At 48.6% G+C, this 70746-nt stretch overlaps 1 protein-coding gene and 1 pseudogene across 3 annotated transcripts; both read right to left on the bottom strand.

The window, feature by feature from the left end:
• Window positions 1-31006: 31006 nt before the first annotated feature.
• ENO1 (enolase 1) lies at window positions 31007-44170 on the bottom strand. 2 transcript variants are annotated; one of them, XM_084784658.1, is made up of 12 exons: window positions 44018-44170; window positions 40972-41065; window positions 38829-38924; window positions 37686-37744; window positions 35421-35490; window positions 35180-35313; window positions 34497-34719; window positions 33432-33629; window positions 32233-32434; window positions 31853-31961; window positions 31674-31732; window positions 31007-31347 (listed from the first exon to the last, which is right to left on the bottom strand). In XM_084784658.1, the coding sequence occupies exons 2-12, from the start codon at window positions 41054-41056 to the stop codon at window positions 31278-31280; spliced, it is 1305 nt and encodes a 434-aa protein (XP_084640784.1). In that variant the 5' UTR covers window positions 41057-41065; window positions 44018-44170; the 3' UTR covers window positions 31007-31277. The 2 variants fall into 2 exon arrangements, with proteins under 2 accessions (XP_084640784.1, XP_084640785.1); XM_084784659.1 differs by lacking the exon at window positions 44018-44170 and adding an exon at window positions 43567-43720.
• A 20244-nt stretch (window positions 44171-64414) lies between these two features.
• On the bottom strand, window positions 64415-65074 carry LOC311599484 (small ribosomal subunit protein eS8-like; annotated as a pseudogene). The gene has a single exon. The product of its transcript is annotated as a small ribosomal subunit protein eS8-like (transcript).
• Window positions 65075-70746: the final 5672 nt, after the last annotated feature.

Genomic DNA, 70746 nt, shown 5'->3' with positions numbered 1-70746 from the left:
AGAACAAGTTTGGAGTCCATCCATAGGAAGGACAGAAGTACAGCTCCCTCTCAGCTGCAAAATGGCTCAGTGTGAAGGTGCCTGCTGCCCGATCTTACAACCAGAGCCCACACAGTGGATGGAAAACCTGAAGTTGTCTGTCCTCTGACCTGCACATGTTCACTGTCTGCTACACACGTGCTACCCAGGTAAAATAAATATAAAAGGACAAGTTTGTCTACGCATTGAAATGAGCTTACAGAGTGTTCCCTAGGAGCCCGCTGCGCGTGGAATGAAGGCATGGTGAGCTCAGAACCAACCGCGACTGACTCTGTTCTGTTCATTTTTTTTTCTTTCTTTTCATCTCAAGCATGGATAATTTTTATAATTAAAAAAGAAAGAAAGAATGCAAGTTCTTTGAACATATGGCTGGTAACTAGCCTTCGTAATCTTCCAGAAGTACTCAAGCTTTGGAACATGTAAATTATTTTCCTCTAAAATGCCTTAAGCAAAACTAGAGTGCTTCGGCAAGCCTTGTAACAGACTGGAGCTTGTTTCCAGGCATTTCCTGTGGAATTAGCTTCCAAGTTTATGTAGTGAAAATCCAAGCCAATAATGTGCTTTCTTTACCTCCAGTTGCACTTTTCCAGGTTGAAACAAGAGCAAGTGCTGCCCAAGTGCCTTGCGTTCGTGTAAGTACAGTGAAATGTCTCCTTGTTTGCCATACGTCAGATTTTCTTCTTCTCTCCTCCCTCTGACCCACAGGCTGGGCAAGTCACCCCTCTGATCCTCTCTGCCCTGCACTGCAAGGGAGAAAGGAGCGCTCCTTGTACTTGCTGCAGTAAAGGTAAGATTCCTTTTCTAATCAAAGATGTGGGCTAGTGAGATGGCTCAGTACATAAAGGCACCTGCTACCACACCTAAGAGGCAGCATTCAACACCATCACCCACCCCTGGGCCCAGATGCTGAAGAGAGAGAACCTATTTCCACAGGGTTTCTTGAACATCCATACATGTGTCATGGCATCATGGCATCATGGCCTGCGGACAAAATGTGCGTATATGTACACATACACACACATACACAGAGTAAATAGGTAAAACAGAAACATAAACTGGGCATGGTGGCACATGCTGTGATTCCAGCACTTGGAAATTAGAGAATTAATTCCAGCCACCATGGTGAGTGGAAGGGTAGCATGGGATTACACGGGAACCTACCTTATTTTGGTTTGGTTTGGGTTTTTTGTTTTGTTTTTTTGAGACAGGGTTTCTCTGTGTAGCCTTGGTTGTCCTGGACTCACTCTATAGAACAGGCTGGCCTCAATCTGCCTGCCTCTGCCTCCAGAGCGCTGGGATTAAAGGCGTGCGCTACTACACCCAGCTGGGAATTTATCTTTAAAAACTAAAAATAGAGGCCAGGTATGGTGGCGCACGCCTTTAATCCCAGCACTCAGGGGGCAGAGGCAGGCGGAGCACCGTGAGTTCGAGGCCAGCCTGGTCGACAAATCGAGTCCAGGACAGCTAAGGCTACACAGAGAAATCCTGTCTCAAAAAAAAAAACTAAAAATAGGGACTAGAGAGAAGGTTCAGAGGTTAAGAGCACTGTCTGTTCTTCCAAACGTCCTAAATTCAATTCCCAGCAACCACATGGTGGCTCACAACCATCTATAATGAGATCTGGTGTCCTCTTCTGGCCTGCAAGTGTACATGCAGGCAGAGCCATGTATACATAATAAATAAATAAAGCTTTAAACAAACTAAAGTGGTTTTTCGAATAGGCATCAGAAACCGCTTTCCTTTGTTTGTATGTGAGTGATTGTGGAGGGCAGCTTGGGGCTCCCAGTTCAACCACAGACTCTGCTGAATTTTATTTTCCAGTCCGCTTTCCAGCAAGCTCAGCTGGGGTGGCCTGATGTGCGCCTCCTGAGTCACACTGAGCCACAGGGATACCATCTAGAGGAGATCCAAGGCCACCTGACCACCTGTGGTTAGGAAGAGTCTCCTAGGACTCCTGGAAGAACTGAGGGCACAGACAAGGGGCTTGCGTTGTCTTGGCCCCAATCCAGGTTGGCTAATTAGGAACCCTCTCCCTCTGTCTTCCTGCCATTTCAGGGAGCCATGCAATTCCACGCTTCCTGTTAGGAACAGCTGTCCAAGAGCCGAGGAGCAGGAGAATTCCACCCTCAGGGAAGCTGCATTTAAAGATAAATATTTCCCTCTAGCTGGTAGATTGCTTATGGTGAGGTGTTATTTTCTAGGGATAATGAGGCCATAATAACTAGTGCTCAAAACTGCACAAACCTTACTTTCTCTAAAAGCCAAACAGACAAGACAAAGGGGCCTTTAGAAGGAGTCTTACTCTTAAAGAAAGAAATCTTAGTTTCTAAAATCACGTGTAAGGAACCCAGAATTTAATGGAATAACTGAGATGGCAGAACAACTCTGATGCAGGAAAAACAGCGAAACTCAGCTGTAAAATCCAGGCTGGACATGTCTAGGGCATTCTCCTTCATTCCTTTCTATCTGAAGTATAATTCCACTACATTAGTGTGTGTGTGTGTCTGTGTCTGTGTGTGTGTGTTTGTCTATGTGTGTGTGTGTCTATGTGTATGTGTGTCTGTGTGTGTGTGTGTCTGTGTCTGTATGTGCGTGCGTGTGTCTGTGTGTATGCGTGTGTGTACGCATGCATGTGTGTGTCTCTGTGTGTGTGCATGTGTCTGTGTCTGTGTGTGTGTGTGTCTGTGTCTGTATGTGCGTGCGTGTGTGCATGTGTCTGTGTGTATGCGTGTGTGTACGCATGCATGTATGTGTATGTGTGTGTGTGTGTATTGTAGAATGAACTCAGAGACCCATATATGCTAGGCAGATGCTTCAACACTGAGCCCTTAGCCAAACATTCACTTTCTCGCTTTCGAAAGGCTGCATTCGCCGGGCGTGGTGGCGCACGCCTTTAATCCCAGCACTTGGGAGGCAGAGGCAGGTGGATTGCTGTGAGTTCGAGGCCAGCCTGGTCTACAAAGTGAGTCCAGGACAGCCAAGGCTACACAGAGAGCCTCTGTCTCGAAAAACCAAAAAAAAAAAAAAAAAAAAAAAAAAGGCTGCATTCACGTCTGTGGATGACGCTCTCCAAATGATGGTTAATGTTTCCTTTTGCCTCATGTTGAACCAATAAAGTCTGATCCTAAAAAAAAAACAAAAATAAAAAATTGTTTTTCCCATAGTTTTTATTTCATAGAAAAGAAAAGAAGATAAAACTTTTCCTTAGAAAGCCAGGCATGCAAATGGTGCACAGATATACATGCAGGCAAAACATCAAGACACATGGAATAATTTTTAATTAAACAAAATAATAAATAAGGCAGACATGTGTCATTATACATTTGCCAAAGCCCATAGGATATCAGCCTGGAGACAGCTCAGGATGTAGACTGCTTACCTAACATGCACATAGCTCTGGCCTCAGTCTCCAGAACCCTGGACCTGGCATGGTGGCACACACCGTGGGAGTGGAGACAAGAGGACCTGCTGTTTATGGTCATCCTCAAAGAATCTCTGGACGGCATGAGCTCCATAAACCCTAACTCAAAATAAATACAGGCCAGGCAGTGGTGGCGTATGCCTTTAATCCCTGCACTCAGGAGAGACAGGTGGATCTCTGTGAGTTCGAGGCCAGCCTGGTCTACAAAATTAGTCCAAGACAACTGTGGATACACAGAAAAATCCTGTCTCAAAAGAAAACCAAGCCGGACGTGGTGGCGCCCGCCTTTAATCCCAACACTCGGGAGGCAGAGGCAGGCGGGTCGCTGTGAGTTCGAGGCCAGCCTGGTCTACAAAGTGAGATCAGGATGGTCAAGGCTACACAGAGAAACCCTGTCTCGAAAAACCAAAAATAAAAAATTTAATAAATAAATTAAAAAATACTGCCAGCAGGATGCCTCACAGGTGGTTAAAGGTGCTTGCTGGATAAGCCTGGCAGCTTGACTTCAACCCACAGAACCTACTTTAAGTGGAAGAAGAGAACAGAATCATCCTCAATCTCCACACACTCACTCCGTGGATCACATGCTGCCCCGCCCTCGCCATCACTAATAATAATTCTTTTTAAGATTTATTTTTGACTGGGAATGGGGCCTGTGCTTTTAATCCCAGTGTGTGGGAGGTGGAGGTAGGTAGATCTCTGTGGGTTCAAAGCCAGCCTGGTCTACAATAAGGTCCTGTCTTAAAGGGAAGAAGGAAATGCCTAGACAGCTCAAGCAAGTAAAAGATGCTTGTCAGGGCCTGGCGGTGGTGGCGCATGCCTTTAATCCCAGCACTCGGGAGGCAGAGGCAGGTGGATTGCTGTGAGTTCGAGGCCAGCCTGGTCTACAAAGTGAGTCCAGGACAGCCAAGGCTACACAGAGAAACCCTGTCTCAAAAAAACAAACAAACGAACAAACAAAACAAAAAGATGCTTGTCAGCAAGCTTGACACCCTGAATTGGACCCCCTGAGTTCACAAGGTGAAGGCAAGAACTGCCTGCTGCAAGCTGTCCTCAACTGTCCCCACCAATAAATAAAAAAAGTAATAACAAATGTATTTATTTTTGGAGATGGGGTTTCTCTGTGTAGCCCTAGCTACCCTAGAACCCACTCTGTAGACCGGCCTGGCCTCAAAGCCAGAGATCACTTGCCTCTGTTACCTGAGTGCTGCAATTAAAGTTGTGCACCATACCTGGCTCTTTAATAATCCTTTTTTTGGGGCGGGGAGTGGGGTTGTTGTTGTTTCTTTGTTTTTTGTTGTTGTTGCTTGTTTTTTTGGTTTTTCGAGGCAGAGTTTCTCTGTGTAGGCTTGGCTGCCCTGGACTCACTTTGTAGACCAGGCTGACCTCGAGCTCACAGCGATCCACCTGCCTCTGCCTCCCGAGTGCTGGGATTAAAGGCGTGTGCCATCACCACCCGGCTTAACAATACATTTTTAATCCTTTTAATTTTAAGTATTAATGTGCATCTATATCGGCATGTGAATATGTATATGTGAGTGCAGGTTTCCTTGGAGAACACAGGAGGCCTGAGAGGCCCCTGGACCTGCAAGAACAGATAGTCTCAACCACTGAGCCATTCCTCCAGGCCCTGTAAGAGCCTCTGTGAGTTCTAGGCCAGCCTGGTCTACAAAGCGAGGCTAAGACAACCAGGGCTGCCACACAGAGAAACCCTGTGTCAAAGAAGAAGAAAGAAAAGAAAAAGGAAAAAAGGTGAAAGAATAAGTAAGATAAAGGATTGCTTTTTCAAGGGAAAAGAGGACTGGTGAGATGGCGTGTGGGTAAAAGTGCTTCCTGTCAAGTTAAGTAACCTGAGTTCCATCCCGGGACCCATACGGTAGAGGAGAGAGCACGTTAGCCTGGGACGCCGCTCACGTGCCCTGGCACAGAGGCACCCTCCCGGAAACAAACTATGCTCAGAAGGAACTCTATATCTCAGGTAACAGATTTAGAATGCAAGTCTTCCCTTGTGGAGCCCAAGGAAGCTGCGCCCTGACCTCAGGAAGTGAAGAAGAGCGGAAGAGCCCAGAGAAGCTGGGGCCAGGAAGGGCAGGAGCACAGCCCACTCCCAGCCAGCTCACGTGCGCCCTGCCCCCACCCACCCCAGCCCCTTCCCGAGGCTGCTCCCCTACCCTCCACAGAGCCTGCTTTCTCATGGCTTCAACTTCCTCAGAACTCTGCCTTTCATGTGGCCTTTCTTGGCTTCTCTGGTTTTCCTGTAGCTTGTGGCTTCTTGGCTTAGCGGCTTCTGCCAAATGCCTCATTACTTGAGCATTTCCTAGTTAAAATTCCGGAGAGAGAGAAACCAAATCAGGCCAGCCCTGTCCTGGTCACTAAAGGCTGTCATATATGCAAGGCCAAACTGTCTCAGGGCGACTGGTCTACAGACAGTGGCAAGGCAGCTTCCTGTGGAGGCCAAGGTAGGGGAGGAGTGAGTCCTTATCCCATTGGGGTGTGAATATTTGAAATAGGGCCATTTATTAGGCATAGAGGTTTGGGCTGGGCCTGGTGGCACACACCTTTGATCCCAGTACTCAGGAGGCAGAGGCAGGCAGATCAATGTGTGTTCTAGGCCAGCCTGGGCTACAAAGTGAGTCCAGGACAACTTGGGCTAAACAGAGAAACCCTGTATCAAAAACAAACAAAACAAAAGAAAATGAAAAGAATAGAGTTTTGGCTCCCAGTAATCTAGGAGGGTGACACCAGCTAAGACTCCTAGAAATGGGGGCCATAGAACCTGAAACCACCATCTTCTGTATCCAGGAAAGACTTCCGATGGCGGCATTGGAACCCAGCCACAAAACCTTGAAGAAATGGCCAATCGATGACTGGCCCAGCTTGAGAGCCCACCCTTGACACTATTAATAATATTCTGTTATACTTGTAGACAGGATCCTAGCATAACTTTTTCTGAGAGGCTTCACCCAGAAACTGAGGGAAACCAATGCTGAGACCTACGGTCAAACATTAGGCAGACGTTGGGGAGTCCTGGGGGAAAGGAGGATTGAAGGAGCCAGAGAGGCCAAGGAACCCTACAGAATCAACTAACCTGGGCTCATGGGGCCCCACAGAGACTGAACTGCCAACCAGGGAGCATGCATGGGACTGACCTAGGCCCTCTGCGCATAGGAACAGTTATACAGCTCGGTCTTCCTGTGAGACTCGTAACAGCAGGAGCACGGGCTGCCTCTGAGTCTGTCGCCTGCCTTTGGATCCCTTTCCCGTGACTGGGCTGCCTTGTCTAGCCACGATAGGAGAAGATGGGCCTAGTCCTACTTGATATGCCATGCTGGTTGGTATCCATGGGGGGCCTCCCCTTCTCTAGGAAGGAAGGGGGTTGGGGAGGTGAGATGGAGAGACTGGGAGGAGAGGAGGGAGGGGAAGCTGTGATCAAGATGTAAAGTAAAGAGGGGGTGGGGTGGGGTGGGGCCCACGCCTTTAATCCCAGCACGTGGGAGGCAGAGGCAGGCAGATCGCTGTGAGTTCGAGGCCAGCTAGTTTACAAAGCGAGTCTAGGACAGTCAGAGAAATCATGTCTCGAAAAACCAAAAAATTTTAAAAAAGTAATTTTTTTAAATGTCAAGTAAATAATAATACTTTTTGAAAAAGAATACAAGTTTGGAGAGATGGCTCAGCAGGTAAGAGTGTGCACTGCTTTTCTGAAGGTCCTAAATTCAACGGCCAGCAGCTACATGGCAACTCACAACTGTCTGATGCTGTCTCTGGTGTGCAGACCAACTGTAGACAAGTACCCATATACATGAAATGCATAACACCTAAATAAAAGAATAGAGGTTTGAGTCCGGCAGTGGTGGCACACGTCTTTAATCCCAGCACTCACTTGGGAGGCAGAGGCAGGGGTATCTCTGTGAGTTCGGGGTCAGCCTGGTCTGCAAAGTGAGTTCAGGACAGCCAGGGCTACACAGAGAAACCCTGTCTAGAAAAAGCAAAACGTGGGGCTCAGAAATTAAGAGCACTGGCAGTTCTTCCAAAGGTCCTGAGTTCTATTCGCAGCAACCGCATGGTGGCTCACAACCGCCTATAATGAGATCTGGTGCCCTCTTCTGGCCTGCAGAAGCTCTGGGCCAGCTAGTCCAGCTTATGGGGTGTTGATGAGAACCCTTGTGGAGGTGGATGGAAGCTGAGGACCATCAATTGCCTCCGGGGCTTGACCTTTGACTTCTACCCACAGCTGCTCCAGCACAAGCACACCCACACTCTCACACACAGAGATTAGAAAAGTATGTTAATAGAGATAGGCTAATAGAGATATGCTCTGGCTTGCCTCCCACTAGCGCGCACAGAGCTGTGGTTTGATCTGCAACTCCAGGAAAGAGACGAGAGAAGGGGAGGGAAATTGAAAGAGGACAAGGAGGAAAGGCAAGCAGGCTGGGTTTTTTTGTTTGTTTGTTTGTATTTTCCTTTTGGGTTTTTCAAGACAGAGTTCTCTGTGTAGCCTTGGCTGTCCTGGACTCACTTTGTAGACCAGGCAGTACTCAAACTCACAGGGATACCCCTGCCTCTGCCTCCCAAGTGCTGGGATTAAAGGTGTGCACCACCATGCCTGATCCTTGATGGCTTAATTACCCCCTAACAATCCCACCTCCCTCCAGTGGGGGGTGGGGTAGGGGGAGAGGGGGATGGTGGTAGGGGGTGTGGCGCACGCCTTTAATCCCAGCACTCAGGAGGCAGAGGCAGGCGGATCGCTGTGAGTTCGAGGCCAGCCTGGTCTACAGAGTGAGTCCAGGACAGCCAGGATACACAGAGAAACCCTGTCTCGAAAAAACAAAACAAACAAACCAACAAAAAACCAGCCCCACCTCCCAACAAGCATGATCAAATCTCCACATGAGTTTCAAAGGGGAAACCATATTCAAACCGTATACCTGTGTAACATGAGAGACTGCAGTGTGCTTGGGAAGAGCAGCAGCAGCTAGTTTACTGCAACAAAATAATAAAAATAACAGTTATTATGATGATGATGATGATGATGAGCACACTGGCTGCCATTGTAGACAACTTGGGTTCTCACAACGTCTAGAACTCCAGTTCGGGGGAGTCTCAATGCCCTCTTTAACCGCTAGGAGCACCAGGCATGCACACAGTGCACATGTGTACATGCAGAAAAACAGCCTTCCTTGCCAGCATTAAAGGCGTGCACCACATACGCAGACTCACCCAGCTTTTTATCCTGTTTCAACTCAGGTTACCAGGTTTGTGTGGCAGGCACTTTTAGTCACCGAGCCATTTCCCTGGCTTCTTTTTTTTTTTTTAATTAATTTCTTTTTTTTTAAGTATCTTTGGCCGTAGAGGAATCTGGCTGGAATACAGACACACCTTTAGTACACACCTGTAGTCCCAAATAATGAAAGTAAAGTTAGTTTGTAGAAGAAAGCATGGAGGTGGAGGTTAGAGTTCCCTTCATGAGTTCAGTGCAGGTCAGCAGAGGCAGCTGGAGCCACAGAATGGGAAGGAGGCAGAAGATTAGAACAGACTGCTGGAGTTAGTTTGAGGTCAAGCAGAGCAATTCAGTCAAAGCTGAGAGTTTGAGTCAGCTTGGAGAGGAGTTTGAGCCAGAACAGCTGAGTTGAACCAGCCAGCCAGAGCTCAGAAAGAGCTAGAAAGGGTGAGCTCATTAAGCAGTAAGTCTCAGAGACTGAAAGCATTCTAGGCCTAGAATAGATCGTACAGAGGCTAGAAGCTTCCAGGACTAGGCCTAGGTTAGCAGACAGAAGCAGTAAGCTTCCAAGAAGACAGCTGCATCAGGTGAATAAATGATAACGTTGCAAGCTGGGCATGGTGGCACACGCCTGTAATCCCAGCTCTCAGGAGGCAGAGGCAGGCGGATCGCTGTAAATTTCAGGCCAGCCTGGTCTATAAAGCAAGTCTAGGACAGGCAAGACTAAACAGAGAAGCCCTGTCCCGGAAAAAACAAAAACAAAAAAAGAAAAACTATTTTAAAAAATGAATAAAAAAAGGCCAGGCATGGTGGCGTACACCTTTAATCCCAGCACTCAGGAGGCAGAGGCAGTGGATCACTGTGAGTTCGAGACCAGCCTGTTCTACAAAGCAAGTCCAGGACGGCCAAGGCTACACAAAGAAACCTTGTATCGAAAAACCAAAACCAAACAAACAAACAAAACAAAAAACTAGGGCTGGAGAGATGGCTCAGCTTAAACACTGAGAACACTGGTTGTTTTTCCAGAGAACCTGAATTCAATTCCCAGTGCCCACACGGCAGCTCACAACTGTCTCCAGCTCCATCGATTCAATCTCTCACAAATGCAGGCAAAATATCGATGTACATTAAATTTTAAAAAATATGCCAGGCGAGCTGGGCGTGGTGGCGCACGTCTTTAATCCCAGCACTCGGGAGGCAGAGGCAGGTGGATCGCTGTGAGTTCGAGGCCAGCCTGGACTACAAAGTGAGTCCAGGACAATCAAGGCTACACAGAGAAACCCTATCTCAAAAAACAAAACAAAACAAAACAAAAAAAAGAGTTGGAGGGCTGGAGAGATAGCTCAGAGGTTAAGAGCACTGGCTGCTCTTCCAAAGGTCCTGAGTTCAATTCCCACCAACCATATGGTAGCTCACAACCACCTATAATGAGATCTGGTGCCCTCTTCTGTTGTACAAGCATATATGCAGGCAGAGCACTGGGTACATAATAAATAAATAATCTTTTAAAAAAAGGGGGGGGGGGAAGACGTGCTGGAGAGATGAGATGGCTCAGAAGTTAAGAGCACTGGCTGCTCTGTTCTTCCAGAGGTCCTGAGTTCAATTCCCAGCAATCACATGGTGATCTGGTGCCTCTACTGGCATGTAGCTGTACATGCAGACATAACATTGTATACATAATAAATAAATAAATCTTTAAAAAAGATAATTTTACAGGCTGGACATGGTGACACTTGGGAGGCACAGGCAGGTGGATCACTGTGAGTTCGAGGCCAGCCTGGTCCACAAAGTGAGTTTAGGACAGCCAAGACTACACAGGGAAACCCTGTCTCAAAAAAGATAATTTTACATTTGACATTTATTTAGTGTGTGTGTGTGTGTGTGTGTGAGAGAGAGAGAGAGAGAGAGAGAGAGAGAGAGAGAGAGAGAGAGAGAGAGAGAGAGACGTGCTTGCGTATTGTGAGCCTGCAGACCACGGCACACAAGAGGGGATCTGAGGAGAGCTTGTGGGAGTCCGTTGTTCTTTCCTTCCACCATGTTGACTCCAGAGATCAAGCTTGGGACAAAGGCCTTTAGCCACTGAGCAGTCGCCCTGTCCTTCTCTTCTTTTAAAACATGGCCTCATGCACACCAGCCTGGCCTTGAATCTGCTGTGCTGCAGGCAGGCATGCTGCACACCTGCCTTGGGATCCCACCCACCCCACCCCCCAGAGGTGGATTCTCACCCTTTGAAAGCAAACCGAAACAGTGGTACCCTCACGGCACTGTAATGGCTGTCCTGTCTCCCACAGCCCTGTTCACATCCTGTGGTCGGGCCCCAGGGCTCTGTCTCTCTCGCCCATGCCCTTAGCAGTGTCCTCCTTCTGACACTCCCTGTGCAAAAGGACAGCCTTGATGATGATTCCAATTGTTACCCAGAAGGCGCCTGCACCTGTCACCCAAGTGGGGCTGGCCATTTTCACTCTCAGATGCATGACCACAAGCCTCAAGTGGGCTCACAATGCCCCCTGGCAATCACACAACACTTATCCCGGCTAATTTCTTTCCTAATTTTCCAGCCAGTTATTTCACAACCTCTGGCTTTCCGCTCAGCCCTCCCAACACTTGCTCCCCCGTTCACGCTCACTCTCAGTTGATGGATTTCTTTCCAAGTTCATTGTGAATATTGACGCAATCAGCAGAGAAATTGCACAGACTCCTCCAGCCCCCACCCATCCATCCTCCTCTAAATCCACACTCTGGCTTCCTGCCTGCAATTAGGGATGAATCATCCGTGCTCCATCAGAAGCCAGCCCTCCGCTTGTTCATTTGATCCCATCCCCTCTCATTACTCAAGGACATGGCTCAGAAGCCCTCCCTCTCCAGGCTCCAGCAGGTTTTAGGGTTTTTTGTCTTTTTTTTTTTTTCCTTTTTCTTTCTCTGATGGATCATTCCTATTAGAATACAAATAAGATGGTTCTTGTTTTTCCTTATTATTACTGTGGTGTGCATACCCGTGCGCACACCACAGATCCTGTACGGGGTTCAGAGGACAGTCTTGCGGAGTCAGTTCTCTGTGAGCTTGCTATGGCATGTCTTTCGTGCTGAGAGGTGTGCCATCCGAGCCACCTCACGGTCCAGTCCTTAAACCTTCTCTTGCTTATGCTGCACATTTTAAGGAAAATAACTTTATTTAATTTTTTTTTCTTGGTATTTCTTTTTTTGTTGTTTTGTTTTGTTTTGTTTTTTTGAGACAGGGTCTCTCTGTGTAGGCTTGGCTGCCCTGGACTCGCTTTGTAGACCAGGCTGGCCTCGAACTCACAGTGATCTACCTGCCTCTGCCTCCCAAGTGTTCGGATGAAAGGTGTGCACCACCACACCCTGCATGGAGGCTATTCTTATTCAAACCACACAGTGTGTAGTCTGCCTACTACATGTGTGCAGTGCCTGCAGAGGCCAGAAGAGGATACCAGATCCTGAAACCGGAGTTACAGATGGTTATGAACCACCATGTGGGTGCTGGAAATCGAGCCTGGATCCTGTGTAAGAGCAGCAAGTGCTCTAAACAGCTGAGGCATCTCGCTGGCCCTGGAAAAACAACTTTTTTTTTTTTTTTTTTTTTTTTTTTAGGTTTTCGAGACAGGGTCTCTCTGGGTAGCCTTGGCTGTCCTGGACTTACTTTGTAGACCAGGCTGGCCTCAAACTCACAGTGATCCGCCTGCCTCTGCCTCCTGAGTGCTGGGATTAAAGGCGTGGGCCACCACGCCCGGCTTGGAAAAACAACTTTAAGAGAATAGTAAACCGGGTAGTGGTGGTGCATGCCTTTAATCCCAGCACTTGGGAGGCAGAGGCAGGTGGATCTTTGTGAGTTCAAGGCCAACCTGGTCTACAAAGGGAGTCCAGGACAGTCAATGCTACACAGAGAAACCCTGTCTAGAACAAAACAAAACAAAAAATAGTATAACTTGGGACTGGTTTGTGGTGCAGGCTTGTAAACTCAGGGAGTGTATGGCAAGAGCATCACACATTCAAGGCCAGCCAGTCTTGATGACCCCGCTGTCTGAAAAGTAAAAGTTCAAAACAGCCCTGAGGGGTAGCTAAAGACGTCTCAGTGGAGAGATGCCTCACCAGGCACAGCAAACACATGGCAGACATCCGGTGTTTGGAAGGCATCTTCTTCAATACATAATGAGCTGGAAACTATCATGTGTTTACGCGTGTTAGACAGGTGCTCCACTGCTGTGTTGCATCCTCTGCTGTCTTTGTGGGATTTCTACTGCTGTGATAAAACACCACAGCCAAAAGCAGCTTGGGGAAGAAAGAGTTAATTTGGCTTACAGTCTATCCTATGGGGAAGTCAGCACTGGAGGTAAGAACTGAAGAACCCTGCTTACTGGCTTGCTCCCCATGCTTGCTCAGTTTGCTTCCTTATATAACCCAGGACCACCTGTCCAAGAGTGGCTCCACCCACAGTGGGCTGGGATGGATGCTCTCCAAGGAAACACCCCACAGACTTGCTTAAAGACAATCTGATGGAGCCATTTTCTCAGTGCGTGCTCCTCTTTTTAGATAACTAGATGTTGCGCCGAGCTGACAAAACAAAGCAACGGTAACAGCAACCAACACGGTCAGTGGATTAATAACTGTAAGACACAAGGAAATGCCACCTAGAAGGCCAAATGAGTGGAGTTTAATTTCCACATATCCACTTCCTGTTTTTGTTGTGGCATGCAAGGAGTTGAAAAATAACTCCCCCAACCAGGAAAACAAATTCAAATTTAACAACTTGGGTCTTGGGTCCACTAGAGAAGGCGATTTCAGGCCAACTGCTCACCCAAGATTGGGAACGCTGACACAGAGGCTCTCAGCCCACCTGCACAGAAACACTACATGACTCCGCCCAGCGTAGGAAAAATAAACCTATGATGAATGGGGGGTGGGGGGGTGGGGGGTGAAGGGATGGGGGGGCAGGAGGCTCAGTGACCACAGGCTTTTGTTTTCAGGTCTAGGATCTGAGGAATGCTGGCTGCTTGGCCATTACTGAGCTATAGCCTCAGCCCTTGGAGGCCAGAAGTGGGTGTCACTTCTCTGGAGCTGCAGTTACAGATGGTTATGAACTGCCACACAAGTGATGGGTCTTAAGGCCAGGTCCTCTGCAAGAGCTAAGCCATCATCTCTCCAGTCCCGAAAAAGAAAGTTGTTGCTATTTTTCATAATTTGTTTAAATTTGTTATTTTGTGTGTACTGTATGTCTGTGGGAGTCAGATTTTGGAGTTGCAGACAGTTTGTGAGCTGCCATATGGGTGCTGGGAATTGAATCCGGTTCCTCCGGAAGACCAGTCAGTGCTCCCAACCACTGAGCCATCTCTCCAGCCCAAAGTTGTTGCTGGTTTTTTGGTTTTGTTTTGTTTTTATTTTTGTTTTTTTGAGACAGGGTTTCTCTGTGTAGCCTTGGTTGTCCTAGACTCACTTTGTAGACCAGGCTGGCCTCCAACTCACAGGGTTTCGCCTGCCTCTGCCTCACAAGTGCTGGGATTAAAAGCATGCGCCAACACCGCCCCGCTCAAAGTTGTTGTTTTTAAAGGAATTATTTTACTGTCCTAAAGAAAGTTCTAAGAGGCATGGGGGCTCACACCTTTAATCCCAGCACTGGGGAGGCAGAAGCAAGTGAATCTCTGTGATTTTTGAGGCCAGCCTGGTCTACAAAGTGAGTCCAGGACAGTCAAGGCTACATAGAGAAACCCTGTATTTTTGTTTGTTTGTTTGTTTTTTATTTTCCAAGACAGGGTCATTCTGTGCTAGCCTTGCCTGTCCTGGAGTTGCTTTGTAGACTCGCTTTGTACCCTGGCCTCAAACTCACAGTGATCTGCCTGCCTCTGCCTCCAAGTGCTGGGATTAAAGGCGTGGGCCACCATGCCCGACAAAACCCTGTCTTGAAAGGAATGTCTGAATGTGACTTTGACATGTGTTTTGAACTTCTGGCCCTCCCACAAAAAAGTGTCGCCGGGAGAACTGACTATGGTACTAAATTCGGCCGCACAGTGGGAAGTGGCCCTCTTCAGTGTAACCTAGCCCAACCCTGACTTCCTGAGTGGTTTTTGTGGTCAGGCTTCCTAGAATCACAGAGCCACAGACAGAATGAATTGGGGGGCAGGGCAGGGACGACCAGGGGCGGGGGGCCAGGGGGTAGGACATAAGAACCCAACTGAGGCCCCAGACAAGCTCACACGTCGTCACACACAGGTCCACAAGTGAGGAGGAGATCATGGCTTCTGTCTGCTGTGGGCAAAAGTGTAAAAGTGTTTGCTGCCCAGACAGGGTTTCTCTGTGTAGCCCGTTGTCATCACGGTGGGAAGCACGGCAGTGCGCAGGCTGACATGGTGCTGGAGACAGAGCCGAGAGCTCTACATCTGGATCCACAGGCAGCAGGAAGAGAGAGTGAGACACCAGGCCTTCTAAACTCTCAAAGGCCACCCCCTAGGACACGCCTCCTCCAACAAGGCCACGCCTCTAATCAAGCCACTCCCAGAGTCCATGAATCTATGAGAGCTGTTTGCTCTTTCTTTTGGTTTTTCCAGTCAGGGTTTCTCTGAGTAACCTTGGCTGTCCTGACCTCTCTTTGTAGACCAGACTACCCAAACTCACAGAGATCTGCCCGCCTCTGCCTCCGGAGTGCTGGGATTAAAGGCGTGCGCCGCCAACGCCCAGCTTGGGGACCATTTTCAATATCTCGACAGTGTGGTTGTGCATTTGATGCCCTGGACTAATACGGGAGAAAGCAGATCTTTACTAGCACGGTTCTGAGATGGCAGACATACGTCACCATGTTCCAAAACCTAAAGTTTGGTCCCTTCTCCCAGCTGTCTTTTTTAACGACGTGACAGCCGAGCGTCCCGTGTATCTGCCTCTCTCTCTGAGTTTGTTCTCATCAGTCAGTCATACTTCCCAAAGCTTCATTGCGTTCTGAGTAATGAAAATTAATAGATTGATTCCTCATCTAAGTGCTAAAAATATACAGCATAAAGAACAATTAAAAAACAACTCCAACTGAACAACTGTTGGCTCATCACTTATTTTGGTATATGCCACAGTCCAACAACAACAAAAAGAATGTTTCAGCCATTTCTGGAGAAGGAAGTGCGCCTTCCAAGGCCTCATGCCTTTTTTCACCTTCTGCCTCATGCATACTGAAGCTGCTAATGACCTCCGAAGGTCTCCACCCCTCCCCACAGTGGGACTCGATTGCCTGTCTCCGCCCAGACCCCTACTTCTGTATTCTATTTATACCCTGCAGCAATAAGGCATGCCTCACTCTTGGTATTTATCTCGTAAAATATCACAGTTTAATTAAATTATTTTGGTCCGGGTCCAAAGCAGTCTCTTCTGAGTGTCACAGAAGTTATGTTTTCTGATGCATGCCAAGACTATTAAGTCTGTACCCCGTGAACATTATGTACCCATGCATAACGTTCATCTATATTTTACAGTTCATTATTTAACAGTGCTTATCGAAAAGGTTAACGTCTTTACGGGATCATTTGGCTGATTCTTAACTAGGCTAATTTACAATTAATTGTATAGCTGGGCGTGGTGGTGCACGCCTTTGATCCCAGCATGTGGGAAACAGGCAGGCAGATAGCTGTGAGTTTGAGGCCAGCCTCGTCTACAAAGCAAGTCTAGGACAGTCAAGGCTACAAAGAGAAACCCTGTTTCGGGGGGGGGGGGGGGGGGGGGAACCGCACTCGGGAGGCAGAAGCAGAGGTAGAGGCAGGTGGATTGCTGTGAGTTTGAGGCCAGCCTGGTCTACAAAGCAGGTCCAGGATAGTCAAGGCTACCCAGAGAAAGCCTGATTTGAAAAAACAAAACAAAACATTTAATCCCAGCACTTGGGAGGCAGAGGCAGGCGGATTGCTGTGAGTTCGAGGCCAGCCTGGTCTACAAAGTGAGTCTAGGACAGCCAAAGCTACACAGAGAGACCCTGTCTCAAAAAAAAAACAAAAACAAAAACAAAAAAAAAAAGCAACAATTTTTTTGTACAATTTTTGATAGAATCTCATGTAGCCCAGGCTTGCCTATGTAGCTGAGGATAACCTTGAACTTCTTCTGGTCTTCCTGACTCTACATCCTGATAGCTGAGTTTACAGGAACATATCCCTACACTCAGTCTAACTCTGAGTTAGAGATTTAATTCAAGATCTCAGGCATGCTAGGCAAGCAATCTTTAAGAAAAAAAAATATGTATATGAATAATCTGTCTTCACACACACCCAGAAGAGGGCACCAGATCCCATTTCAGATGGTTAGGAGGCACCATGTGGTTTCTGGGAATTGAACTCAGGACCTCCGAAAGAGCAGCCAGTGCTCTTAACCTCTGAGCCATCTCTCTAGCCCTAGGCAAGACAACTAAACCCCCAACTAAAGCAAGCTAGGCAGTGATGGTGCACGCCTTTCATCCACACTCTTGGGAGTCAGAGGCAGGTGGATCGCTGTGAGTTCTGGGCCAGCCTGGTCTACAAAGTGAGTCCAGGACAGCCAAGGCTACACAGAGAAACCCTGTCTCGGAAAAACAAAAGAAAGGAGGAGGAGGAGGAGGAGGAGAAGGAGGAGGAACCGAAAAAGAAAGAAATAGAAAAAAAGCCAGGCGTGGTGGCACACGCCTTTAATCCCAGCACTCGGGAGGCAGAGGTGGGCGGATCACTGTGTGTTTGAGGCCAGCCTGGTCTACAAAGTGAGTCCAGGATGGCCAAGGCTACACAGAGAGACCCTGTCTTGAAAAACAAAAACAAAAAAACAAAAAACAAAAAAAAAAAAAACAAAAAAAAAAGAAATAGAAAAAAAATTTTTTTAAATTTTATTTCATGTGAGGGTGTCAGATCCCTTGGAACTGGAGTTACAAACAGCTGTGAGCTGGCAGCTGTGGTTTCTGGGACTTGAATCCAGGTCCTTTGGAAGAGCAGATAGTGTTTTTAACCACTGAAACATCTCTCCAGCCCTGCTGAAATAAATCTTAAATAATACCTTTTTGGTATTATTTAAGGGGATGTAGCTCAGTTGGTAGGGTGCCTGCCCAGTGCATAAATGGCCTCAATTTTGACTTGCAGCACTAAAGCAGGTGTGATAACTCAGCCTGCAATCCCAGAATTCCAAAGGTGAAAGCAGAAGGGTCAGCTGTTGTAGGTCATCCTCAACTACATAGCAAGTCTGAGGCCAGCCTAGGCTACAAGAGACTTCGTTTCAAGAAAAACAAAACAAAACAACACAAAAACTGGCAAGTGCTGAGGAGATAGCTCAGTAACAAAGTGCTCAAGTCCCTGGCCCTTCTGTAAAAACCTGGGCCTTTTTTTTTTTCTTCTTCAAGACAGGGTCTCTCTGTGTAGAAAACCTGGGCCTTTAATCCTCATGCGGTAAGACCAAAGACTGGAGGACTCTGCCAGGGCTTGCTGGCCCCAGCCGCACTCTGGCTTCAGTGATAAACCCTGTCTCAGAAGAAGAAGAAGGACGAATGACTAGCAGGACACTCAAGGTCCTTCTCCTGACCTCTGGGCACTCACAGAGGGGCGAGGACAGCACACACACACACACACACACACACACACACACACACACACACACACACTCCAAAGGGGGGGGAATATTTTTCTAAAGTAAACCAGACTTTGTCTTCTAAAGGGTCTCACATAAAGGCAATAAATCACCTAAAGATGAAAATCGATCCCTTAGAGTTCCCTGGGCTAGAAAATGCACAGGGGACAGACGAGCCGGATCATTGAGAATCATCCAATAGCAGCCTCTTTTGACAATCAGCTCCTTGCAGAGAAACACAAGTTGGGTTTTTTTCTGGCACCCATTAAAAGGAGCAAAATGATTCCTTTGTTCACATCCGAACTCAGAATTCCACTTGCTAACAAAGGATAAGAACATCAAAGCTGTGGCTAATAATTAGCCCATCATACAAATATTTACTCCCTTCCTCTGTGTTTTCCTGGGCGGGGAGAATCACTTGGGATTCAACTTGTGCTCTGGAAGCCCCAGGATGCTTTGCGTGTCTTGGCCTAATGACATTCCTTTGAGGTTACTAGGTAAAGCTGTTTGCCATTCCAGCGATGAGACTCCAGTGGGTCTTTCTGAATTACTTTAGGCCAGCACTGCAGTATTATCAGTGAAGACATGGGCACAGAGCAGAATGACTAGTCCACAAATGTCAATCTGAGGACAAAGGGGGTATGCCATCCGAAGGCTTTTTTTCTTGAATATGCAAGACTCTTCCTGGTTAAGCTTGAAATGAAAGGCTGGAGTTGCCAGTTGCAAAAATGGAGCGTCTCTTCCTCATGGCAGGTCACAATTTTAAAATTTATTTATTTATTTTGGTTTTTCAAGACAGGGTTTCTCTGTGTAGCCTTGGCTGTCCTGGACTCACTTTGTAGACCAGGCTGGCCTCGAACTCACAAAAATCCACCTGCCTCTGCCTCCCAAGTGCTGGGATTAAAGGTGTGCGCCACCATGTTCAGCTGGCAGGTCATCATTTTGCTCTACCTTTTGTCTTAAAGCTGACTATAAAGAAATTTCCATGGCCGGGCATGGTGCCTCTGCCTCATCTGCCCCTGCCTGCCTCCCAGAGTGTTGGGATTACAGGTCTATGCACCGCCACGCCCAGCTAATTAAAAAAAAAAAAAAGTCGGGCTGGAGAGATGGCTCAGGGGTTAAGAGCACTGCCTGCTCTTCCAAAGGACCCGGGTTCAACTCCCAGCACCCACATGGCAGCTCACAACTGTCTGTAATGCCGAGATCTGACACTCTCACACCAATGCACATAAGTTAAAATTAAATAAATTATTTAAAAAATAAATAATTAATTAAAAATAAAAAATCTTAGCCGGGCGTGGTGGCACACGCCTTTATTCCCAGCACTCGGGAGGCAGAAGCAGGCGAATCGCTGTGAGTTCGAGGCTAGCCTGGTCTACAAAGTGAGTCCAGGACACAGCCAAGGCTGCCAGTGCTCTTGGAGAGGACACAGATTCGATTTCCAGCACCCACATGGCAGCTCACACTATACATGAGTGTTTTAGGGGATTCAAATCTTTTTTGGCCTCCTCAGTAGCCAGGCATGCATGCGATGCACCGACATACATGCAGGCAAAACACCCCATTTACCTTAACATAGATTGAGTTATTGGCTTGGTGGGATGGCTCAGCCAGTGAAGCCTGCAACCTCATCAGAAGTCCCAGAGGAAGAACTGACTCCCCAGAGTTGCCCTCTGTCCCCTGTGTGTACCACGGTCCAGGTATGTGCACCTGCGCTCATGTATGCATCATACACACGTCACCATCGTCACCACCAAATTGAGAAGAGATTCTCTCACGGACCTTGGACAGTAGGAGGTCCAAAGGCCCTCTCCCAGGGGAGTTTGGAAAACTGTTGCCGAGGCCAGGAGGAGCGCTCCGGCAGATGACCTTGCTGCCTTTCCCCGCCTATCTGTAAGCATTAAACAGTGTGTCCAGTCTTTTTGATACAATTGTTGCCCATGCGTCAGTCCTGTGTATACAGTGAAGTCTTCACCAAAACCGGAAAGGACAGGGTTCAGAGGCTGGGGTGCAGCCCACCGGCGGAAAGCTGGCCTGGCTTGTGTGGGGACCTGGGCTCCACTTTCCACACCAGCGAAGAGGGGAAAGTTCAGACAGTGTCCCTCCAAGGGGACAGCTGAAGGTACCCCAAGGGTCCTCACCTTGTGTGCTTTTTCATCTGGCTACTTATTTGTGTCCTTATTTTTTAAAAAAAAAAAAATCCTTTCTGGTGGGCCAGGAGATGTAAACTTCCTGTTTTCCTAAGTTCTGTGAGACGTCCTAAGGAATGAATCCTGCCTGGGGAGGGCACAGAGCAGGGGAGAGTGGGAATTTCCATTGCTGCTGATTGGTTAGAGGTTCTGGAGCCCTGGGCTTCTGATGGTTTTACTTGGGGGCTGCTGGCAGACTAATCCCTCAAGCTGTGAGATGTGACCCTGTCTCCAGGGGACAGTGTGTTGGGGTGGGGGTGGGGCAGGGCGGGGCTGGGAATTTTGTTTGTCCTTCATGTGTGACGCCCTCTCTAGAGGCACATTCCTAAAGTCCTTGTCATCTCCTACTCTCTCTTACACGGGGCCGCGGTGCTGCACGTCCTGCCCTTAATCTCAGCACTCAGTAGGCAGAGGCAGGCTGATCTTTGTGAGTTGCAGGCCTTCCTGGTCTACAAACTACGTTCCAGGACAGCCAGGGCTACGCAAAGAAACCCCGTCTCAAAACAAAACAAAACTAAACAAAACAACAACAACAAAGCCAGGCATGGTGGCGCACGCCTTTAATCCCAGCACTCGGAAGGCAGAGGCAGGCAGATCACTGAGTTTGAGGCCAGCCTGGTCTACAAAGCAAGTCCAGGACAGTCAAGGCTACGCAAAGAAACCCTTTCTCGGGCTGGATAGATGGTTCAGAGGTTAAGAGTACTGTCTGCTCTTCCAGAGGTCCTGAGTTCAATTCTCAGCAACCATGTGGTGGCTCACAACCATTTATAAAGAGATCTGTGCCCTCTTCTGGTGTGCAGGCATACAGGAAGGCAAACACTATATATGTAATAAATAAGTCTTTTTTTTTTCTCCGAAACAGGGTTTCTCTGTGTAGCCTTGGCTGTCCTGGACTCACTTTGTAGACCAGGCTGGCCTACAAAGCGGGTCCAGGCCAGCCAAGGCTACACAAAGAAACCCTGTATTGAAAAACCAAACCAAACCAAACAAAACAAAAAACAAACAAACAGACAAACAAAAGAACAAAAGAAAACCATTTTATTGATTGTGGGAAGAGAGACTCACACCTGGAAGGTCAGAGGTCAATATCAGGAGTCTGTTCTTGCCTTCCACCGTGCAGGAATGGCCCTCCCGGAAACTCGGGTTGTCAAGCTTGGCTATGAGATGAGTGCCGTCCCTTCACCCACTGAGCCAGCACTTAAAGTTCCCACAACCTCAAAAGACTGGCCCCAACCTCCCAACACTAGAACCCTTGGAGGATGCGCTCAGCTGTCTCCAACCCACAGCAGATGGGCAAGAGGAACTGGTAGCCAGCAGGCTTCTTGCCCTGCAAAGATCTCAGCATGTGTGAGTCATCCTCGCTGCTCTGTGGGCCCACGTGTTGCTTGGTGTGTCAGGGTAGAAGCCACCACTTCATCGTGCTCACATGGGCTTCTGGGTCTGGGGGCGGAGGAATGGTGGAAGGCAACAGATGCAAAGATGTTCTCACAGACTCACAATCTAAGGGGCACAGACTGAGCGTTCAAGTCAGAATGCATAACACCAACATTTATTTTCTACTTCTCTATAGCCCTCCATGTACTTCCTCTGCCTCCTCTTTCTTCTCCTTCTTCTTTTAATTTTCTTTTTCCCAGATAGGGTCTCTCTGTGTAGCCCTGGCTGTCCAGGACTCGCTTTGTAGATCAGGCTGGCCTAGAACTCAGAGTGATCTGCCTGCCTCTGCCTCCTGAGTGCTGGGATCACAGGTGTGTGCCACCACGCCCAGTTTAGATACTGTCTCAAAAACAAAACAAAACAAAACATCTGGGCGGTGTTGGCGCACGCCTGTAATCCCAGCACTTGGGAGGCAGAGGCAGGTGGATCACTGTGAGTTCTAGGCCAGCCTGGTCTACAAAGTGAGTCCTGGACAGCCAAGGCTACACAGAGAAACCCTATCTCGAAAAAACAAAACAAAAAATAAAAAACAAAACAAGACAGTGTCTCAGGTATCCCACGCTGGCCTCAAACACTGTATGGATCCTACAGTTATCCTTTGAATGCTGGAATATGCCCCAGCCCTGGCTTATGTGATGCTGAGCATGGCACCCAGGGCTTCATGAATGCTGGGCAAGCCAGGTTACATCCCTGTCCCTGGATCTAAGCCTCTGGGGGTATAGGGGGTGGGGGGTGGGGATTCATGCTTGCATGCAAAACCCATGAGCCACGCTGACCCAAGTCTCCACCCTCTCCTGACACTGCTGTCATGAGCCTGTGTCCTTCATGCACCAGGATCATCACTAGGATATTCCTGGGCACTTCCAGGCCAGCAGCACCCCACAACTCAGATGTTTTCTGCCCCATAAAGCTGCGCCATGGTTCGAACCCAGGCCGTGGGTGCCGGGTACAGGCTCTGGAAAGGAGGGTTTGCCTAGCATGGGTGCTTAATTGCTGAAGAGCTCAGGGGGAGCAGAGAAATGATGCGGAGCCTCAGGCGGCCATTTTCTCTCTTGAATTAAAGTAGCTTCAGTGAGGTGGAAAACACAGCAGCCCGGACATGGCCCTTCGTTCCTTCTGTGCTATTTCCAGCCGTCCTGCTGGGCTCTTCATCCCACCAGGAAGAAGAAAATTAGACACGAGTGTAACTGAAGCATCCATCTGCCATCTCCAAGGAGCTGGAGCCTTAGGCAGGAAGAGTGAAGCATGAATTTGTATCTTGAGCAATCTTATTTTTGTCAGCTCATGGTTTTGTTTATGTTTTTTTTTTAACAATGTCTGAAAAAAAAGAGAGAGAGAGAGAAAGAGGAAGAGGAAGGAGCCCACCTCAGGTGGTCCCTCCCAGTGCCAGGTATCCAGAAGCCTAGCCTCCCTGGGTGTGACTGGCGCTCTCTGAATGACTCTGGAACTAGGTGCTGTAGGCTGGAGGTGTGAGCATCCTCAGCTACTGTTCGGGTCTGACAGAAGGCCCCCCCCCCCCCCCCCGAAATGAGTGCCCTGGCGAGGAGCCCACTGTTAAAGCAGGTGGGCAGACTCATGGCTGCTTCTCTCTTCCTCGCCTCCTGAGAGCCAGGCCAGTGCCAGGAAAGGCTTTCCCTAGCCCTGGTTTGCTTGCTTTCCTGGCATGTAGCTGGCATCCCCAAACACAGCTGTACTATAGGGAGAGCGCAGGGCTGGGATTAGCACCTGGACTGTTCGGCTTCTTCAGGGGCTGGGAGGAGTTTGTGGGCAGGGCAGCTGGATCCATAATTCTCTCCTCTTTCTGCAGTTTCCTTGCCTTCCCTCCTTCTCTTGAGAGAGCAAAAGATGACTGGCGGGTGCATGGGGGAGGGGGGAGGCATGACTGTACCCGGAGCTGCTCCAGCACTGGCTGAGGAATCAAAGTCAGCCAAGGAAGAAGTGTCACCTTGCGTCCTATGGCGCAGTGCCTTGCACCGCATCTGTGCTAACGTTGGAAAGGCTAGGTGTTGACATGGACGTGCTGTCCAGGAATTTTCCTTTATCCAAAGACAGCTCCATTCATCTCACTGAGCTTTGTTCCAAGCTTTGGTTGACTTCACCCCGGCTCTGAGCCCCAGCGAGCCAAAGATAGATTCAGTCCAATCCCAGGATCGATGATGAATTTGTGCCAACTCCTGGGGCTACAGAGCAGGGCTGGGAAGTGCTCCAGGGCAGTTCCGCCGCGCCCCCTGGTGGCCAAATGGAGGCCAGGCTAGAGGAACTTCGGGTCCTGGCTTGGAAGGAGGGTGCCAGAGGTCTGAAGCTCCAACAACAGAAGGCTCTGATTGCTTCCAGTTTGAAAGGGAGCCTTGGGGCTGGAGAGATGGCTTCTTTTCCAAAGGTCCTAAATTCGATTCCCAGCAACCACACCATAGCTCACAACCATCCATAATGAGATCTGGTGTCCTCTTCTGGTGTGCAGGTGTACATGCAGGCAGAGCACTGTATATGCAATATATTGTATGTGCAATATATAAGAGGAAATATACATATAAATAAAAGAAACATATAAATAAGAGAAAGGGAGTCTTGGCTCTGTATTAGTAGGTGAATGAGGCTTTGAGCTCAGGGACGCCCTTCTGACTGTTCTAGGAGCTCATTGCCCCCCCCCCCCACGTACACGTATACATACAAACATGCATACATACACATATCCACGTATATGGACCTTCAAGATCTTGGGTTAGGCAAAAGACTCTGAAATTTGGTACCAAAAACCACTAAAAAATAAACAAACAAAAAAACCCCACAAAGCTAGAATTCATCAACATTAACAGTTTTGTGTCAAAAGACTATCAAAAAGTGAAAAGACGACCTGTAGACCGAGAGGAAACATTTCTGTGTTAGATATCTGATGGTGTCCAGACTTACTATAACTCAGAGACAAAAACCCGCTAGACAAGTTTATGGTGCCACTCTCACACAGTCTCACCCCGTGTCAGGTGTGGTGGCGCACACCTTTAATCCCAGCACTCGAGAGGCAGAGGTAGGTGGATCGCTGTGAATTTGAGGTCAGCCTGGTCTACAGAGTGAGTTCAGGACAGCCAAGGCTAACACAGAGAGACCCTGTCTCGAAAAAGCAAAAAACAAAACAAAAAAACCAAACAAATTAACAAAAAGAACACTAGCTGCTCTTTCAGAGACTTGTCCCGAGACAGAGCACTCCTACGTTAAAATAATACATAATAAATAAAATTAAAAACAAAAACAGAAGCCAGCCATGGTGCTGCAGGCCTTTAATCCAAGCACGTGAGAAGCAGAGGCAGGTGGATATATCTGAGTCTGAGGCCTGTATGGCCTACAGAGCAAGTCCAGGATAGCCAGGGCTATTGCACAGAGAAACTCTGTCTCCAAAAGACAAAACAACAGGGTACTGGAGAGAAGAGCACTGGCTGCTCTTCCAAAGGTCCTGAGTTCAATTCCCAGAAGCCACATGGTGGCTCAGAACCATCTGTAATGAGCTCTGGTGCCCTCCTCTGGCCTGTAGGCTGAATACTCTATAAATAATGAATAAATCACTCTAATCCCAGCACTTGGGAGGCAGTGGCAGGTGGATCTCTGTGAGTTCAAGGCCAACCTGGTCTACAGAAGGAGTTCCAGGACAGCCAGAGCTGTTACACAGAGAAACCTTGTCTCAAAATACCAAACCAAAACAACAAAAAAATAAGATGAATAAATCTTAAAAAAAAAAAAAAAAAAAAGCAAAAACAAAACCAGCAACAACCAAAAAACATACAAACAAAACAAAAAATGGGCTGAAGAGATGGTTCAGAGTTTAAGAGCCCTTGCTGCTCTTGCAGAGAACCTGGGTTCAGTTCTCAGCACCAAGGCACGTGAACCATGTGACCAAAAGAACAGGCCTGGGTCAAGATTGAGGTTGAAAAGCCACCAAACGCTGAAGATCTCATCCTGAAACTTCCCTATTCTGTGCCTGCGTGTCCCTTTGCACGTAGTCTCCCAAGCCCCGCCCTCCGCGCCCTCCCCCCCTCCCCCCAGGTAGTCAAGTAGCCAGGTGACAGGTTTCAGATTTCCTCATAAGGACTTGTCCAGCTAGGCCCTGGAATCCCTCTCCTTGCAAATGAAGCATTCCCAGCACCTCAGCCCCAGCCAATGCTGCACAGTCACCCAGAAAACCCCTACCCACTACCCACTTCCCCAAGGTTTATATGGCTCCTACATCCCCCATTAAAGAGAGTCGAGTCACTGAAAGAGCTGTGTCACTGAAAGAGCTGTTATCAGAGAAAGCTTTCTCCCCGGAGGCAAGCATGCCAAATTGAGATCCTGCTAACTCACCCGGCCGGCTGAGCTTCATTCCTACCCGCCCAGCGTCTGGATGCATCCTGCATCCCTGCCTGGACACCCTGAAGGGAAGAAGCACCCACTTGGTGGTGCACAGCTATTTGTAGCTCAGTGGCCCTGATGCTCTTCCTCCTCCTCCTTCTCCTTCCCCTTCTTCTTCTTCTTCTTCTTCTCCTTATTTTTCTTCTTCTTCTTCCTCTTCCTGACAGGGTTTCTCTGTATATCTGTATAGCCCTGGCTGTCCTGGAACTCTCTCTGAAGATCCCCTCTCTGTTTCTATCCTGGGACTTTATGACCAAGCCTTCTGCAGCACATAAAGCCATCTGGAATGTTCCGGAAGTTCCTTTGTTTGTTCGCTAAGACTCCTGCGTGGGCTCTAGGTCACAGAGCACCATGCAGTTGCACAGAGTTTACCTGTAGTGAAGGAGGAATAAACAAAAGACAGGTGTGTGACATCTCAGGGGAGGCTAGGTGTCACCCCTGGCAGGGGAGCATGCTGGCTGGGGCTGAGGGTATATGTACATTTGGGAGGTGGTAGAGTGCCCGCTTATGTTGAAAGTGTTTCTCAAAGCGGCAAAGGCCAGCATCCTTGATCTCCGAACACTAGCAGGAATAACTGGCAGGCATGCTCAGACTCCACAAGGGGTCAACACCGCCAGGTCATTCCAACTGCCACTGCAACACAACAGGACAGTTCTAGGGACAGTCAAACCTGTGCCTCCAGGGTCTTGATATGCGTGACTAACATTTTGGGTGCACTCTCTAAAACCTGATATATTATATACCCAAGGACGGGAAAGTGCCAATTATTACTTGGTTTTTTAGTTTTTTAAATTTTTTCTTTATTTTTTTTCCACATAGGGTTTCTCTGTGTACCCCTGACTGTCCTGGAACTCTCTTTGTAGACCAGGTTGGCCTCGAACTCACAGAAATCTGCCTGCTTCTGCCTCCTGAGTGCTGGAATTAAAGGAATGCACCACCCACGCCTGGGCGGCAACTGTTATTTGTTTTTTTCTGCTACTAAAGAAAAGCATTAAGCCAGCCTGGTCTACAAAGCGAGTCCAGGGCTACACAGAGAGACCCTGTCTTGAAAAACCAAAAACAAACAAAAAACAAGAAAAGCATTTAAGACCTTCCTTGATTATCAGGCTGGAGAGATGGCTCAGAGGTTAAGAGCACTGACTGCTCTTCCAGAGGTCCTGAGTTCAACTCCCAGCAACCACATGGTGGCTCTGTACATGCAGGCAGAGCACTGTATACATAGTAATAAATACATTTTTTTTCAAAGTGTGGCCGCCTTTAATTCCAGAACTTGGGAGGCAGAGGTAGGCAGATCATTGTGAGTTCAAGACCAGCCTGGTCTACAAAGTGAGTCCAGGACAGCCAAGGCTACAGAGACCCTGTCTCAAAAAAAGAAAAAAGTGTGGCCAAACAAGGGAGCCCGACGGTGAGTGACATCAGTCAGTGCTAGTCTCAGAAGTGGTTGCTGTATGTGGTGACATTAGAGGGTTTTTAATTGCTCCTGAATTAATGTGCTTGTTTCTCACCCCTGGGGCTTCTGGGTTTAATTACTGTCTTAGGTCACATATGCAAGTGAGTCTGCTCTCATTCCTGGCCCCCATGGGCAGCAGCCCTGATCACCAAGCCTTTCTATTCTGCAGCGGGAATGCCAGGTTGGCCTTCTGGAGGGCTGATAAGGAGAATCTGAGGAAGGTGCCTGACTTGCCCCCACAGTCACAGGCTACAAGAGGAGAGGTCAAGGATGTGTCAGGCGCCTCTCTCAACCTTGGACACCAGGCATCAGCTGTCAGTTGGGAGGAAACCCTGCAGCACCAGACCTGTGGATGCTGGGCAGTACAGAGCTAACGGGACAGCTAAGGGCTGGGTTTCTCTCCATCTGCAGCAGATGGCAGAGCAGGGCTAAGCTGAAGGGGGGGGGGGGGCGCTCTGCTGGTAATGGCACCTTCTGCCAAACCACATGACCTGAGTTTGAGCCTGGGGATCTACATGGTGGAAGGAGAGATCCAATTCCAACACATTATCCTGTGCTGCGGCTGTGTATAACTTTGGCTTTGTGTAGCCTTGACTGTCCTGGACTCACTTTGTAGACCAGGCTGGCCTCGAACTCAGTGATCCGCCTGCCTCTGCCTCCCGAGTGCTAGGATTAAGGGCATTGTGCCACTGCTGCCTGGCCTTGTTTTGTTTTGTTTTAAAGACCAGGATTTGAAGGTTTAGCTCAGCAGTAGAGCACTTGCCTACCAAACACAAGGACTTCAGTTCAGTTCCAAGCTCCTGAGGGAGAAAAAGGAAAAAAACAGAAAACACACACACACACACACACACACACACACACACACACACACACACACACACACACACACACACACACACACACACACCCTGCCTAGGAGGCTTGGGAGTGCAAAGCTGCCAGAGCAGGCAGCTGATTGTCAGCCTCTAGGAATGTAGGACCAGCGCTACTCATTAAAACAAACACAACCAGAAATTGTTACCTATGCAACTAATAATAGAAATAGTAGTGATAACTTATTATTGTTGTTGTTATTGTAAAAGTAACTTTTAGTCACCTGGCTCAATGGTTGTCAGGAAGGCTTACTGCCTTTGTCTGCTAACCTAGGCCTAGTCCTGGAAGCTCCTAGCCTCAGGCCTAGAATGTTTTCAGCCTCTGAGACTCCCTGCTTATTATTAGAGCTCACCCTTACTTGTTCTGAGCTCTGGGTTGGTTAGAGACTCTTCTCCCAGCTGACTTATCCAATCTGACTTCTCTCTTGGCCTGGGATTGCTCTGCTTGGCCTCTAACTCAGCCATCTGCTCTAATCTTCTGGCATATTTTCTGGCTCATTTTGTCTTTACCTGAGTTCTCTCTCTATAATCCATCTATTACTTTTCTTGGTAAAACTGCCTCTTAAGTAGCTTCCCTTTCCTGTCTTCTGAGAGCTGGACGAATCCTATTTTGTTAAATCTTTGATTCATCACCTTTTCTTCCACTCAATTAGACATTACTTTCAAACGTGGGTGCTTCCTTCTATAATTTTTTTGTGTTTTTGTCTTTTTAGTTCTTCGAGACAAGGTTTCTCTGTTATCTTAGCTGTCATGGCCTGGCTTTTGTAGACCAGGCTGGCCTTGAACTCACATGACCTGCCTGCCTCTGCCTCCCAAGTGCTGGGATTAAACACGTGTGCCACCACGGCTCTTTTTTTTTTTTTTTTTTTAAAGATTATGTATGCAGTGTTTTGCCTGCACACCAGAAGGCACTAGGTCTTATAGATGGTTATGAACCACTATGTGGTTGCTGGGAATTGAACTCAGGACCCTTGGAAGAAGACAGTGTTCTCTTGCCAGAACAGCCATGTTTTGAATTAACATTCCTTTACATATAACATAAAGGAGCTGGAGAATATTTAAAAGCCCTATTCTTCCAGAGGACCTAAACTCAGTTCCATGCTGCGTGGCCTGTAACTGAAACTCCAGCTTCAGAGGACTTGACACCTTCTTCTGGCCTGAGGTACACTCTAATGAATGTCAAAGCAAGCAAAAGCCCGGCAGGCAGGTTTGAGGACAGGCTGGTCTACAAAAATCTCCAGCAAAGCAAAGGTTTCCTGGGTTGGGGCTGGGAGGACCTTCTGAGGATGCTGGGAATGGCCTGTCATGCCATTTTTATTTTATGTATATGGGCATTTTGCCTGCACGTATGTCTCTACAATGGGGCCAGAATGGGACCTTGGATTTTTTTGGACCCTAAAGTTACACCATTTGGGTGTTAGGTACCAAACCTGGGTTGTCTTGAAAAGCACTAAGTGGTCTGAATTGCTGAGTCATCTCTAGGCCTGTGTGCTTCTTAAAACATGTCAAATTGCACTTGCTACTGAATGCTAATTATAGTTTAGTATATTAAAAATAATGAAGCTGGTTGTGGCAGTATAAGCCTTTAAATCCCAGCACCAGGGAGACAAAGAAACTTGAAACTCCTGGGCACACTGAATCGACTTCAGGGACAGCCAGTGTGATACAGCGACACAGCATCTCTCTGCAATGCTAACATGCTGCCCTCAGCAGGACCAATGCAGAGCACACAGCTTTGATCTTACAGCAATCCTCAAGAGCTGGTATGGGCCACAGAACCCAGCTTCAGAATAGGTGTTAAGCCTTGTAAAGGCTGTTTTTTGGGGTAGCTGAATGGTAGGATGTGAATCTGTTCTTTTGGAGAACTGCGTGTGAGGATTCAGATGGTGACCAACGGATTGGAACCCATTCCCCTGGGGCAGCTAAAACCATGTTGCTAATCCACCTTTCCTCTGATGTCCTTAGGTATGAACTCAGAGCTTGTGCACACTAGACAAAAACTCCATCCAGCAGTCAACGTCTCCCGTCTTCCTAAAGAAATACTGGACATTCCCAGCATGCCTCAGGGTGGGTGAGGGCTTCAAGAGGAGGTATGGATAAGCACAGGTTCTCTCACCCAACATGATCCTTGGTTACAGAAGCCAGCCACTATGATCGCCCCCTAGTGGTCCTACTCCGTAAAGGACTGAAAGGAAGGAAGCTCAGTGAAGCCAGATGCCCACCAGAGGGCCTTCTGATGGGTAGAGATCCCTCACACTGGGCTCAGGTAGTGCTTCAGGTTCTAACTACATCCATGTGTGCACTGCCCCCACCATCTTCCTGCTTCCGTGTAGGTCATTCTTGTGACCAGTGTGCGTCCTAACAGCTCGACAGAGACAGCCCTTAGCAGAGACCCAGAGCCTCCAGGCCATCACCAATGAGTCACCCACTCACAAGCAGCGCTCAAGGGTTACTGCGGCTTTTATTTTGCGTGTGGAACCACTGGGGGATCTTGCCTGTGGTCACCCTAGAAACTACACTGGAGTCACAAGGGCTCTGGACACTAGCTGGAAAGTGAGGTGACAGAAACAATGACTTGGACCAATCACATGACTACAAGGCTAGGGTTTCCAGCAGGGCTCCAGGTGGCCTAAGGAAGCAGTGCCATGGAAGGACAAGCCGCCTCGATGACGTCAGGGACAGGATCTAAGCAGCTGGTGGTGGCTCCAGGACTCTACATTGCCAGGGGGTTCCTGAAGGACCTGCCAGCAAACTTGGCCTTGCTGCCCAGCTCTTCCTCGATTCTTGGCGAACAAAGGGGAGGAAACAAACAAACAAACAAACAAAAACAAAGTTAGTTCTAGTATTGGGTATGGTGGTCCATGCCTGTTAACCCCAGCACATGGAAGGAGAACCTCTCAACAAAACTGGGCTCCATAGGGAGTAATGACTATGCCCAGGAAGACGGCACATCTACTGTCACTCATCTTGTCCTGTTCCCACCAGTGGATGGCAGCACAGCACAGGCACACCACCAACTAACTTACAGGGTATGTGCCTTGTTCATGATGGCATCAACTACGCAAGCACACCCACCTATCTCCCTGCTGGCATTAGAAAGTGTCTTTACCTAAGGATCTGATTGTACTTGGCCAGGCGCTCAGATCGGCAGGGGGCACCAGTCTTGATCTGGAGGAACAACGGAAAAGTCATCATTAGCAAAGGAAACAAGAGACACAGACAAATGCCTAGTCGGCACCACCAACGAGGAACAACCTTCCAAACTACACCCAGGCTGGCGGCTCTTACCTGCCCAGTGCAGAGCCCCACCACCAGGTCAGCGATGAAAGTGTCCTCAGTCTCCCCAGAGCGATGGGATACCATGACGCCCCAGCCATTGGACTGGGCCAGCTTACACCTAGGAAAGGGCAGGAGCCAGATCACGTGACCATTCACCTTGTATTGAATGGTTTTCATGCCTGAGCTACAGCCTCGGTGGCTAGTCCCCCCCACCACCCCCGGAAGCTGGCAGCCCAATGTCTGTTCATCTTTATGTCCGCACTCTGACATCAGACTCGACAGAGGCAGAACTTTCAGTGCCTTTGCAATGATGCTAAACCACAAGGATCAGGACCAATGTTTATCACTGCATCACTTGGGCCCCAGAAGCCCCTCCCCAGGCTACTCACGCCTGAAGAGACTCAGTTACAGAGCCGATCTGGTTCACTTTGAGCAGGAGGCAGTTGCAGGACTTCTCGCCCACAGCCTTGGCAATCCGCTTAGGGTTGGTCACGGTGAGGTCATCCCCGACCACCTGGATGCCCGCAGTATCTGTGAACTTCCGCCAAGCTTCCCAGTCATCCTGGTCAAAGGGGTCTTCAATGGACACCACTAAGAAAAGGAGACATGTCATCGGTGTGGGCCTGGCTGTGGTCCTAGGGCACCACCTTTCCTTCCTCTCTCATGAGCCTAGGGCTTGCTGTCTCTCTCTTTAAAGGATATTTTTATTTTGTTGCACCATTCTGTTTGACCTAGAACTGTGATCCTGGGTTTGGATTTTTTTCTCCTTCTAAAAAGATTTATTTATTTAATGTATATGAGTGTTCTCTCTGTATGTGCACCAGACCTCATTATAGATGGTTGTGAGGTGCCATGTGATTGCTAGGAATTGGACCAGGGTACGCTGGAAGAATAGACCAATACTCCTAACCACTGAGCCGTCTCAGCTCCCTGGATTTCTTCTTAAAGGGCAGCATTTACTAGGTGTGATAGTACACACCTTTAATCCCAGCACTCAGGAGGCAGAGGCAAGTGGATCTCTAAGTCCAGGCCATCCAGGACTACACAAGAGACCCTGTCTCAAAAAATAAAACAAAGGGGGGTGGCGCGGCGTGCACCTGCAGCATTGAGCAGTTGCATGCCCAGGAAACTGACCGCCAAATACGCACAAATCTGAGCATTCAGATGCGAGCGGGAGCGGAAACTGTAAGTTCCTAGCACCAAAATGGAGATAATCTGTCCAGATGCAGCCCAGAATGGCTTTGAATTCCTGCCCCAGTCTCCTGAACAATTAGAGGGACGGCTTAATTCTGTTGTAAGACAGTGTTTGTAACAGTCACCTTGAACTTCAAATTTTCTGTTACACCTCTCCATCGACGACAAACTCCCCTCCCCCCTTTTTAAGTTTAAATTTTATTTGAGGCAGTGTCTCACTAGCTTGCCTGGAACTTACATGGGCCTCCAACTCAGAGATGTACCTCTATGACTAAGGACATGTACCACAACATCTGGCCTAAAATTAAAGCCTGAACCTGTTGACCCTAGTTCAAGGTCAGCATGTCTCCAAGAGCTGGTGTGAAGCCTCATGGCCCAGAACCCCGACACTCACCTGGATAATCCTTGATGAAGGACTTGTACAGGTCAGCCAGCTGGTCGGGTGTGATGTACCTGCTGGGGTCATCAGGAGACTTGAAGTCCAGGTCATACATGCCAGACCTATGGAACTCAGAGGCAGCCACGTCCATGCCGATGACGACCTGCTCAGTGTAGCCGGCCTTCGCGATTGCGTTCTTTAGCAGCTCCAGTGCTGGAAAAGGCAAAGGTGGCAACAGATGGAAGTTAGACTTCACAGGAAAAGCTGTCAAATAGGCACAATGCACTGTCTTGGCCATGAGCACTCGGGAGGCAGGGGCAGGCGGATCGCTGTGAGTTCAAGGCCAGCCTGGTCTACAAAGTGAGTCCAGGACAGCCAAGGCTACACAGAGAAACAACTGTCCTGGCCACGGATCAGGGGCCTGCTGGGGGTCGTGTAAATGGCAAAGTCACAGCAACTCTAACACTGCCTCTTGTAGCCAAGCCAGTGACAGTGCCTGGCTGAGATCAGCTGTCCTGGGGACTGACTGGCTTTAAATAGAACAGAGAGGCTGGGATCCAAGAGGGAGGCCTCAGCAAGGGCTACCTCAAGTCAAGGCTGCCAAGAGCAGACATATGGCTCCTGCTGCCCGCCAGTGACCCCACCAGTCACAATGAAGTCCATTTCACACAGGCCAAACAGGCCACAAAAGGCCAGTGAGATGGCTGGTAAAGGGGCAAGTCCAACAATACACACTCAATCCCTCAGGCCAAGGTGAAAGGAAGGAGAGACCTTGATGCCCGTATACGCCGGGCGCACCCACACATACAAAATTAAAATGGGACCAAATAAATTTGCTGGCCTGGGAGAATGCTCAGTGGTTAAGAGCACTCTGAGGCTCTCCCAGAAGTTCAGCACCAAATGGTGACATTACCATCTCTAACTCTAGAGGATCTAGTACCTGTCTCCAGCCACCCCTAATAAGATGGCAAAAACCGGAACAAAACAACCCAAAGCTCTTGCTCCTAAAGACTGTCAACAGTCTTGATCCCAAATTGCCAGGTATGCGGGGACAGCCGGGCACAGCGCTAATGCTCTTACCTTCCTTGTTCTCCAGGATGTTAGGTGCAAATCCGCCCTCATCGCCCACATTGGTGGCATCCTTGCCGTATTTCTCCTTGATGACATTCTTCAGGTTGTGGTAAACCTCTGCTCCAATGCGCATGGCTTCCCGGAAACTGGAGGCCCCCACAGGGAGGATCATGAACTCCTGCATAGCCAGCTTGTTACCAGCATGAGAGCCCCCGTTGATCACATTGAAGGCCTGGGAGAAGCACAGGAGAACTGTGGGAAACCCTCCAGAGCCCACAGGCTGACTCAACAGAGAAACCTGGCCTCAAAGGCCGAGGGCAGTTGTACAGTGCTGACTGGTCATCTTCTGAAAACTAGCCTTCTCTGAGCCTCTGTAATAGTAATAATTATTAACCCAACACAATCACGATATGGAAGGAGTCCTGTAGAGGGGCTGCCTGCCTAGACCGCGTGGCCTATTGGCGTGTCTATGGGGACACTGTCTTGATTGGAACCAGGCCACTTTAAAGACCAGAGAGCCACCTGCCTGAGACCAAATGTGTGCACCACAGCCTAGCTTCATTCTGCTTCCGACTGTAAAATGTGACACTCCTCTGCTGACCTGACCTCCCTGCGATGATTCACTTAGAAACTGAGCTCTTGGAATATTTTACTGCACCAACAGAACTGAAGTAAGACAAGAAGCTACTCACTGGGACTGGGAGGATAACTTCAGGGTTGCCAGCCAAGTCAGCGATGTGACGGTAAAGGGGCACCCCCTTTTCCACAGCACCAGCTTTGCAGACAGCCAGGGACACTCCCAGGATGGCATTTGCACCAAATTTAGCTAGAATAAAATAAAACTGGTAAATGGAAGCCATGTCTCAGCAGCCTCCCTGCCGCTGGCCCGCTGCACACTAAGTCGTGATAAAGGCCCCAGCTTGCGCTGCTCACATTTATTCTCGGTGCCGTCCATCTCAATCATCAGCTTGTCAATCTTCTCTTGCTCCACAACGTTCAGTTGCTGTAGGGGACACGGGAAGGTGAGGCCTAGGGTGTCCCTGACTGCCACTCTCCCGCCAAGCAGCACTTTAGAATGGAGCCGTTGTGTGCACTCAGTCTGTAGGCCAAGGGGCTGGGCGTGGCTCAGCCGGGGAGTTTCTCATCGCTTGCAAGGCTGGCTCAGCCCCCAGGGCCAGAGGATGGGACAGGAAACAAAACCAGGCTTTACTTGGCCTAATAACAGCCTCCAGCATTTTCCTGGGCCCACAATAGACTACAGTCTACCTCAGAGATCCAAGTCACACAAACACAAGGCTCATGTGTGTAGCATACACTGTAAAGTATTATCACCAAAGGTGTTCTTAAACAAAAACTAAGCATAAAGCTGATTATTCAGCTAAACAAACATGGCCCTGCACAGACTATAAGACTTTCCCTCTTTGCCAGGACAAATGACAAAGACTTCAACTGTCTGCTGAGGGGAATATGGAGGTAGTCCTGGATCACCTATCAAAGCAATTGATAAAAAAAAAGAGGATGTTTTGGGGCTGGAGAGATGGCTCAAAGGTTATAAACACTCATTGTTCTTCCAAAGGTTATAAGTTTAATTCCCAGCAACCACATGGTGGCTCACAGGCCTCTATAATGAGAACTGGTGCCTTCTTTCTGGCCTGCAGGCAGAATACTGTATAAGTAATAAATAAAATAAATTGGAAAAAGGGGGGGATGTTTAGTTGATATAAACTTACATTTGAACTGGCTCAGACTACTTCAGTCAAAAACCATGTGTGTGGCTGTGGGAGAGGAGGGCGTTAGAGATGGATCAGCTCTTATGAGCACTTGGTAGTTCACAACTGGCGGGGACTATAGTTGCAGATGATGTTCTTTTCTGGCGATCTTACCATGCACCAAACACGCATGTAGGGCACAAAAATGTGCACATGCTAAGTAAGTATCCTTTGTGACAGACTTTCTCTGTGTTGACCTGTCAGGCCTCAATCTCAAGAGATCTGCTTACCTCTGCTTCTGGAATGCCATGTGAATGTTCTGCCACCTTGCTGCTGTGACAAGGCGTTGCTGAATAAGGCAAGCACTTGAAGCAGAGGAGCTCCCAGAGGCTAGGCCTCACTGTAGCTAGTCTTAAATGTGTACCTGAGAGTAAAGCGATGAAGGCACAAAGAATACAGTGTACAAGGAGGTGCCCAGGAGACTGGAGCAGAGGCCACAATCAGAGCCATAATGAGCAATTGTCTGGAGACCAGACAAGCAGAACCAATTATATACCATTACACGGCTGGCTGGGGACAAGTGAGTGGCTGGCATAGGGAGGGACTAGACATTAGCACAACATCTTCCTGAGAGGTGACTTGAGAAGGAGTCTGTACACAATTCTGGGCAAGGCCATGGCCAGCATTGGCCCTGTTGGCACATCTCACTCACAACAGGAGTCACAGGTGAGCACCTGACATTGGTGCTGGAACCAAACCCAGATCCTCTTGAAGAGCAGCAAGTACTGTTCCACTGCACTTTTCTTGTAGCCCAAATACAGTTTTGTAAAGGTTTACTATTTATACACTATTCTGCCTGCATCAGGAAGAGGGCACCAGACCTCACTGTAGACGGTGGTGAGCCACCATGTGGTTGCTAGGAATTGAACTCAGGACCTATGGAAGACCAGCCAGTGCTCTTAACCTCCGAGCCATCTCTCCAGCCCAAGGATTTTTTCTTAATGCTGGTAATGATTTGACTTCAGGGCTTTGCACACAGTATGAAGACATGCATCAAATAAGATGGGGTTAGGGGGTGAGCTCTGACTGTCTCCCAATACCAGAATTGCAGGCACATACCCAAGCCAGTGGTGCTTGGGGCTATAGCCTGGGCCCCAACTGAGCCCTATTCCCTCCCCGTCCCAACATTAATAGCAAACCAAATCCTAATGTCCTATCTACCATGGACAATGACCCACACGTCCTGCAAAGCCACTATCAAAACTTGCTCCCAAGGTCAGAACCCAGGGAAGGAAGGATGCCAACCATGCCACTATCCACCCGCACCAGTCTTGAGGGGTTATCAGAAGCAGCCACAGCACACAGGCAGCAGGCACCGCAGACTCATGCAGCCTCCAAAGCTCTCAGAATAAGCTCTTCTGAACAGGAAAGGCCTGTGCCTGGCTCTGGTGGTACTGCTACACAGTAGTAAGCAGGAGGTAGGTCCTACCTTGCTAACCAGAGCAGGTGCAATAGTTTTATTGATGTGCTCAACAGCCTTTGAGACACCTAGAAGGAACAATCATGAAATTACTGACAGAATTACAGTATGCAGGCTCAAGCAGCCTTGCTGGAGCACTGGAGTCGTGGGCCCAAGCCTAAGGACCCTCCACAGGACCTCCGTCAAGCCCCATCCCTCAGTTTCCCCCAGAAGGGGCTGTCTGGCCCAGTCTGAGTGCTCTTCCCTAGACCCAGGGGGTTAGAGCCACACCAAGAGTTATCAGCCCAGAGTCGTCTGAGGGGCGTTAGTTCAGGACCATGCACTGGGAAGACCAGCTGCACACCTAGGTCGCCCAGCGTGTTACCTGAGTGCACAAGGCTGGTGCCAGGAACTCATTAACATACTTAACAGGTCTGGAGACTCCTGCCCAGAAGAGGTGAATAGAGAAGGAAAAAAGAGACTCAGGAGAACAGGCTTCCGAGGACACAGAGCAAGGAAAGCGAGGAAAGAGAAGGCAGGAGCACTTCCAGATTCAGGCCTCTTAACTCTGGCTGGCTCAATAGCATGGGGGGTGTGTGTGTCACATCTGCCCAGCCATAGAGGCCCGAGAGGCTTTGTGGCTTATTCAGAGACAAGCACTCATGACATCCAGTGAGCACAACCTTCCCTTGAGACGTTTTCTCAGCATCACTGACATGTGGGTGTGGGTTACAGTAACATTTTGTCTGGGGTCTTCAGCTTACAGGGCTAATGTTGCACCAGGGAAGGCAGGCAGGCCCAATTCTGTGTGCTATGCTGTACCTTGGGCATGCAGATTCCATTTACAGACAGGCAGGACCACACCAGGGTCAGTCTGACAGGGTGGATTGGAAGCTGGTTTGCCCAGGTTGTGCCTGCCACCAGGCCAACAGAAACTTCTCCCCATTGAAGGGAGTTGTTTCCAAAGGTTAAACCCCTCTGGGAGGGGACTATTTACACATTAGTGACCTGTCTTCCAGTGGTTTCATACCAAGGTTCCAGGCTTGGGAAGGTGGGCATTTGTAAGCTACCTTGCTGGCCTTTGCACGAGACAACAGTGCTCAGCACTGACATGAGTGAAGTCCTAGGGAAGGGCCTCGTGTGTGGACATGGGATGGACGTTCCTAGCCTTACCCTTCCCCATGAAGCGCGTCTTATCATTGTCACGGAGTTCTAGGGCCTCGTAGATGCCAGTGGAGGCACCGCTGGGCACAGCAGCTCGGAACAGACCTGGAGTAGAGGTGGAAAAAGCAATTAAAAGTACATCACTGAGTGTGGCACATGCCAGGAATCACAACACACAGGAGGTAGAAGCAGCACGGATCTGTGTGTTTGAAGCCACTTGGGCCCTTGCATGCTTAAAAAACCAAGCAAACAAAACTAGCAATCAGAAAGGAGCAGTTGAGGTCCAGGTCCCCCTCAGTCAGAGCGTCAAGACTCAGAGGCTCTGTGCCTTCTTCATCGGCCCTTTAGCATCTAGTACAGACCCAGCACACATGATGCCAGCACTCCGGGGACCTGGCCAGGCAGCCATGTCAGCTACCAGCCCTGGCTTCCTATAGCCACACTTCTAGCTTAGGTGAAGACAGGGTGGAGCCTAGGGCTTGTTGCTGAGGGATTACAGGGGCCCAGAAATTCCTGGGCATCATGGACATGGGATAACAACCTCTACTCTCTACACTTTAAATGTTGAACTAAAAGTTGCCTAAATAGGATCTCATTATGCTGCTCTGGCTGTCCTCAATCTTTTTTGGTTTTATGAGACAGGGTCCTCTGTGTAGCCCTGGCTGGCCTGGCCTCACTCTGTAGATCAGGCTGGCCTCAAACTCGCGTGTACCCAGCTGAGATTTTCTGTTGCTCAACCACAATCAGCTACATTATTATTATTTTTTGCCTCAGGGTCTCACAGAACCTGCAGGTTACCAACCTGATGCTGGGGATCCTTCCATGTCTGTCTCTGCAGTGCTATGATCACAGGTGCACACCACCAGACCTAGATTTTTATGTGGGTGCTAGGGTCTCGTGGTTGCACGGCAGCGTCTTTCTAACTGAATCTCCCTAGTTGCTCAAAAGATATTTAAGCTACTCATTGTGGTAATTAAAATTATATTAGTGCAGAAAATACCAACTTTTGGCTGAGGAGGTAGATCGTCATGCGTTTGAGTCCAGTCTGGTCTACAGAGAGTCTAGGACAGCTAGGCTGTCCTGTTAAGGTGACCTCCCACCTTCTCATTCCTTGGTATTTGATGCCTGACAGAACCTAGCGTTCTTGTTATTCACCCAGAAACACACAGCGAGAGCTGCAGCCAAGCCGATGGCAGCACACAGGCAGACTCTTGCTGAAGACTTGATGGAGGAGCCTTCCTTTCTGAGCGATGGGAGGATGGGCAGGAAGGGCTGGACTCTGGTGATTCAGACAGTGAGTCAGCTCTGCCTGGCAGGTCCTGGTGAGCTCTGCTGGACCGTGTGCCATCTTCCTCAGGTTCCTTTACCACTGCACCCATTACATGCATCTCTGAATACACAGCGGGGGCTAGCACAGGGCCTTCTTTGAGTAGAAAAGCATGCTATAAAGGCCAGGCTGGCCTCAGAACTGGCAATTCTCCTATACCAGGCTACATGTGCTGAGCTCGAAGGGATAGCTGCCATACCCAGCCAGTTTCTTTTATGCACACCAGAAGGCGGCATCAGATCACATTATAGATGGTTGTGAGCCACCATGTGGTTGCTGGGAATTAAACCTGGGTCCTTTGGAAGAGCAGGCAGTGCTCTTAACCTCTGAGCCATCTCTCCAGCCTGTTTCTTAACGTATAAGGGTTTGGGCTTTTTTTTTGCAGTACTGTGATTAGAACTTAGGATCTCCCACATTAGTGTACTCTGCCAAATTCATGATAGGTTAAGTATGCCCAGTCTAATACCCCACCATGGGAAACTTGTCCTAGACTAAGTTTCTGGGCTGTCCCAGAAGCCCACAATAACTAACATTGTCCCATTGGAGAAGTCAACCACACCAGCCCTGTCATGCTCTTCTGCTAATTTGATCACAGCAGACTGTGACGCTAGCGGATCATGGGCCCATTTTTGGAACAAGGGCTTAAGTCCTCACTGTCCTCTGCCCCAATGAGGTACCTAACCCACATCCTGAAGCAGAACTGGGCATGGTGGCACAGGCCTGTGTTCTCAGCTGAGGGAAGGCCTTGCTACCCTGGCCATTCTCAATGAAACGTGGTAGGAAAAAACCAAAAAACAAAATAATGGAAACAAAGTGGGCACATACCTTTTGCAGTGTAGAGATCAACCTCAACAGTGGGATTCCCACGAGAGTCAAAGATCTCCCTGGCCTGAATCTTGAGAATAGACATGGTGAATTTCTGTAGGGGGAAAAACAGTTCATATTTTCCACAAATTGTAACACAGAATGTTAATTCATTCAGATCACTCCTGAGGAATCCTGGACTTAGCAGAGAACAAATGGGCTACGTATGTCTTTCATTCAGGAAGGTTGCTTGTCAAAGGGAGCCTGGGGAGAGTAGTGAGGGCCACTCCTTGAGGAGCAGGCCAGTGCTGGCACTGTGAGAAAACCACCCCTGCTGATTGCCCTCTGAACCCAAGTGTCCTATGCCACAACCCTAATGAGTAAGTAAAAACAAATTTTTATAAAAATAATAAAGGAAGCAGGTTGGCGGTAAAGGGCTGGGGCTCATGTGGCATGCCCAGAGCTGAGAGAAATTCAAGAGCCAATGTGCTCTTCACGCTCAGAAAGCCCTGGTGTGGATTCCTCAGCAGGACTAGGGTGTAGATGGGAGGAAGAAAAAAACTAAATGGCCGGAGACTGTAAGCACTAGTGGGGCCAAACATCAAACAAACCAATGCTCAGTCCTCCAAGTGGATACAGTGCTGTCTTGGCTACTTACAGGATTCAAAATGGGCCTAGGAAGAAACAATGGAGGAAGGGCACCACAAAGGTCACAGGCTGCAGCATGTAAAACGAGGTTAAGATGCTCAAAACTTGCAATCCCAGCACTTGGGAGGCAGAGGGATCTCTGAGTTCGAAGCCAGCCTGGCCTAAGACATGAGTCCTGGACAGCCAAGACTACACAAAGAACCCCCCAAAACCTGCAGATTTTCAGAAAATATGGTATTGTAAGCTAGCACATTGTGGGGAAATTCCTAAATAAAACTGCACCTACTCAGTTGATATACATTTGCTAAGTGGTAAGAAACTTAGCACCAGAAACACCTAACTCCTGTGTGTGGTCAGCAGTCCTGCCATGTTCTGGTCTGGTGGCGGTTGTCTGCTAGCCTGGCTAGCACGTGGGCAGTAGTCCTGGACTCAATCCCCACCGCCATATTTAGGCAACAGCCATGACTTCTTTCAGAAGGGAATTTTATCTCATTAAAGAGAAGTCTCCATGAATGAGCGCCATGGAAGGGTTTAAGTACACAGGGGCCTGAGAGGAAGAGGCTATCAGGCCACAAAGAGCAAGTCTTTAAAGAATGCCCCTTTCTCCCCCAGCAGCTTTCCATCCAAGAATTCTACCACAAAGCTTCTAGAACTAAACTGGATGAGACAAGAAGACATTAGCATTCAGAAGGCGCCATCTAACTAGCTCCCCCACATCTTTCTCTGGCAAGCCCTGAAGCAGCAGCGGCTGGGACTTCTTTGGTCTTCTCTCGTGTGAGACAATGGATCTTTATACACTAACCAAGACATGCATTAGCTTTTTACCTCCTTACAAAACATATCCACTTCTTACCTGCATCTACACAACATCAATTATTTACTGTGCGTTTCAAACATTTTTTGTAGACGACGCTAAGTTTAAATGTCATTCTCTTTGTCCTCTCATCCCCAGGCTGACCTGAACTCAGTGATCCTCCTGCCTCAGCTCCCCCCAGTGTTGGCTTTTTATGTGTGCATCAGCACAGAGTAGCAACCACGTGGCATCGTGCACTGTGTTAGTTCGACAACCTGTAGGAGTTGCCTCTCTATTTCCACCATGTGCATCTTTAGCCTGGGTAGCAAGCGTCTTTACCCCAAGAAAAATCTCACCGCCTCAGCCTTTTTACTAGATTGAACTCCGAACCAAGGGCAGAACAGTGGACTATAGGTCAGGGCTATCAGCACAGGCTGGCTTTGGCCGACCCTGAATGCAGCCAAGGGACCACCACTACCAAGGCCAGAGCGAACAGGGAAGTTTAATTAAAGACATCTTAAGTCACTTCAAGACCGGCTAGTAACCACCCAGGAAGCCTGCAGGTCTTGCTTAACTGGGGCGAGGTCTCCTGAGGGCTTTCCAATTATCCAACGGGACTGCTGCAACTTCCTCTAGAATAAATACCTAGCCGACACCCACTGGTCAGTAATATTCCGAAGCAGAAATGGGTTGGACCACTCCCGCCCGCCCAGTGACGCTAGATTGCGGTCCAGGCGCCACAGCCCAAGGACGATCTGCGGGGGGGGGGGGGGGCGGGAGGGAAAGCAGCGCCGCTCTCTCTTGGGCATCCTTGTTTCCATCCCTTTCATTTTGAGAAGGGCTTTATCGAGCATCGTGAGGTCAAGTCGTTCTCTCCCTCCAAACCCTTCTACTTATTTACAGAGTTTAGTCAGCACTTTTCTACTCTGCACCGCCTCGACCATCCCTGGCTTGGGACCACAATTAAATTGCAATTCTGACGTTCGGTAATCACAGTAGACCTGCACCTCGCTCTCCAAGACCCGCGTCCTTCCAAGAGGCTGACCCCAAGTTTTCCCCCGGGTAAATGACCCGCGCCCAGACTGGGGGAGGGGGGTTGGAGTGCACGTGCACATCCGTCCCCTCAGCGGAGCCCGAGGGCAAGCCGATGCTCTAAAGGCCCACCCGGACCCTACCTGGCCTTCCGATCGCCGCGCAGGAAAGAAAGAGGTTTCTGTAGAAACCGAGGAGAGTGTTAAGGAGAGACGTGCGCCCGCCCCAGTTCCTGAGCAGCTCTAAGCACCTCCCACTCTGACTTCCTATTCAGCCCGCGACGCCCCGCCCACTTCTCGCCTTCTGGGCCCGCCCTCCCCCCTCCGTGCCGCCTCTCTATTGGGCCAGCGTCCCGTCACTCCAGATGGAGAACGTGACTGTGGCCGCCGTTTGGCCTGCAGGGACTAGAGGCGAAGGCCGGGGGAGGCGGGGGTTGTCGCTCCTGCCCGGGCCTCGCCTGCCTGTGGCATAGTCGGAATGCCGGGCGAGCCTCCCGCTGCGAGCGAGGGGCCTAGCTGAGGGTCTACCGAGCCCGGATGCGGGGCGGGGCGGGGCGGCGCGGCCGGCATGAGGGCTTGGGGCCGCGGCACGTACTCCGAGTCCCACACGCAGTCGGCGTGGCCGCGCCGCACGTCCTGCCCACGACCTTGCTGATGACCTTCGCGGCTGGGCCCTCCCGTGGCCTTCCCCGGCCGCGAGGTGAGGGAGACCCTGGCGGCGTGGAAACGATGACTCGCAGCGTGGCCGGGCCTCACTCCCACGCGGGAGGGGGAGGGGGATGGGGGTTAATGAGACAGTGCGCCTGCGCACTGCGCCCCCTCCCCACCCCCGCGAAATCTCGTCCTGCCTGTCTGGTGCCATCAGCCAAGGTGACCCTGTCCTTTTGTCCTTGCTGTGGTGAGCCTCAGGAAAAAGTAGCCAAGGGAAAGTGAACTTTCCCTTAATAATACCTAGTCATTTTATTATTGTCTATAGGGTACTGAACCCCACAGATCCCACTCGTGTTCGGTAAGGGCAAGATTGCTGTGTTACACCCAGCCGCTCCACCGTACGCTTTAGAACTTCCCTCAGTTCTTCGGTGTGCCTCCCCAGTGTGGGTTCATTATTTATCCCTGGTAGTGGTTTTTTCTTGAAAGAATTAATACCTCTTTCCTCTTGCCAGTAGACTGTATTAAATCTACCTGGACCCTGGATATTCTCTCTCTCTCTCTCTCTCTCTCTCTCTCTCTCTCTCCCTCCCTCCCTCCCTCCCTCCCTCCCTCTCTCTCTCTCTCTCTCTCTCTCTCTCTCAATCAGTCTCTCTTTTTGCTTTTTACTTACACCGAGCCTTGGCTGTCCTGGACTCTTTTTGTAGACCAGGCTGGCCTGGCCCTCCCTGCATTGTTGAGACCCATACTCTTGATTAGAGTTTCAAGTTTTATGTAGCCCTGTGTCATTTCTCAAAGGTGTATAGTAGTACTATTCCACGTTGCTGTGGCACACCTCAGAAAAGGGCAAATGAGTCATTTTACCTTTCTTTCTTTCTTTCTTTCTTTTTTTTTTGAGACAGGGTCTCTCTGTGTGGCCTTGGCTGTCCTTGACTCACTCTGTAGACCAGGCTGGCCTCGAACTCACAGGGATCCGCCTGCCTCTGTCTGTCGAGTACTGGATTAAAGGCATGTGCCACCAAGCCCGGCTTCATTTTACCTTTCTAATCAAAGTAAACCTGGGATTTAACCACAGCTCTGGGGAGGCAGAGGCAGAAAGAATTAGCCAGCTACCAGATTGAGACAGGTTTAAGCTGCTAAGGGAAGTGATCCTGTCTCCAGCTCTGCAAACAGCTTGCAAGCCCTGCAACACACGCACACTTCTCCACAGTAGGGCTGTGGCAAGCACGTCTCTTCCTGTTGCATTTTTCTCAACATTTCTTTTCTGTTGCCTTTCATAAAGAGACTGAAATGTGTACTTGGCTTGGGTTATTTTTTAGTTACCTACAGGAAGCTGAATTTCTCTCTTAGCCCCTAGCAGTTTGCTTCAGGCAGCTCCTGGCCAAGGTTTCCAAGGCATTGGGTAAAACTGAAGGCTTATTGAATCCAAGCTGTTAAATTGCCACTGATGAATAAGCAAAATCGTTGGTATCAAATTTAACCGAAAAAGTAACAAGGAAATTGTTAAATGGTTTGTGACTTCACCAATAATACACTTATATGTGTTGGCTGCATAAACGAAATATCCCCAGTACTATGACTCAGCAGCTAAGCCAAAAAGCCTTCTCCCAAGCTTTATAAGAACTGTAAACCAGCCTGGCGTGGTGGAGCACACCTTTAATCCCAGCACTCCACTCAGGAGGCAGAGGCAGGTGGATCTCTGAGTTCGAGGCCAGGCTGGTCTTCAAAGTGAGACCAGGACAGCCAAGGCTACACAGAGAAACCCTGTCTTGAAAAACCAAAAAATTAAAAAAACAAAACAAAACAAAAAAACCTGTAAATCACCTCTCTCTCTCTCTCTCTCTCTCTCTCTCTCTCTCTCTCCTTTTCTTCCCCCACCCCAGCACACTAGCTCCCCCTTCCCTTCCTCCTCCTTTCCCCCTTCCGTGCCGCTTCTGATAAACCTGCGCTTATCTATTAAAAAAGAGCTATAAATCGGACACTCAGCTCTGCTTTCCCCTGTGAATCCAGGCTGCAGACGAACTCTTCATTTTACACTAAAGCTAGAATAAAATAGCTTACAACTGCTGTCTGCAAGGCCCAGCGCATCATGCAAGAACGTGATCTGAAGCAGACCGTGATCGCAGGCTGCTGCCCTTGCGAGATGCCTGGAGGTGTCCACACAGTGTCCTGGGCCAGCATGTCTACCTCAGGAGTTAGCACTGACGGCACTCTGCCAGAAGTCGTGCGCTGCCAAGTGCCCTGTGTGGCTCTCCAGGCCCTGCTCACGGTGGTTGCCTGCAGTCAGCCTTGGTACAGGCATTTGGTGGTTATTTCTCACTCTCAATAGCTTGTTGGGCAATTGTATGGCCGTGGCAGTTCAAAGTCACAGGGAGAGGAAATGACTTCCCAAAGCTTCAGAACTTTAAAGCCCTACAGGGTGCCCACAGCTGGACACCAGACTGAAGTCAGACCAGTCATTGTCCTGTGATCCACCTGGCTGAAACCTCTGGTCAACTGAGAAAGTGACATACCTCTATGAAAATGGAACTGGGGCTGGAGAGATGGCTCAGAGGTTAAGAGCACTGACTGCTATTCCAGAGGTCCTGAGTTCAATTCCCAGCAACCACATGGTGGCTCATAACCATCTATAATGTGAGCTGCTGCCCTCTTCTGGCCTGCAGGTGTATGTGCAGCCAGAGCACTGTATACACAATTAAAAATAAATAAATCTTTAAAAAAAAAAAAAAAAAAAAGAAAATGGAACTGACTTAGGGTTGGTAGAGTACCTCTGTAGCACACACAAAAGCCACAGAATAATTTTGGGATGGTGGCACATACCTGTAATCCCAGCAGTCGGGATAGAGCCAGGAGGATGGAGAATTCAAAGCCACTCTTGGCTCTAGAGCAACTTGTTGGGCCCTGCAGAACACTTGTGTTCAAATTTGCCCTGTGGCCCGGCGTGGTGGCATACACCTTTAATCCCAGCGCTCGGGAGGCCTGGCCTACAAAGCAAGTCCAGGACAGCCAAGGCTAATACAGAAAAACCTTGTCTCAAAAAAACCAACCAACCAACCAAACAAACAAACAAAAAAACCCAAAAAAACAAAAACAAAAACAAAAACCTGACTTGTGAAGCACCCTTAGCTTTTCCTACACATCTGCCTGCAGCAAGCTATTTGAGTTCTTACTCAGTTTGGAAAAAAAAATAGGGCCAGTGAGCTGGCCCAGTGGGTAAGGCTGATTGCCACAAAGACGGACAACTGAGTTTGAGCCCCAAGTTTCACATGGTTGAAGGAAGGAACTGATTTCCACATCAGCCTTGGGTTCCCATGTGCTCACCTATCTACCTATGTGCATGTACATCCCCACACGTGTGCCTGCACTTAAACACGCATACATACATGTATCATACACAAATGTTTAAAAAAAAAAACGGAAAAATAAAACTTTATATTTTTCATAGAAATCAAATTCCCTTTGATTACTCTCACCCCTCCTGAGTCTCCCACTAGGAGAAACAAACATCCTGTCTCTATGAGTTGTAGCCCATATTCTGTCTGTAGGATGGTTTTGAGGGCACCCATTAGGACCACGATCTCCCTGGTGTCTTTATAGAGGCCAGCGGTGGTAGAGAAATCAAGCCTGTATGTACCAGGGCGGCCTGGAACTCAGCTGTCCTGTCTCAGTAGCCTGCATTTGGGGATTACAGGCAAAAGCCAGCTTGTACCTCACTTAAACTATGGGAAGCAGGGATGTGGCAAGGAATGCGTTGGAGGAGACAGACTGGGAGACATTGAATGCTTTTTCTTTTGTTTATTTTGTTTTTCCAGACAGGATTTCTTGGTTTAGCCCTGGCTGCCCTGGACTTGTTTTGTGGACCAGGCTGGCCTCGAACTCACAGAGTTCCACTTGCCTCTGTGCTAGAATCAAAGGCATTCATCACTCAGCTTTCCCCCACCCCCTCCTTCAATGAATGCTTTTTAAGTGTCAAGTTAGGCATTTACCATGGCCCTTGAGTAAAGGGAATGAACAGGAGAAGGGAACAATGCTAGAAAGAAAGCCTGAGGATAAGAAGCTGAGTTTGGCAGCATAGTGTGAAGGTCCTTGAGCCCACAGACCTCCTGAGAGACTGGGAGTGTTAATCACACACCATTGTCTTTCCAGTGGGAAAGATGAAAACCTGGCTCTTCCAGCCAGAAAGCTGAGAATTGGAAAAGATTGACAGCCTGGTGATCTGTGTTATCTGTTGGGCCAGGTCATATCAAGCTCTCAAAACCAGGACCGGAGGTGGCTAGTAATCTAAATGACCCTTATAACCAGAGGCTCCCAAAACCAGGACAAGAGGTGGCTTATAGCCCAAGTGACCTCTACCTGTATGACTAAGACCAGGCCAGGCCCTTAAGCTAGTACAGGTAGCCTATCTCTAGAACCCATCTTGCAGGAAATGACACGTACCCTGAGTGAGTTTCAATATAATTATGACTTTTTTGGGGGGGGGAGGGGGTGGCACATGCCTTTAATCCCAGCACTTGGGAGGCAGAGGCAGGTGGATCACTGTGAGTTCGAGGCCAGCCTGGTCTACTAAGTGAGTCCATGACAGTCAAGGCTACACAGAGAAACCCTCGAAAAACAAATATATATATATTATACATATAATATATATATATAATATGGAATAAACTGTGGAGTGTTTTAAATTTATTTTTATTTTATGTCCATTGATGTTTTGCCTGCATGTCTATCTGTGTGAAGGTGTCAGATCTTGGAGTTACAGACAATGTGGGTGCTGGGAATTGAACCCCGGTCCTTTGGAAGAGCAGTCAGTGCTCTTAACCACTGAGCCATCTCTCCAGCCCCAAACTGTAGCTTTTTAAGACTCCCTGAAATCTGATTCAGGTTGGCAAAGTCAATCTGCACCAGTTTTCATTTTTTTTATCTCTTCAAGGGTAGTTTCCTTTCCTATTATAGCACCTGCAGGGACTCCCCTCCCCATCTCCCCCAGCTGGGGAAAAGATGCCCCCCTCCCAGGGAGCTGAGCTTCCTCACGGGATGTAATAGAGGTGGGAGGGGCAAGTGAGAAGAGACCAGACCAGCAAGAGGCCACCTTCATCAAGTCTGTCTCAGCAGGCTGCAGAGGAGCTCAGCTGCCTGTGTGGTACCCCGAAACCTGCAGAGCAGAGCTTTAGCTATCCCAGCTCCAGGCGGCTCCTATCAGTCTGGGATGCCAGCCCAGAAGATCCTGGCACCTCCCACTAGCAGCTGCAGCAGATTATCGTGACAGTTTTCTTCTTACCTCTGTCCAATCTCACCTGTGTTCTCAGTGGTGCCACACACCTTTACAGAGGGAGTCCAGGACAGCCAGGGTGACACAGAAACCCTATCTCGAAAAACCGAAGGGGTGGGGGGAAGATTGCCGCTCCAATTGCCCTTTGTGATCCACCGAGGGGAAGGTTTCCACAAAGGATTCAGGTGCACCCAAGATAATGAGAAAAATTTCCCTCTCCCTGTCATAGCCAGATAATGTTGCTGAGGCACCATGCTGCTCAGACGTGTAACCCTAATCCTGACTCATCACCAAGGCCAGAAGTGCTGGGAAGAAGAGAGGGGGCAATTCAGGCAGCCTGGCTCCCCATCCCCACCCCTGACCTTTCAGCAAGAACTCTGGAGCTGCTCTGCTCCCCGGATTTGGGTGCTATACTCCGCAGGAAGCTTAGTCCCTTAATTTGCATTCCTCACGCAAGACCACAAGAGCCCGGAACTAAGAGCTGCGGCCTCAGGGTTTGTGCCTGTTGCCTGCTCCTGCTTTTCTCTCCAGAACAAGTTTGTAGCTAGAAGGAAATAGTTTGCCAAGCAGAAAGCCTGTTACACTGTATCACAACTTGAGTTCCAGTTACCAGAAGTCCCCCAACTCCATGCTTTATCTGACCTTTCTTACGGAAAGGCGTAGCGACTCCCACATCTCACAAGCCCCATTACAACTCCCTCTGTGGGGAGGTCCCTGGGGAAACCTTGAGGTTTTATGGTCTGTTTTGTTTCTTGGTGCTGAGGGAAGTGCAGGAGGGAGAGAGGATTTCAATACAGCATTGAAATCCTGCTGCGGAGACTCAGGAGGCCTAAGAGAAATGCAGAGTAGGCGGAAGAGCAGCCAGGGGGATTTATAGTGGGCAGAATGGGTATCCTAAGAGGCTGATCTCAATCTCAAAGGTAGGACGCTAGATAAAAATAGAGATGCCAAGCTGCTGCAGATTCACGGGTCACTGGAGCTCAGCAGGACAGCCGCGCCAGCCAGCCGCTGACTCGGAATTCACACCACACAGGTCAAGCAAGGTGCCAGTCAGATAAATTGCTTCCCTTTGAGAGCCTGCCCGCCTGAGAGCTGTGCCTCCTGGGTTTCTCAGACTTAAGCTGACCTGAACACAGTTGGTTGGGCAAGGGTCAGCACCAAGGGTGGCCTGTGAAGGGACCTGGCCTGAGAGCTCTGCCCAGTCAGAGAGCTTTATCAATGCAATTGTGAGGGACTGGCCTGCCTAGGGGTTGTGCTGCTTTGAGAACTCTGGGGTCCTTATCTCACCAAGAAGATGCTCCAATGGTAGAAATAAGGTAGACATTAAAAAACACAGCAGGGGGCTGGAGAGATGCCTCAGCAATTAAGAGCACTGTCTGTTCTTCCAAAAGTCCTGAGTTCAATTCCCTGCAACCACATGGTGGCTCACAACCATCTACAAGAGCTAGTGCCCTCATCTGATGTGCAAGGCACACACGGGGGACAGAATACTGTATAGAAAATAGATAAATAAATGTCCCGTCCAGCAGGACCAGTAATTACGGGGTCGCGAGGGGAGCCATACCTGAAAAGATGGGACGAGAAGGAAGGAGACGAGACCAAGTAGAACTCCTATCAAGGTCTTTCTTTATTGAATCAAAAGCAAAAGCTTATATGGGGTGGAAGCAGGAGCCAGGCAGTAGGGGGTCTGAGAATGTCTCCAGGTGATCTCAGCAGGGGAACATCCTGTGATTCATCTTGAAACAATTCCTATCTTACTTTAGCTAACTATCTCTTGGAAAGTCCCGAGCCAACCCGGCTAAACAACATCTGCAGAGGTCGAAAGGAGGAGGTTATGCAGAGGCTGAAATGAGGAAGTTATGCAGAGGCTGAAATGAGGAAGTTATGCAGAGGCTGAAATGAGGAAGTTTAGCTTTGGAATGGGGCTTCAGAATTTTGCCTCAGCCAGTAGATTCTTTTAGCCTTGAATGACCCTGGGCTGGCTCCGGACAAATAAATCTCTCTCTCTCTCTCTTTTTTTTTTTTTCCGAGATAGGGTCTCTCTGTGTAACCTTGACAGTCCTGGACTCGCTTTGTAGACCAGACTGGCCTCGAACTCACAACAATCTGCCTGCGTCTGCCTTCCAAGTGCTGGGATTAAAGGCGTGCGCCACCACTGCCTGCTCATATAGATAAATCTTAAAAAAAAAAAAAAAGACAGCCTAAGCCACAGGACTGGACGATCCTGAGGAAATCCATTCATCAAGGCCGTGGGAGGAAACCTAGACAGCTGGAGGGAAGAAGGCGGCAGCACTTCTGAGCTGTGGCACATGCCCAGAGCTATGGTGACAACTCAGCTCTCAGGAGGCATCAGTTTTCACTGATCCAATAGCTTTCCCAGAATCCCTCCTCCAGGCAGGCAGCAGAGGCATCTGCTGTGCTCTGTTGGAACAAAGCCCCAGGTCTGACTCAGTAGAAGTCTGAGAGAAGCAGCAAGTCTTCCACAGGAGAAAAGAGGAATTTAAAATGTCCCTGCAAGCTGGGTGTGGTGGCGCACGCCTCTAATCCTAGCACTCCCTCGGGAGGCAGAGAAGGTGGATCTCTCAGAGGCCAACCTGGTCTACATAAAGCAAGTCCAGGATAGCCAGGGCTGCACAGAGAAACCCTGTTTTAAAAAACCAATAAATAAACCAGGTATGGTGGCTTACACCTGTAATCCCAGCACTCTGGAGGCAGAAGCAGGTGGATCGCTGTGAGTTCAAGGCCAGCCTGGTTTACAAAGCAAGTCCAGGACAGCTAAGGCTACACAGAGAAACCCTGTCTGGAAAAACCAAAGACAGCAACAACAACAACAAAAAATGTTGCTGCAGTAACTGTTTAAAATCTGGGCATGGTAGCACCTGTAATCCCAGCGCTTGGGAGGTAGAGGCAGATGGGGGTCTAGATAGACGGCTCGGCAGTTAAGAATACTTGCAGCTCTTGCAGAGGACTGGGGCTTGGTCCCTGTGCCCACATGATGAGTCACGACCATTGTCAACAGACATGGGTTCAAGACAGATCAGAGAGCTCAAAAAGCAAGGTAAGATTACTGTGTGGTATGGGGAATGCGTGTAGTGGCCCTGGCTCCTAGATGAAGATAATGCTTAGAGACAGAGCTGTCCTCAGGGAGGCTCAGAGCAGGTCTGTGGAAGAGGAAAATAGAGCCAGCCGTTTCTCAATGCAATTCTTGCCCCTGGGAGCTGGCCCTGCGGCTCCTCATAGACAGTCTGGGAGTTTGGCCTCTGAAGCTACATTTGCTACTTAAGACCTGGTACTGTATCTATATTCTTTTTATTTTTATTATTTTTTGTTTTTTCGAGACAGGTTTTCTCCGTGTAGCTCTGGCTGGCCTAGGCTCGCTTTGTACACCAGGCTGGCCTTGAGCTCACAGCGATCTACCTGCCTCTGCCTCCTAAATACTGGGATTAAAAGTGCGCCACCACGTCTGGCTGGCCTGGAACTTTCTATACACATGCCAGGTTGGCCTTGAACTCGCAGAGATGAACTTGTCTCTGCCTACGATATCTGGGATTGGAGGCAAGCATCACCATCACCTTGCTATTTTCACTTATTTTTTGTTTTTTTAACCAGGATTTTATTTTCATCTCATGTACCTTGGTGCTTTGACTGTATACATGTCTGTGTGAGGGTGTTGGATCCCCTGGAACTGGTTACAAACAGTTGTGAGCTGTCATGTGGGTGCTGGGAATTGAACCCCAGGTCCTTTGGAAGAGGAATAAATAAGTGCCCTTAACCTCTGAGCCATCTCTCTAGCCCTCATCCCCCCCTCCCTTTTTGTTTTGTTTTGTTTTGTTTTTTGAGATAGGGTTTCTATGTGTGTAGCTTTGGTTGGGATGAAAAGTATGTGTTACCACACCTGGCTGCTATTTTCACTCTTGTTGATTTTCTTGGTTGTTTTTGTTTTTTGTTTTTCTGAGACAGGGTTTCGTTGTGTAGCCTTGGCTGTCCTGGAATTTGTTTTTGTTTTTGTCCTGGACTCGCTCTGTAGACCAGGCTGGCATCGAACTCACAGCGATCCGCCTGTGTCTGCTTCCCAAGGGCTTGGACTAAAGGTGTTTGCCACCACCTCCCAGCTGAGATTTTTATAATATTTTTATTTTTTTGTTTTTTCGAGTCAGGGTTTCTCTGTGTAGCCCTGCCTGTCCTAGATTCACCTGTAGACCAGGCTGGACTCAAACTCACAGAGATCCACCTGCTTCTGCCTCCCAAGTGCTGGGGTAAAAGGTATGTGCTAGCCTGGCTTTTACAATGTTTTTAAGATCACGTGTGTACTGGCTCGTTTTGTGTCAAGTTGATACAATGCTAGAACCTCACCGGGGCTTGAGAGATGATTCAGCAGTTAAGAGCACTGACTACTCTTCCAGAGGACCGGGGTTCAATTCCCAGCACCCACATGGCAGCTCACACCTGTCTGTAACTTCATGATCTGACACCCTCACACAGACATTCATGTAGGCAAAACATCAATGTATATAAAAAATGAACAAATAAATAAATTATTTTTTAAAACAGAGCCTCACTTGAGGAAATTCTTTCTTTCTTTTCTTTTCTTTCTTTCTTTCTTTCTTTTTTTTTTTTTTTTTTTTTTTTTGGTTTTTTGAGACAGGGTTTCTCTGTGTAGCCTTGGCTGTCCTAGACTCGCTTTGTAGACCAGGCTGGCCTGGAACTCACAGCGATCCGCCTGCCTCTGCCTCCTGAGTGCTGGGATTAAAGGCGTGCGCCACCATGAAGGGTGAGGAAATTCTCTTGTGAGATCCAGCTGTACAACATTTTCTCAATTAGTGATCAATGAGGGAAGGTCCAACCTTTTGTAGGTGATCTCATTCCCTGGGGTGGTGGTCCTGGGTTCTATAAGAAAGCACACTGCGGGTTGGAGAGATGGCACAGTAGTTAAGAGCGCTGTCTGATCTTCCCTAGGTCCTGAGTTCAATTCCCAGCAACTACATGGTAACTCACAACCATCTATACTGGGATCTGGTGCCTTCTCCTGGCATGCAGGTGTACATGCAGATAGAGCACTCATACATTAAATAAATAAATAAAATCTGAAAAAAAAAAAAAGAAAGAAAGCACATTGGCTAGGTGTGGTGGCATACACCTTTAATCCCAGCACTTGGAGGCAGAAGCAGGAATATCTCTGTGAGTTCAAGGCCAGCTTGGTCTACAAAGTGAGTCCAGGACAGCCAGGGCTGTTACACGTAGAAGCCCTGTTTCGAACACAAAAACGAAAACAAAACAAAAAAAGAAAGCACACGGAACAAGTCAGGGAAGCAAGCCAGTAAGCAGCATTCCTCCACGGCCTCTGCATCAGCTCCTCCCTCCCGGCTCCAGCCTTGTTTAAGTTCCCGTCCTGACTTCCTCCAGTGAAGGTGTACGCCAATAACCCCCTTTTCTCTCCAGCTTGCTTTTGTTATGGTGTTTCATAGCAGCAACAGAAACCCCAGCTAAGACAATGGCAGGGACTGGCAGGCTGAGAATTAACTTCCCAGGCTCGGGGCTCGTATTCTGTTTAGTGCAACGAAACATTTGAACCCAGCAGTCTTGCAGAGACAAAGATGCTTCTGTTTCCTTCCAATTCAAGGTCTGCCCTGTTTGGACACCCTCCAGGGACTGGCTGCTTATCCAGACTCCTGGCAGGAGGTGGCCATGCTGCCACTGCCAAGGTTCTCCTGATGGGGCCTGGCCTCCAAGCAGAAGGCCATCCCGTGCTGTCAGAGCCACAGATCCCGCTTTCCAGGTGGGATCACCTCAAGGGTTCCCTGTGTATTTGTGCGAGGCATCAGACCAGAACCTCATGCGTGCTAAGATGCGTGTCCTCCTTGTACTGAGTTGCACTTCTTTTCTTTTTTTTTTTTTTTTTAAAGATTTATTTATTTATTATTATGTGTACAGTATTCTGCCTGCACGTAATCCTGTATGCCAGAAGAGGGCATCAGATCACATTATGGATGGTTGTGAACCACCATGTGGTTGCTGGGACTTGAACTCGGGACCTTTGGAAGAACAGGCGGCGCTCTTAACCACTGAGCCATCTCTCCAGCCCAGTTGCACTTATTTTCATTCCTTGGTGTACTGTTGGTTAGTTCACAAGCGATCCACTAGCCTGCCTCTGGATCGCCTAGTAACCTCTGACGTCATCGCCTGATCCCGCCAGGTGTGTGCCAGACTATAAAAGAACCAACCTGCCACCTCATCTCTCCTGCTTACACTCTCACTTTCTCTGATACCCGCCACCCCATTTGTCTCCCTAAGGGGCAGCACCCCCCTTTCCCCTTATCTCTCTCTCTCTCCCACTGTCTCTCTCTCATGGCCCACTCAGGCCTTAAGTCCTTTCCTTTCTCCACATAAATCTCTCCATATCATATCTGTTGCTTGGCATTTTATTCTTTTTTGTTTGTTTGTTTGTTTTTGTTTTTGTTTTTGTTTTTTCGAGACAGGGTTTCTCTGTGTAGCCTTGGCTGTCCTGGACTCACTTTGTAGACCAGGCTAGCCTCGAACTCACAGCGATCCGCCTGCCTCTGCCTCCGGAGTGCTGGGATTAAAGGCGTGCGCCACCACTCCCGGCTGGCATTTTATTCTTATTGATAACTGTTGGTATACCCTAATTGTGGCAAAGCTGTTTCATTTCTTTTGTTTGTTTTCTAGTTAGAGATTTCCTGTGTAGCCTTGGCTGTCCTGGTCTCACTTTATTCTTTATTCTGCCTGCCTCTGCCTCCAAGGTGCTGGGATTAAAGGCGTGTACCACCAAGCCTGGTGTAGTTTCTTTCTCCCTTTCTTTCTTTCTTTTCTTTCTTTTTTTGGTTTTCGAGACAGGGTTTCTCTGTGTATCCTTGGCTCTCCTAGACTTACTTTGTAGACCAGGCTGGCCTCGAACTCACAGCAATCCGCCTGCCTCTGCCTCCCAAGTGCTGGGATTAAAGGCATGTGCCACCACGCCAGGCTCTTCTGTGTATATCTGGATGGCCTCAAGATTGCTATTTAGACAAGGCTGGCCTTTAACTCACAGAGATCTTGTCTCTGCCTTCTGAATGCTGGGATTAAAGGTATGTGCCACCATAGCTGACCTTAATGATGATGATGATGATGATGATGATGAGACAAGGTCTCACTATACAACCCAGACTGGCCTAGAATTCATGCAATCTTTATGCCTCGGTTTCCCAGGTGCTGGGGTTGCAACCATGTGTCATCATGTCTGAGTCCTCGTGCTCTTCTCCAGGGCTGGGCTGAGGATCATAGCTTGAATACCATACACAGTTTCAATACTGCTCAGCTGATGGACATTTAGATTGTTCTCAAATTCTCCCACTGCCGTGCAGGGCCACAACAAAGATGTTACGTGTGTGGTGCCTCAGGACCAATCTCCAATCGAATCTGTGCTCAAAGCACAGTTTGCTAATCTGGGCAAGATGACATATTCAAGCTAGCAGAAGTCAGGACATCAGAAATGTGCATGGGGGAAGTATCTGCCTGCCTTCTGGGTTCTCTCTCTCTCTCTCTCTCTCTCTCTCTCTCTCTCTCTCTCTCTCCTTCCCCCTCCCCCACCCTTCTCCTCTCTCTCCTCCTGCCCCCCCCCCCCATTGAGACAGACATGTAGCCTTGGCTGTCCTGGAATTTTCTCTGTAGACAGTTGCTGCTGGCCTTAAACGATCCACCTGCCTCTGTCTCCCCAGAGCTGGGATTAAAGGTGAGCTCCTTCACTGGGGCCGCTCAGACTACCCTGTATCGTTTTATCTTGCCCATCTCTGTCACAGGAAGAGTGGCTTTCTCTGCTGGTGCTATAAGATGTTCCTGTTCCAAGGTCATCATAGCTGTCCCTGTGGAGCTCAAGAGTGCTGCCTTGGGAACTGCAGAGCTCTGGCTCTTGCTGAGGGGACCCTTTGGGTTTGCCTGGCTCCTCCCAGTTTCGCTGGGGATGGTCCTGGAAAACAGGAAGTGAGAGCTGTGGAAGATCCATCCTGGACAGAGCCAGGCAAGAGTTTGTTCACCTGTTTGTTGAGTGAAGGTTGAAGGTGCTGACCAGGTGCAAGGACACTGAGAGAAAACAGTTACATACAGGGGCCAGGGCGCATCCACACTGAGGTGCAAGGTCCTCCTTAGCAGAACACTCTTGGCTTCTGGTCCTCAAAAACACAGTCAGAAGCTGAGCTCAGCACGTCAGAGAAAGGCAGAGAAGGGTCCACTTAGCAGGCAGCCTTACTTCCTGTCCATTGAATGTGGAGTGAAGCCGTCAGCCAGGGCCTGCAGTAAACATGCTTGAGCTGCCCTGAGAGAAAAGACTCTTGGACACCATCAGCCAACATAGGGTTACTTTGGTTTGTTTTGGTGTGTGTGTGTGTGTGTGTGTGTGTGTGTGTGTGTGTGTGTGTGTCTGTGTGTGTGTGTGTGTGTGTGTGTGTATAATATGTGTGTCTATGCGTGAGTATGTGGGTACATGTGCCTGTGTGTTGATGGGGGTCAGAGGTTGATGTCAAGTGCCTTTTTTTCCTCTCATGCTCCCCCCCTCACACCTCACACCCCCACCCCGGTGGTTTTGTCTGCATGTGGATGCACATGTATGAGGGAGCTCAAGGTTGGTGTTGGATGTCTATTCTTTTCTTTTTCTATTCCTTCCTTCCTTCTTTCCTTCTTTATTTTTGAGACAGGATTTCTCCCTAAGCCCTGGTTGTCCTGGAACTCACTCTGTGCCTGCCTCTGCTTCCCAAGTGCTGGTATTGAAGGTGTGCGCCACCACAGGCAGCTCCTGGGTACCTTTTCTTGATTGCTTTCCACCTTTCTTTCTTTCTTTTGGTGTTTCAAAAGACAGGGTTTCTCTGTGTAATAGCCCTGGCTGGCCTGGAACTCACAGAGAGATCCGCCTGCCTCTGTCTCCCGAGTGCTAGGATTACGGGCAGGCACACTGCACTACGCCTGGCTCCACCTTTAGTTTTTGAGACTGGGTCTCTCACTGAACCTGAGGATTGTTGACTGGACTAGCATGGCTATCAAAGAGCTTCAGGAGTTCACCTATCTCTGGCTACCTGGTGTCAGGATCCTAGGACTCAACTTCTCTTTAACACGGGTGCTGGGATCCAAACTCAGTTCCTTGCGCTTGCACAGCAGGCACTTTGCCCACCGAGCTGTCTCTCCAGCCCTCCACCTTAAAAAAATTACTATGTTATATTTTATATTTAAGACACCCTCTCACTATATGGCCCTTGCTGGTCTGGCACTCTGTGGGGACCAGGCTGGCCTCGAATTCACCTAGATCTGCCTGCCTCTGCCTCCCCAGTGTTGGGATCAAAGGTGTAGACCTCACCTAAATTATATTATTATTATTATTATTATTATTATTATTATTATTATTATTATTATTATTATTATTTTGTTTTTTGAGACAAGGTTTCTCTGTGTAGTAGCCTTGGCTGTCCTGGACTCACTTTATAGAGCAGTCTGGCCTTGAACTCACAGCGATCCACCTGCCTCTGCCTCCCGAGTGCTGGGATTAAAGGTGTGCGCCACCATGCCCAGCATTATTTTTATTTTTTAAATGGTGAATCCGTATGACCGAGTGCAGGTACCTACTGAGGCAAAAGAGGATGATAAATCTTTTGGACCTAGAGTTATAAGCATTTATAATCCATCTAATGTACTGCTGGGAACTGAACTTGGGCCCTCTGGAAGAACAGCAACAACAGTAACCAGGGCTACACTCAGTTCTTCCATTTTGACTTTTTGAGACAGGGTCTCCTGTAGCCCAGGGTGGCTTGGAACTCACTACATAACTGAGGGTAACCCGAACTCCTGATCCTCCTGCTTCCACTGGGCATAAAGGCATGTGATACCAGTTTACACAGGGCTGAGGAGGGAACCCAGGAGGCAAGCACTCTACTGAGAAGCAGCCCCACCCTGCAGAATGAGTTTTGACAAATGTGTGAAAAGCATACAGTGAGAAAAGGACAGTCTGCTCAGTGAATGGTGCTGAGATAGTTGGATGTCCACACGCAGAAGATTGGACCTAGTCTCCCATCTCGGCATCTTCTTCCTGTAATAAAACACCATGACCAAAAGCAACTTAGGGAGAAGGCAGTTTTGTTCAGCTTGGAACCCTTAGGTCACACCCCATCACTGAAGGAAGGAATCTGGAGGCAGGCGCTGATGCGGACGCCAGGAGGAATATTAATCACTGACTTCCTCCTCCTGGCTTGCTCAGCTTGCATTGTTATACACCCCGGGCCACCTGCCCAGGGGCGATACCACCCACAGTGGGATGGATGCTCTCACATAAATTATTGTTCAAGAAAAAAGGGGCTGGATAGCCGGGTGGTGGCGCACGCCTTTAATCTCAGCCCTCGGGAGGCAGAGGCAGGCGGATGGCTGTGAGTTCGAGGCCAGCCTGGTCTACAATATGAGTCTAGGCCAGCCAAGGCTACACCGGAAAAAAAAAAAAAAAGAAAAGAAAAGAAAAAAGAAAAAGAAAGAAAGAAAATAGGGGCTGCAGAGATGGCTTAGCACTTAAGAGCACTGGTTGCTCTTTCAAAGGACCCAAGTTCCATTCCCAGCACCCACACGGCAGCTCACAACTGTCTGTAGCTTCAGTTCTAGGGCATCTGGGATCTGAACCTCTCTTCTAGCTTCCATGGGCACTAGGCATGCATAGTACACAGATATACATGCAGGCATGCAGGGGTCTCTGCATCCTCCATGGACAACAGAGTGATGATCAGTGGGAGGCCAGAAGGCAGTTTGGTTCAACATGACTAAGTAGATGCTGTTGGCTCAAACTTTGGGAGTCTGACCTGGAGTGGTTTATTTTAGGCACATTTAAACTCAGCACAATTTGGTGAAAATTTCTCTGGTGATAATTAACTTAGTCTCATGTATACAACAAAGCATACATACATCTCTTTGAGGAACACAATAAGCTAAATAAAGATAGAATGTGACTAAATCAAAACTTTTGTAAAGTATGTGTGACGCCTTTCATAAAGATAAGTTCCAGAGATTGGCTGGAAAAAACAAGCTTAGGGTCTGGGGCAGGGTCTGGTGTGGTCTCTGGCCAAACAGACAGTGCAAAGGTCACAGCTGCTCCCAGCCTTCTGGGTGGATAACAGGTCTTGCATTCCTTCCTTTGAAGGAACAACCCTGTGTGCTAACAACATTCCAGGCCCACCTAGTGCTTATCTGTGAGCACAAGAACCTCCATGCTCCCTACACAGACAAAGCACACATACACATGACGTTTTTAAAAAAAGAAAGCGTTTGGGCTGGAGAGATGGCTCAGCTGTTAAGAGCCCTGGCTGCTCTTCTAGAGGTCCTGAGTTCAATTTCCCAGCATGCACATCATGGCTCACAACCATCTATACAGGGATCTGATGCCCTCTTCTGGCAGATAGAACACTCATATAAGTAAATAAATTTTGTTTTGTTTTGTTTTTTGAGACAGAGTTTCTCTGTGTAGCCTTGGCTGTCCTGGACTCACTTTGTAGACCAGGCTGGCCTCGAACTCACAGCCTCTGCCTCCCAACTGCTGAGATTAAAGGAGTGCGCCACCACACCCAGCATAAGTAAATAAATTTAAACAAAACAAAACAAAACAAAACCAGCCAGATGGCAATGGCGCACACCTGTAATCCCAGTGCTTGGGAAGCAGAGGCACGTGAGTGAATCTCGGTGAGTTTGAGGTTAGCCTGGTCCACAGAGTGAGTTCTAAGACAGCCAGGGCTAAACCAAAGAAACCCCCTGTCTTTAAAAAAACCAAACCGAACCAAGCCAAAACCTAAATTGTGAGACAACTTGAAGACAAGAGCAGGCAAGAAGTGTATGGACGCCGGGCGTGGTGGTGCACGCCTTTAGTCCCAGCACTCGGGAGGCAGAGGCAGGTGGATCGATGATCGATGTGAGTTCGAGGCCAGCCTGGTCTACAAAGCGAGTCCAGGACAGCCAAGGCTACACAGAGAAACCATGTCTCGAAAAACCAAAAAAAAAAAAAAAAAAAAAAAAAAAAAAAAGAAGATGTGTAAGGACAAGACCCTCTGACACACAGGAAACAAAAGCAAAAACCAAACTAAACCAAAACAAAAAAAACCTGACAGATAGTATCAAGAGACTAAAAGCCATCAGTACAGCTAAGAGACAACAGCAAGATGTGTGAGAACAGACAGAGTGCATCTGGCCAGGACTTAACATTCTAACTATGTAGGAAAAAATTAACCTCTGTAGTGGAGGCCGGAGTGAAGCCCAATGCCGGGGACACAGGCTTAGTATGCACAAGGCCACGGGTCAACCCTTAGCACGCAAACAGGAAAAAACAGCTATCAGCCAAACTTTCTTCTGGCTTCTGCACCCACTATGTGCTACACATATAAACAAATAAAAATGCATTTGCTGAATAAATGCTCTAATTAATAATAAAATAGGTGTGTGTTGGAGAGAAGTGAGTGACGTTTTGTCCCCTAGGGCAGCTTTGAGGTGGGAAAGGTCAGGGTGGCCCTTGGAAGTCAGTGGTGAGGTGCAATCAGGCTTTCCTCCGCCTCCAAGGATTTTTTAAAAAAAGATTTATTTATTATACAGTGTTCTACCTACATACACATTAACACCAGAAGAGGGCATCACATCTCATTGTGGATGGTTGTGAGTCACCATGTGGTTGCTGGGAATTGAACTCAGGACCTTTGGAAGAACAGCCAGTGCTCTTAACCTCTAAGCCATCTCTCCAGCCTGCCTCCAAGGATTTTGAGAGGCGATCCAAGGGGACCACCGAAAGGAATGGGGAGAGCCCTCTTTTGTTGTAAAGAGTTTGGGTTTGTCCCCTGGCTGTGCAGAGAAGACCCTGGCTCGGGGGCTAAGCCAAAGCCACTTTGCCCCTGTGATCCACTTTGTTTAGCCTCCTTCTGTTTTGTCTCCCCAGTGGAGTGTGAAACACTATCTGTACAGACTTTACCCGGAAGGACCTGGGCCAGAGGTCAGGCGTACAGGCTGCACAGGGCAGAGGTCAAGCTGAGTGAGTGGTTCTTAGCTATTAACCCCTCAGGCTGCCAGAAGGTGGAGTAAGGACTTGGGTACCTCTGTAATCAGACTCCATGTCACCTCAAGGCAAACTCATGCTCGAGAGGTTGACAGTGGCAGCCCAGGGGACCCGAGGGGATCGAGGGCATCTGGGCACTGGGAGGGAGCTTGAGGACAGCTTGGTGTCACATTGCCAAGGCTGCGCTGACTAAAAGTGTTCCAATGCCTCAGGGTGACTAAAATTTTGGGGGAGATCCTTGACCTTTTCAATGGCCTTGATGGTGCAGGCTTGTAATTCCAACACTTATGAGGCTGAGGCAGGAGGATGGAGAGTTTGAGGCCTGTCTGGACAAGATAGGGAGCCTCTGTGAGGACCGAAACGAGCAAAAACATGGTACTTAAGGGGCTCCTCAAATGGCCTGGCAACGTTATTCTTATTGATGGCCGTGGTGTGTGTGTGTGTGTGTGTGTGTGTGTGTGTGTGTGTGTGTGTGTGTGTGTATCTCCTCAAAAAGACAAGCAGGTAGCTCATTCACCTCTTTCCTAGGTAGTGACGTCTGCGCTTCTAAAGACTCCGTGGTCAGCAGGGCAAAGGCCACTCAGTGTTTGGCAACACGTGGAGGGAGACTGCTGTACACGTGGGAAATGCCTGTCCAGGCCCGGCTGGAGAATGCTCCTCTCTGACTCAGCAGATTTGTTACTGCAGCCACTCCCCGGCCTGTGTAGGGAGGAGTTTATAGGCAGGAGGCTGTGTGGAGCTTTGTTGTCCTCAAGCCAGTGGTGTAGGCAGGGCTGGGCCAAAGGAGAAACTGAGGCAGGAGGCTGACCATACAGGTATTCTTGGGTCTAAACCAAGGCAAGGCTGACCTTGCCATTGAAGCATCAGTATTAGTAGGAGCAGCCTTGTGCCAGGTGGAGGAGGGGTTACCCCCAAGCAGGCAATCTTGGGGTGCTTATATTACCTGCCTGACATTGTTACCTCTGTTTTCCTGGGGCGGGGGGGGGGTCAGTACCTCTGAGCCTCCTTTTGTCCATCTGTAGGATGGGTTGGAAACATCCTTCCTTGCAGTCTCGGTGCTTGAGGACATTAACAGCTCTTGACTGTAATTCCTGGTCCAAGAACTCTGACACCCTCTTCTGGTCTCTGGTTTTTTGTTTGTTTGTTTTGTTTTTTTGGTGATTCAAGACAGGGTTTCTCTGTGTAGCCCTGGCTGTCCTGGACTTGCTTTGTAGACCAGGCTGGCCTCGAACACACAACGATCCGCCTCCCTCTGACTCTTGAGTGTTGGAATTAAAGGCATGCACCACCTCGTCTGGCTTTCTACTGGTCTCTTTGGCCACTAAATGCACATAGCACATAGACATACATGTAGGTAAAAACACCCATACACATAAATTAATATTAAAAAAAAATTTTAGCTGGGCATGGTGGCACATGCCTTTAATCCCAGCACTTGGGAGGCAGAGACAGGTGGATCTCTGTGAATTTGAGGACAGCCTGGTCTACAAAGTGAGTCCAGGACAGCCAGGGCCCTGTGTAACGAGAAACCTTGTCTTGGATCCCACCCCCATCCCCCCTGCCCCCACTTCCCCACTGCCCCCCCCACCCCTCCCCCCCCACTCCCACCCCTGCCCAAACCAAACCAAAAAACCTATTTTATTTTTTTTCTTTGGTTTTTTCGAAACAGGGTTTCTCTGTGTAGCCTTGGCTGTCTTAGACTCACAACATGTGCTTGGTCTTGTTGTAGCTCCCATAACTAATGTTGGACATCGGGATCCGGCCCGTGAATCCTCTCCACACCTTGTTGTTGATGTCTCTGGGTTTCTGCCAGTTTCACTTAATTTTGACATATCGGTCTGACTGGTGCCTGATGAACTTCCTGCTCCTCTTTTTGACAATCTTGGGCTTCACCAGAGGCTGGAGGGCAGCCATGATGCTGCAAAAGAGATGCCTCGCAGGTAGCACCGAGGAAGAAGCTCAAGAACATTTTTATGTATTTATTTATTTTTAATAGAACAATAAACACTTTTATTACATGAGCCATGACTGGTTTATTTGCCTTTCTGGGCTTTGATCTTCCTCAGATAGAACTCCAGTTCCTTGCCCTCTAGCACATGGCCATCCGCTCTGCCATACTGGCCTGGTCTTGAGGCCGTACAGGCAAGAGGCTTGGCCTGCTGGAACTGCTCCTCCAGAAGACTGCTGACTTTGGCTGCCTTTTTCCTCTCATCGTATTTTCTCTGAATTTTCTTTGATTGTTTTTTTTTTTTGTTTAGAATCTCTTCCTCCTCAGGAGTCAGCTTGGCTCCCTTCTTGCGGCCCAGGGGCAGTGCATAGTGGGACTCGTACCACTGTCGGCGCGGGTTGCCGTCAATGAGCACGATGCAGGTCTTCACCAGGGTCCTGGTGCACACAAGCTCGTTACTGGATGCATTGTAGACATCATCAATGATCCTTGTTTTACGAGTACAACATTCAGAGTCCCAGGAAAAGTTCCCACATCCAATCTCAGGGCACGATATTTCCTATTGCCTCCTCGAACTCGGACTGTGTGTGTGCGCGACGAGGGCCAATCTTGGTGTTGGCAGCAGGCCGTTCTGCTCACACTTCCTCTTCTTGTGGAAGGGCTTTCTCTTACCCCCAGTCTCGCGGCACTTGTGCCAGTTGTCCCGAGAGATGCCCATCGCTTGGCGCTGGCTCTCAAGAACATTTTCAATATCAACTAATATAAAAAGATAATATTCAGGGGCTGGAGAGATGGCTCAGAGGTTAAGAGCACTGTCTGTTCTTCCAGAGGTCCTGAGTTCAATTCCCAGCAACCATATGGTGGCTCACAGCCATTTATTTATTTATTTATTTATTTATTTATTTATTTATTTATTTATTTTTTGGTTTTTTGAGACAAGGCTTCTCTGTGTAGCCTTAGCTGTCCTAGACTCGCTTTGTAGACCAGGCTGGCCTCGAACTCACAGCGATCCGCCTGCCTCTGCCTCCCGAGTGTCACAGCCATTTTATAATGTGATCTGATGCCCTCTTCTGGCCTAGAGGTGTACATGCAGGCAGAGCACTGTAAACATAATAATAAATAAACAAATCTTAAAAAAAAAAAGATAATATCAAGCTGGGCAGTGGTGGCGCATGCCTTTAAATCCCAGCACTCAGGAGGCAGAGGCAGGTGGATCACAGTGAGTTCGAGGCCAGCCTGGTCTACAAAATGAGTCCAGGACAGCCATGGCTACACAGAGAAACTCTGTCTCAAAAAACCAAAAATGAATGAATGAATGATGAATGAATCAGTAAAATTGAGCCAGACCTGGTGGTGCCCGCCTTTGATACCAGCACTCAAGAGGCAGGGACAGGCGAATCTCTGAGTTTGAGGACAGCCTAGGCTACACAGAGAATCCCTATCTCAAACAAACAAACAAATGAAAATCCCAAGTAAATAAAAGATACAATTAAACTAATCACACTGGGTCTTTCTGGGTCTTTCCTCCTGCTCACACAAGAGCAGGAGCTTCTAGAGTCTGCTCTGTGCTGGCCCATTGGCCTTGAACACCACCCACTTCATTATCAGAACACTCTTCTCAGCTCTCAGGGTGCTAGTTAAGAAGCCACCTGCTTTTGACAGGAAGAGAGTGAGAGTAAGTTTCTGTCTAGACTTTCCAACGTGGGCTCAGGCTTCCGCATCCCCAGTTTGGGGCCGCTGAGTGCCTCTGGGAAGTGGACTGAATGGAAGTCGCACAGCAGTGTTTGGAGGCATGGCAGGCCGTGGCTCCCCTCCTCAAGCTCTCAGTGAGTCTCACGTGGTGTCCAGCAGAGAGCCTTCCTCATCAAGTTTCTCTGTTTAGAAGGCAGAAGGCTGGGGATGGCTCCCTTAGTAACGTGCTCGCCACGGACGAGTGAGGACCAGAGTCCCAGCACCTGGTAAAAAGCTGTGTGTGGTAGCACGCACCCGTAAGCCTGGGGCTGAGGCTGTGGAGGTCACGGGAAGGTGCCTGGGGCTTTCTGGCCAGCCTAGTCAAGTCAGCTCACGCTAGGTTCAAAACTGATTGGAGAGGGATTGAGGACACCCAACATTGACCTCTGGCCTACAAGTGTGGGAGTGTGAGAGTGTCATGAACACATGCACTCACAGAGAAGCGGGGTAGACAAACATAATGCAGTTTTAGACAGATTTCTTCCCTGAAACCAGGCATGGAGGCCTCAGCACTCAGCACTTGGGAGGCAGAGGCAGAGGCAGATGGATCACTGTGAGTTCAAGGCCAACTTGGTCTACAGAGTGGGTTCCAGGACAGCGGAGCTCCGTAGTGAGAACCTCTGTGTGTGGTGCGTGTGTGTGTGTGTGTGTGTGTGTGTGTGTGTGTGTGTATGTGTGTGTGTGTGGTGTGTGTGTGTGTGTGGTGTGTGTGTGTGTGTGTGTGTGTGTGTGTGTGTGTATGTGTGTGTGTGTGGTGTGTGTGTGTATGTGTGTGTGTGTGTGGGGTGTGTGTGTGTGTGTGTGTGTGTGTGTGTGTGTGTGTGTGTGTTAGTAGGGAGCTTTGTGCCAAGTAGCCCCTTCTGTGTGAATGTCAAATTGGGGATATTTCCAGGTATGGTGGCCTTTAATCTTAGCACTGGGGAAGCAGAAGCAGGTGGATTAATGTGAGTTCCAGGCCAGCCTGGTCTACAAAGTGAGTCCAGGACAGCCAAGGCTACACAGAGAAACCCTGTCTTGAAAAACAAAAACAAAAAACAAAACAAATCGGGGATATATCCTCCACACTGCATCCAATATTTCCCCTCGTTACATTTTCCTTTTGAAGAAAACATGACCAGTTAGTGACCTGGAACGTTGGCACAGAGATGCTCGCTTGGAGGGCTCTCTTCAGCTCACTCAGCTCACAGAGCCATCCAGTCTCGTTTTAGGCTAGAGGTGATTTTCAAGCATCCTGTTATGACGGAGGTCGATCCAAAGATTTGGGACACGCTGTTCTCTTTGCTGAACTGTCACTCAGGCTAAGCAAATGTCAATGGGACTCTTCAGGCAAATTAACTTCCTCTCTTACTGGGCGGTGGTGGTGCACGCCTTTAATCCCAGCTCTTGGGAGGCAGAGGCAGGTGGATTGTTGTGAGTTTGAGGTCAGCCTGGTCTACAAAGTGAGTCCAGGACAACCAAGGCTACACAGAGAGACCCTGTCTTGAAACAAACAAACAAACACTTCCTCTCAATGGGCTCTTTTATCTCCCCGGCATTCATTTCCGTAAGCTGACTATTTAGACACACTCCCATGAAAGAAAGTGCTCAAATGAGGTCAGCCTGGGCTACAGGGTGAGACCCTGTAACAACAAAGAAAGAAAGAAAGCAAGAGTGGGGGTGTAGTTGAGTGGGTAGAATGTTCGCTTACCATACAGTGCGGCTGGGAGTTTGGTCCCCAGCACCACATAAATTTGGTATAGCGGGATTCACGCCTGTCATGCCAGCATTTGGGAGATAGAGGCAGGAATGTGAGAATTTTAAGGCTATCCTTGGCTACCTGCAAAGTGAACTTTTCCTGGGGAGAGCCAAACGAATGTCTACTCCCCCAGATAGGGCACTGACAAACCAAAGTAATCCCCAGATGTCCAATTTTGTGACCCCATGAGCCTGTTGGTCTACTTACAGAGCATGGGTGATTGCGTGCTTACAGGGGCATGGATGACCCCCCCCCCCCCCCCCGGCCCCAAACAGCCACATCACTGGACAGTCTCACTCCAGCCTGGATGAAAACATCCCCAGAGCAGCAGAGATGGAGTGTCGCTTCAGTTGACCTTCCATCACCTCTGGAGATCGCAAGACCAGGAGCAGGTGGACAGAATCCCACTCAGAGGCTAGAGAGGATGGAGTCTCAGATGAGCCTCCGCGACCCCGCCTCTTCTTCCATGAAGGAATGTCAACAGGCCCTCTTTTTAGACTTACTTATATGTGTATTCATGTTTTGCCTGCATGTACGTGTCTGTTGCCTGTGGAGACCATAAGCAGGTGTTAGAATCCTAGGAAGTAGAGCTGTAGATGGTTGTGAGCCATCACGTGGGTGCTGAGAAGCAAACTCAGGTTCTGTGCAAGAACAGCAAGTGCTCTTCAGCACTGAGCCATCTCCCTAGTGCCCAACAGGCCCAGTCTTGACTGTTGTAAATCTTTTTTTTTTTTTTTTTTTTTTTTTTGGTTTTTTGAGACAGAGTCTCTCTGTGTAGCCTTGGCTGCCATGGACTTGCTTTGTAGATCAGGCTGGCCTCGAACTCACAGTGATCTGCCTGCCTCTGCCTCCCAAGGACTGTTGTAAATCTTTTTGTTGCTGTTTGGTGGTTTTGTTTTTTTTGTTTTTTTTTTGTTTTTTTTTGAGACAGGGTTTCTCTGTGTAGCCTTGGCTGTCCTGGACTCGCTTTGTAGACCAGGCTGGCCTTGAACTCATGGGGCTCTCCTTGCCTTTGCCTTTTGAGTGCTGGGATTAAAGGTATGCACTACCACTGCTGGAAAAAAAAACTTCTTTTGTTTTGTTTTTCTTTCTTTCTTTCTTTCTTTTTTTTTTTTTACATTTACATAGCAGTATAGTATTTTGAAAATTTTTATTCATTTATTCAGATTACAAATAAATTGTTTCCCCATCACTTGTATTGTTTTGTTTTTTTGAGACAGGGTTTCTCTGTGTAGCCTTGGCTCTCCTGGACTCACTTTGTCGACCAGGTTGGCCTGGAACTAACAGCGATCTGCCTGCCTCTGCCTCCTGAGTGCTGAGATTAAAAGTGTGTGCCGGGGCTGGAGAGATGCCTCAGAGGTTAAGAACACTGCCTGTTCTACCAAAGGTCCTGAGTTCAATTCCCAGCAACCACATGGTGGCTCACAACCACCTATAATGAGATCTGGTGCCCTCTTCTGGCGGGCAGGCACACATGTGGACTGAATACTTACTGTACACATAATAAATAAATAAATATTAAAAAAAAAGTGTGTGCCACCACCACGTGGCTATAAAAATAAATTTTAAAATCTTAAAAAAAAATCGACATGGAGACACCACAGAGCTGGGTCACCAAGCAAAACAAACTTATTATTTTAGCAAATAAATCAAGATTAAAGAGAGATCACAGGCCAATGTCCCAAACAGGACAGCTTCAAAACTGACCTAAATCAACTCACTGTTAATCCACCTATGGCAGTTCTCCCATGTCACTCCCTGACCCTGCTAACAAGGGAAGCATTTTGGAGCTATCAGACTTTTCTGCTCTTTGTTTTTGTATTTTTATTTCTTAAGACAGGTTGCTCTTTATAGCCCTGGCTGTCCTGGAGTGCGCGCTCTCTCTCTCTCCCTCCTCTCTCTCTCCCTTCCAACCCCTGTGGACCAGGCTGGCCTTGAACTCACAGAGATGCTCTTTGTTATTTGATTTACTCTGTGCACCTGTGTGTGCTGGCATGTCATCACATGTGCAGTGGTACTCAAGCTGGGGTCAGAGGACAGCTTTAGAGAGTTGTTTCTTTCCTGCCAGCACATGGGTCCTGGGGATTGAACTGATAACCTTAGGCTTGCCAGCAGGAGTCTTTACCCACTGAGCCATCTCACTGGCCCCTGCTGCTGCTCTCTTCAGCCCTTATCTGCCTATGAAGACAGCTTCTCTGCTCAGCTCCTCAGAACACTTAGTTCTATAGTATGGAATGAAGTTTCACCCGATTCTATATATGAAAACAAAGCCAAGTAAGATCTTTCAACTGGCTGGGCGTGGTGGCGCACGCCTTTAATCCCAGCACTTGGGAGGCAGAGGCAGGTGGATTGCTGTGAGTTCAAGGCCAGCCTGGTCTACAAAGTGAGTCCAGAACAGCCAGGACTACACAGTAAAACCCTGTCCTGAAAAACCAAAAAACCAAACCAAAACAAAAAACCCCAACAAAACAAAACAAAAAACAAAAAAACCTCCTTCAATTAAATTGTCATTTTATATGTGGATAATACACATCACAGCACATTACCCTGTCATAAAACAGTGAAGTGGCAACACAGGATAGAATGCAGATGAGCCTCAAAAACGTGCTGAGCAAAAGAAGCCAAATGTGACGGTATGTGATTCCATGCTTATAGAACGTGCAGGGTGTGCCCTGTGCCCTGTGCCAGATTATACTGCACTACAAAAGCAGTACTTGCAGATTCTTCTTCTTCTTTTCTTCCTTGTACAAGATAGGGTCGTTGGCCTGGAGCTCGCAGAGGTCCACCTGTCTCTGCTGAGTGCTGGGATCAAAGGTGTGTGTACCACCATGCTCAACCAATGATATGTTTAAACAATTTACCCAATTCATTTTATGTGCATGTGTGAGTGCCTCTGTGTATATGTGTGCACTATATGTATTCAGTGACCATAGAGGTCAGAGGAGGACATC

This window comes from Acomys minous (assembly GCF_964271855.1).
Source record: "Acomys minous genome assembly, chromosome: 6".
Classification (NCBI taxonomy): domain Eukaryota; kingdom Metazoa; phylum Chordata; class Mammalia; order Rodentia; family Muridae; genus Acomys; species Acomys minous.
The sequence above is the reverse complement of the archived record's forward strand: the minus strand, read 5'-3'. Positions and strand labels throughout refer to the sequence as shown.

What these genes read in the sequence shown, in the direction of transcription:
- ENO1 (XM_084784658.1), bottom strand. Translation starts at nt 41,056, where the DNA reads ATGTCTATTCTCAAGATTCAGGCCAGGGAGATCTTTGACTCTCGTGGG. An exon ending in CACCTGCTCTGGTTAGCAAG is followed by an intron (nt 35,491 to 37,685) that starts GTAGGACCTACC and finishes TGTCCCCTACAG; the next exon opens with CAACTGAACGTTGTGGAGCA. An exon ending in CTTCATCAAGGATTATCCAG is followed by an intron (nt 32,435 to 33,431) that starts GTGAGTGTCGGG and finishes TCCTTTTCTTAG; the next exon opens with TGGTGTCCATTGAAGACCCC.